Source organism: Bombus flavifrons, chromosome 14 (assembly GCF_040668555.2).
Source record: "Bombus flavifrons isolate JBK064 chromosome 14, iyBomFlav1_principal, whole genome shotgun sequence".
Lineage (NCBI taxonomy): Eukaryota > Metazoa > Arthropoda > Insecta > Hymenoptera > Apidae > Bombus > Bombus flavifrons.
This window is the reverse complement of record NC_138455.1, coordinates 218,512-290,600: the sequence shown is the minus strand read 5'-3', so window position 1 is coordinate 290,600 and position 72,089 is coordinate 218,512.

The following is a 72,089-nucleotide window of genomic DNA, read 5'->3' as shown; positions in this document are numbered from 1 at the left end:
TATTTGATTTCAAAGGTATTCATCGATATACATGTAGCGGCACGCGAGCAGGACAATTCAAATCCTGTTGTTGTTTTGCTTCGGAGTATCAAGACCGTTAAGTCACAAGTATTGTAAGGAGCAATGAACTCCGAGCAAAACAATGTCGCCGCTACATACAATCGTCAAACGCAGTCGATTTCAAATTTTCCGGCTATCCCCCGACCAGTATAAATAAACAGACGCAATCACGAGCGAGAGAGTTCACCGAACAGAGTCGAAGAGTATTGACGTATAAACAAGCATCGCAGTGATCTACAAAGTTTCTCCGAGTATTTACCGGGTATTTATTCCGTGACTTAAACTTGTACCAGCGGACTCACAATCTTCTGTTCGTCTGTAATTTATTTATTTATTCAAAAATATATTTAACGGATTGCGACGGCAATAATTCGCTTTCGTTATTTCGCTCCACCAAAATCAGACTAATCCTCCACACACACTTGCACGCGTCTCAGCACTTTCTTCCATACCCTACTGTTAACCGACTGAACCGTTTACATTCCTTTGTTTCCAAGATGCCGCGCACACACATAGTTCCACACACTGATATTCACATACATGTATCACTACTACGCAGCTAATCTAGTTTAGCACATAAAATTATACATATCTCAATAATATGTCAATATCTACTTTAATGATTTGTTGAAAAGAGTGCAAAGAGATTTAACAGAAGACAATACATTTATGAGATAGAGCAATAGTCTCGAAGAGAAATTGATGATGCTTAAGATAAGCCATTTTTATTAAATGTTATAATTAATACTAATTAAAAAAAACATTATAACTTACTTTTAAATTATTATTACTATGTAAAATCATTAATTTTTAAAGTAAAGTACTAAATATGAATAATTTTAAGCATTAATATCTAAAATGAACCTAACTCAAACTTTGAAATTGAAAATAAACTAGATTTCGTTGAGGATCAAATTATTATACAGAGTGTTCGGCTACAGCTGTAAAAAAAATTTAAGAAATGATTCTTGAAGTTAAAATAAAGGGAAAATCAAGAATTAAAAAATTGTGTTTTCAGTTCTAGTTTTTAGTTATTGACAATTAAAAATTAACCGAAGTATCTGCGTGCGCCGACAAACATTGTTACATGAACGAAAGTAGGCTAGCCTAAGCAGTGTATACAATTAGGTAGTCCGTTCTAAATCTATAACTGAAATTTGGATTCTTGACTTCCGACGGATTCAGTCGAACTTATAATTAAATGGCGGTGATGTCTTATTTAGGATGTACAGGTTCTGATCTCTATCATTTTCCCATTCGTAAAATACATTTCTTGATTATGTAGAAGAGTGAGGTAGAGAAGTATGCATATTCAAAAGTTCATTTTTTTTATTTTTTGAATTAATTTTATAATCCCGGGCTGAAATTCTAACATTTCATCATCATTAAATATTTGTAAGGATGACGAAAGACTTTGAAAAGTAACATGTGACATCTCTTCTGCAATTTTTGAAAAATTCGTTTGTTAATTTATTAATTGCATTATTTTGGAATTTAGTTTATTTCTAATTTGAAAGTTTGCTCTTCTTTTTTTTTTTTAATATGTCAAAAGTAATCGCAGTCGTATTACTTTCAACAGTTTTATGATCAACATTTCTTTCTTACTTTATTCTTCCTCTATTTTTTATACTTACTGTATTTTCAATACTTTCGTGAGCAATTGTTGCTCACGAGTCTCGTATTTGTGTCCATTTCTTCATGATAGATCTAGCTAAAAAATATAAATCGTTATTATACATTTTCTTAGATATTCGGAATCTGGCTGTTCCTTACAAGATCTTTATTACTCTTAACGAATAAGCGTCTCAATGATCAGCAGTACTGAGAAAGTAGTCACACAAATTATGTAGAACAATCTTCGCGATGAAATCCTACATTTACCAAATACAACTTATAACTGGGAAGAGATATCGTGTGGACCTCAACCAAGAGTAAATTTTCCTCACTGCATTGGTGCAATAGATGTCAAATACATAAGAATTAAGAAACCATCAAACAGTGGCTCGATTATTTTTTAATTATATTATTAGCAGTTGTAGATTTAGAATTTCGTTTCTTATATGTACAGTAGCGGATAAAAATTTAAGATGATGATTTGTAAACCGGATTACAAACATCTTATACGTATATTGTTCTTCTATTCGGTTTGTCTCTTTGGAATAACATAGCTGTATGTTTGACCTTCGTAACCTCTGACCGTCAGCTGTCAAATACAAACAATGTAGGAGTTACAACAGTTAATCACCGCTCAGCACTTGTAAACGGAGGATATTAGTTTAAGACGATCTGTGTAAAACGTGCGTATAAGTACAGTTTTTGAACATTTTGATTCTGGAATGTCAAAATCATTGTTTAGTGTACCTTTTATCGCTTAAAATTCATTTAGATAGGAACAGACTATGATTTCAAAGAATTTACTTGAAAACGAAAGGGAACAAATCGTAAGGCTGCGTAAAGAAGCAAAGTAAAACCTTCACCGAAATAGCAAATATAGTGAACAGGTCAGAAACGGCTTTCAAGCAAGCTTGGTATAAATTTTTAAAAGCAGGCATGTATTGCGATCAGCTGAAAAACAGAAGACCACAGAAAACAACGCTGAAAATGAATCGCCGGATTCATCGATTGAGCGAAAAGGATCGTTTTCGTAGCGCAAATAATACTGCTGCGGAGATAAACTATAATAACTATACACAAATTAATGCTAGAACTGTTAAGAGAAGATTAGAAGACTTTAACTTAAGGGACTAAAACCCCAAAAGAAATCACTGCTGAGTTCTAGGAATCGAAAAAGACGAGTTGCATTTGCTATATCTCATAGGCATTGCACAAGTGAAGATTGGCAAAAGGTATTGTTTTCAGATGAATCGCAATCCAATCGCGTCTCTTCTGATGGGATACGGTATGTTAGACGTCGAATTGGCGAAAGTTTGAAAACACAGTGTGTTTTAAAAACTCTTAAACATGGTGGTGGGAACGTTATGACGTGGGCATGTTTTTTTGAGCTGGCTCTGGTCCGATATGTCGTATCAATGGAACTATGGACCGTTTTCACTACATGACATACTCAAGAACACAATGTTGCCTTTTGCACGCAACAATATAAGTGATGATTTTATTTTTCAAAATGATAATGATCCGAAGCACACGACTCGGGTTGTGAAACAGTTTTTTGAAGAAGAAAATATTACCGTGCTGCTGTAACGTCAATTCATATCAGAGGCCGGATGTGTGCAGGTCTTCACCGCGTACCCTCAATTACCCCAGGGACCCACCATAAACTTAAACTTTTAGTTTATTATTTTTGTGCAATCTGTTTATGGATGGTCCTTGAAGCAGTCCTTAGGTTATTATACGTCCTTACTAATTACGGGGAAAGCAGGTAGTTACCTAATGGGAAAAACCAATACGTGACTAACGAAAAAGCTGGTTTTTCCCATAAACAATATCACCTACTAGCCACGTTGGTATGAGGCTTCCTCCTCCTATCTTCATTTATTAACGTGGCCTATAACCAATTGGCATCGCGGATCGTTACCCTCACTTTTCCTGACGAAAGGTACGAACAGCGAATCCGCGTTGCTAATTATAAGGGTACACCCACACCGAGCTTTGCTCCGTAATGAGACGAGAACACCTAGGGAGAAATATACACAACCTAAGAATAGTGAACATCTTTCCGATCAGTCTCAATTATTGTAAACCTGTGCTGTGCTAGTAAATAAAGTTGGTTAGAAAATAAAGACAGTAGTTGTGTTACGACTCAACCTTCTTGTTTTATCAACTAACACTCAAGATTACGTAACACTGCCGTGGCTGTCGCAATCTCCAGACATTAATCCAATCGAGAATTTGTGGAGCATCATAAAAAAGACAGTACACGGTTATAAACAGAAAAATTTTAATGAACTTTGCTTTACAATTGAAACAGGTTGGAGTAATATTACGGTAGATCAATGTAAAAAATTAATAGATTCTATGCCAAGAAGATATACCGAAGTGATAAGAAATAACGGTTATTGGACAAAATATTGAATTTAAACAAAAATTATTTTCTTACCAAAACTTAATATTTTTTGTGTAATCTTAAACTTTTGACCGACGAAATATTATACAGATTTCGTTCCTGTTTTTATAACTTAGCTACTGAGCGAAATATCAAAATGAAATTTTTTTGTAAGTGTACAAACAAATGTCTAATTAGTTATTACCAAAAGTATAACACTGTATTTATATTTTTATGGGAAGTAAATCAATTATTTGTTTCTTCCATTTCGTCTTAAACTTTTGTCCGCTACTGCAAGTATCGGATGATACCGGTAAGATTGTGATTCTTCAATTTCTAAAATAACACCATTATGTACAAAATTGACGAAACACACTTTAGATATACCAAAATTCAAACCTTTCAATGAATATTCAGAAAGAAATGTACCTTTTGTTTTTCTCGAAGGTGACAGTTTTGTATTACACATAAATTTATTAAAATCTTATGGAAAAACACATATGAACGAGATAAGACGAATTATTGTCTAATTCGAGCTAAGAGATATGTGCTTTCGGCATCTTAGCCAATAAATGAAGAATTTGCCACTGCCCTGTAGATATTAATGGACAAACAATAGTAAAGCATGCACTATATTGCATAATTTTGTGAGACAAAAGATGGTCTGAATTTTGAAAATAGCAGCTCAGAAATGGAAAACAGACTAAAAAATTGTTTTGGCGACATACCAAATGAACAATATTTGTTGATTATTTTCTTTCAAAACATTTGTCAATTCCTTAACAAGATGAAGCCATAGGTCATTAATTTAAAACATAATTGAAATTAAAAAAATATGATTTGTCTCTGTTGGATTATTACAAGAAATGAGTGCGTGTATACTGTCTGTGAGTGCAAAAATTAATCAATGTGTTATAAACGTTTCCTTTTGATTGGAATGGATTGTAATATGAAGAAGAGAGGAACATGGCAACCATTTATTTAGTATGAGTGAATTTTCGACCTTTCGCGGAGAGACGCGATCTCAACGTAGTGCCCCAACAGGAGTCGCAAATTCCCGTTACGATTCGAATAATCGACGCCATGAATCGATCGATCTCTTATTTCGATTAAGACAATAGGGGTGGTTGAATTAGTATAACGCTGATATTAACAGGTCATATTTTCAGCAATCCAATAAGTTCAATATTTGATAGAATTGTGCGTATGTTGACTGCCAAATTACAAATTACGAAACCTCGAAGTGCTCCAAGGCCGCCACTGTCCTATCCCATGGCATGGAGTTGAACGCGTTGACGATGTCCAAAGAGACCGCCAGCGTCACGCCGTTCCGGGAAACGATGTCCTCTGTGAGTACCCGCACGCGTCTGACCTTGTCAATCGTCGAGCTTTCCTTCCGGAAGCCGTACTTGCTTTTGTGACAACCTGGCACCTGTCCCGCCATGTGTCGCTCCAAGCGGGTGGCGACCACTCACTCGAGGAGTTTGCCCGCCTCGTCTAGCAGGCATATCGGCCGGTAAGCCGACGGCGAAGTCGTCGGTCGGCCTTTTTTACGGAACAAGACCAGCCTCGCCGTCCGCCATGCCCCAGGGTAAACTCCCTCTCTCAGGCATCTTGTGTAGAGGCGTCTGGGGTCCATGATCCCCAACACTTCCCCCATTTCCGGCCCGAGATTTCGTCTGGGCCCGCCGCCACGTCGCGGGAGGCCATTCTTCTGGTCGCCTCCGACGTCTCTTTCTCCGTGACTTCCTAGTCATCTCTCCATTCTGTCAGCCGTGTCGTTTCCCGCGACTGTTCTGCCGCACTGACACCTTGTGGGGGCGGGGGGGGGGGAACGTCCCGATGATCTGCAGCAGGAGCGCAGGTTCCATCTCCATCGTTGCCAGGGGGCTCTTCGGGCGAAGTTTTCGCGTCACCGTCCTGTATGGGCTTCCCCATGGGTCAGACTCGACTGCTTCAACTAGATCGGACCAGGCACGGTCCTTCGCGATCTTCATCTCCTTTTGTGGCGAGCACTGTAGCACGCGGTACGCCCAGTAGCGCAAGGAGACTTCTTCCTCGTCGCCTCGTCGCCAGCGGCGGGCCCTTAGGTACCGTTTTCGGGCCCGGACGCATCTCGCCCTCAGCTCCGCGATGTCGGGGTTCCACCAGTAGACCGCTCTGCTTCGCACCGTGCCCGATGTGACTCGTAGCATGGATGCGTCGCAAATTGCTGTCATGACTCGGCGAAGGTTCTCGGCCTCCTCTTCCACGCCTGTTTTGGTCGTCGTCGTCGAGGCCTCCAATCTCCAAGCTGCTGCTATAGCGGCCGTCCGGAGTAGATCTTCGTTCCTCTCCTTTACCTTCGCCCGCAGCCGCCGTTCCAGGTCCAGGTGTGTCCACCTCCATGAATATCTAGAGGTGGTCCGAAAGTGTCTCGACTCCCTCGACCACTATCCAGTCTGAAATCCGCCTGAATGCATCGGGGGAGGCCCTTGTAATGTCGACGATGGAGCTCCCTCTCCACGCCGCCGCAGGTACTGGTTGAGCCCGTGTTCACCAACAGGAGTCCAAGTCCCGCGGCCCAGTCTGACAGCACGCTGCCACGCGCATTGGAACTGGGGTTTCCCCATTCCGTGGAGTGCGCGTTGAAGTCTCCCAGGACGAGCACTTGCCGGGTAAGTCGTCGCCTGACGCAGTCGACAACCCCATCCGCTGTTAGGTGATACATACACACCCACCACCACCATCCCTGCCCACTCGACCGCGACGTATCCGTTGTCGCGCTCCAGCAGTGCTCCGTGGGCGAACGCCCCGGCGTTGATGTCCAGGTGTCAGCAACCATTTCATCCGTATCTCCGGCTCATTCCGGAGCATCCAGAACTCTGTATGGTTCAGTCACCACCGCTGGGGCGACCGTGTTCTCCCAAATGGTTTGGTAGAGCAGGTTTTGCGATCGTCTTGACCTTCCCAGGTTAGTTTGGAGGATGCGCATTTTCAATCACCTAGTGTCGTCACTTCCATGGCTTCCTCCGTGCCAACTTCCTTGTTCACAGGCTTAGAGTCGCCTTGCAACGGCGAGCCATTTTCGTTGCCACTTGTTGCTGTGGATCCGCCGGTGGTTCCTCTTGTTCCTTTCTTCGGAGTGGCGCAAGCGGGTCCCCCCATCCTGTGTACAGATGGTGCTCCGAACGCCTTGTAGAGCAGGCATTTCGCGCTCGCGGCGTGCTTTAGCTTGGTGTCCTGGTTTGCCGCACCTATAGCACAGGTGACCCTTGTCCTCCTTGGAGGTGCAGGTCTTGCTTACGTGCCCAATCTCCAGGCACCTGTAACACTGTAAAGGTCTTCGCTCGAAGGCATCGACCTTTGCTGTCGACCAACCTATCTACACAGATATCTATTGTATCTACACAGATCCAAGGCCGTTTCGGGCGAAGCGGATTTCTTCCAGTCGGACGTCCTCTGCATTGCAACCGCTCTCCTTCGCCAGGGTGTTCTTGATTTCCTCCTTAGTGGCCGATATGTCTATCTTAGTCACCCTTGCTTCCGCAGCTCGGATGGGTGATGCCACGCGGACCATGTCCGGATCCAAGGCCCGGGTCAGCCGTGCTGCGAGCGCAACAGCCTTCTCCTTCTTCTGGTCCTCAGGGACCTCCAGAACGACGCCTCCAGTCATAGTTTCACGCATCCTTACCGCGTTGATGCCGACCTCGGCCAGGGAGACGCTGTCCCTGGCTCGGTCAACACCTCCGCGTAGGATTGGCCCGATTTATGCCTCAGTGATGTTCGTGGTGTATTTTGGGGGCAGCTTGTCCCCCCCCCCTTTTCGCGAGTTCTCCGATCCTCCCTCTGGGGCTTTACTCGGGCGCTTCGCCCCTGTCCCAGGAGTTAGCTTCGCCGGTTGTTTCTTCTCTGCCTCCTTTTTCTTTTTATTTTTTCTTTCGACGGTCTGCCATTCCATGGTAGCCGCTTGACCTCCCTTGATCGCTGGAGTGTTTTTAACTCCAGGCACTATCCTTCTCGCGTTCTCGTCGGGAACGACCTCCTTTTCTTTCCTTCTTTCTATGTTTTGAAGGCGTTCTTCCATCAACCGGAGCAGCGAGGGTCCTAGCTCCTCCATCTTGCTAACAATTGCGGCGAGACGCGCTGACCCACTGCTCTTCTTTGCGGTGGGACGCGAGGGCAGTACTTTTCGGAGCGCCTTGTTCTCCGCCTCTAGTGTCGCCGTGCATCCTTCCATTATATCGAGGGCGCCGAGGCGGGGTCCATTCTTCTCACCATCTCTGTTGCGCCAGCAGCAATCGTCCTCGCCGCTTTTTTCAGCGTTTTCCCCTGTGTGCCCGTGAGGTTGTGAGATGTTTCGGCAATCTTGGTCACCTCAGAGGCTCGACGGATCAGTTCCGCTCCTACGTCCGCCGTAGTAGATGTTGGCATCTCATCGGCTAGGTCCGTGGGGAGCTCGGGGGATCTGCAGGTCCTTCTTTTCTTCGCGCGGGGCGCTTTGCCTGCGGGGGTTTCCTCTTCCTCCGTCGTTTCTTCCGTCCGTAGATTCCCCGCGTTCAGTGTGGAGTAGGAGAACCCCTCTTTAGGAGGGACCGCCTCCTTCATGCTTCTGGTGCTGACGTGTGTCGGCTCAGCAGCCCACTCTGCTTCACCCCCTCCTCTCATGGTTTCATCTACCTCCTTATCTTTCCCCGCGGTTGCGTCCTGTTCCCCCATTGGATGGCCACTTTTTCCGCACTTGTCACTCCACCAGTCACTGCCACTTACGAATGGCTCGCCCGGCGCGCTTTCGACGCGTGTGCCATTATGGCCAATATGGACTGCGTCCGTGTAGTTCCTCGGGTAGCTCGTGTAGCGGCGCTGTTGTCACGCGTCCTAATATGGCTGCCTCACCGTCATAACCTCACACTCGGTTTAATTTCGCCTTTAACGTCTTTCCAAACCAGATTTCCTTAGTTCCTACACCTGCTTTTCTTTCACAGGCACTAATCCTTCACTCTGGTCACCTTCCTTGTCCGAATTCTCCAGTTTTCCGGAGATTTCGATCACGCTCACGGCTCCGTCTTTTTTACGTCTGCTCCAGGTGGATGCCCCAATGGAACTAAGTAAAAGTACAAACTAACACCCCTGAAACTTTTAAAAAAGTGACAAAAGCACTAAAAGTGAAAAACGCCGGGTATCACACTTACCAGCTCAAAACTGATAAAAGTTACAAAGCAGTAATCAGAGGATTACACCCAAAAACAAATACAAACTACATATGCGGGGAACTAGCTAAAATCGGACACCAGGTAAGAGCAATAAACAACATAACCAGATATGATACTAAACAACTATTACCGCTATTCCTAATAGAACTCGAATCTAAAAATAATAACAAAGAAATTTTTGAAATTAAAAAGGTTCTAAACACAATAGTAACAGTGGAGCCACCTAGGCATAAAAAAGACATACCGAAATGCACACGGTGTCAGCAATATGGACACACAAAAAATTACTGCAACAGAATCTCGGCGTGTGTTATATACGCAGAAAAGCACCTAACAACAAACTGTCCATACATTGGAAAAATAAATGAAGTAAAATGCTACAACTGCAATGGAAACCACCCAGCTAGCTACAAAGGCTGTGTAGTCAGAAAACAACTGCAACGTAAACTGTTTCCGCCGCTTCGAAACAGGACACACAACAACTTTCACGCGCAACAAGATAGCACAGAAACTGTGACAGCACCAAATCTACAGCACGTAATAAACAATAAGCACAGTAACACCAACACCGTTGGTAACCGAAGCTACGCACAAGTAGTCAACCAATCGTCATCCTTAGACAACCAAAATCATAACAATAATAGCAACGTCACTACAGAAATCAAGGAACTGCTCAAACAATCCATTAAAAACACCGAAATGCTAACAATAATGATAAACGAGCAAAATGCAGTTCTCAGACAGCAAACGCAACAAATCGCAGTCACGTTACAACTTCTTACAATCATGCTAAGCAAAAAATAAAAACGGACATGCTGAAAATAGCAGCCTGGAACTCAAACGGCCTACAACAACGGGCCCTAGAAACTAAAACATTCCTGTATAAAAACAATATAGACATATTACTTGTTTCAGAAACATACTTCGTTCCAAAAAGCTACATGAAAATATCATACTACACCGTACATGATACCAAACACCCCTCAGGAAAAGCACACGGAGGGACCGCAGTGATAATAAGAAACGATATCAAATATCACTTGCACAGCCAAGTAAGAAAGGAATATACCCAAGCAACTGTGACATCAATCACATCTCAAACTACATCAGTGATAAGACATCGACCCCCGACCTTCGGACACTTTTCCACATCATAACCTACACCTAGCCCCCCCAACATCTGAAAACCAAAACGTATATAATCTGAGAGTTCACCCAGCTCGGGCAGTTCTTGTTCTAGTCGCTGTTCTCGTACAACCCCTTTTCTCCGGTTCAGTGCTATCCTTGTAAGTGCTAAAATTTATAATAAAGTTTGATAAAAGAAAATTAATAGTTGGGCTTTTTTCCCTCTTACAAAACAAGTATCAATTTTACGTGACACAACTACCGTTACAGTACAAACCAGCAGCAACCACTTCCAGTTGTCAGCAGTAGATGTAACACCGCGACACAAAATGACAACACAAATGTGGAAAGAGTACTTTCAACATTTAGGTGACAAGTATATCGCAGCGGGAGACTACAATGCAAAGCACACGCTATGGGGATCAAGAATTATCACACCTCGAGGTAGAACCCTGGAAAAATGCACTAGAAACAACAACCTGAATATATTATCCACAGGAAGACCGACATATTGACCGACAGACCTGAGCAAAATTCCTGACCTACTCGATTTTGCAGTTACAAAGGGACTTACAAACTAAAAATAACTCCCAGCCTCGAGCTCAGCTCCGATCATACGCTCATAATAATTACATACAGAAACAAACCAATACTTTATAGCAATCCAGAGGCACTATGCAACAAAACCACCAAATGGCAAACTTTTAAAGAAATAATTGAGAGCAAAACCAACTGCAACATCCCATTGAAAACACCCGAACACATCGAACAGGCAGTAAGAGCATTGACAGAAACTATCCAAGAAGCAGCATGGACAATCACTATACCTGAACCAACCAACAGACAAACAAAAATAATTTCACCAGACATACTTGAAAAAATTAGAGAAAAAAGAAAAGCGAAAGCAAAATGGCAAAAACATAGAACACAAGAAAACAAAAAATACCTCAACAAACTTGCAAAGGAAATAAAAAATAAAATAAAAGAGCACAACAATAACGAATTCACAAAATTCATAGAGTCACTCTCTGCACACAAGAACTCCAACTACTCCCCATGGAAAGCCGCGAAAAAAATAAAGAAACCAATAAAACTAGTCCCAGCAATCAGAAAAGCAGACAACACATGGGCAAGAAGCAACGAAGAGCAAGCTGAAGAATTGTCCAACCACCTTTACAATAAATTTACACCACTAATATCAACAACAGCAACCCCAAATGCCATACGGACGAGGATGCGCAAGCCACTAGTACCTCACCTGACAAACACTACACCATACCTGAAACAACAACACAAGAAATTAGAAACATAATCGAGAAGACAAAAAATAATAAACCACCAGGATTCGACCTAATCAATGGTAAAATCTTGAAAAATCTTCCGCCAAAAGCGATAAGACTAATGACAATAATATTCAATGCAATACTAAGAATCCAATACTTTCCTAAACTATCGAAACTGGCACAAATCGTAATGTTACCTAAACCAGGCAAAGACCAAACTGCATCTTACAGACCAATATCACTACTTCCTGTGTTTTCCAAAATACTAGAGAAAATAATATACGACCGCATAAAACCAATAATAGAGAAGGAAAAGTTAATACCAGATCACCAATTTGGATTCAGAAAGAAACACTCCACTACAGAGCAAATGCACAGGCTCATTAACGAAATAATACTAGCATTAGAAAACAAACAATACTGTGCAGCTCTCTTTATGGACATAGAGAAAGTATTTGACAAAATAAATCACGAAAGCCTACTACAAGCAATCAGGAAACAATTCCCGGAGCAAATATACCAATTAATAAAATCTTACTTAAGCAGCAGAACCTTCGTAATAAAAATCAAAGACACATACTCTGAAGTTAAAGACATCAAGGCAGGGGTTCCGCAAGGAAACGTCTTAGGACCAATACTATACACACTATACACGGCCAATATACCAACAACTACCAATAGCTAAATACTGACATTCGCGGACGACACAGCTGTACTAGTCAGGCACATTAACCCTGTAACAGCAGTCAAATTACTACAAGAACATATCACAAAAATAGAAAAGTCGCTGCAAGATAAACAAATAAAAGCAAATCTCGATAAATGCAACCATATTACATTCACACTGTGAACACAGATACCATCAAACATCCTACTGAACGGCACGCACATATCACAAATAAGGCAAGTCAAATACCTAGGATTCCACTTAGAAACACAGCTCAAATGGAAACAGCATACTAAATCAACAATAGACAAAATATTGACAACAAGGAGACAAATGCATTGGCTAACAAGTCGAAAATCCAAATTAAGCATAGAAAATAAATTAAAAATATACAAAACGGTCATAAAACCAATCTGGACGTACGGAATACCACTATGGGGGACAGCATCCATGAGCCATATAAACAAAATAGAGAAAGTACAAGCTAAAATTCTTAGAACAATAGTAAACGCCCCATGGTACGTTAGAAACGAGGATATACGGAAGGACTTGGGAATATCAACGGTCAAAGAGGAAATTAGTAGACACGCAGGAAAATATAAAGAAAGAATAGGAACACACCCAAACCGGCTAGCTGTGGAAACGATCAGTACCTCAAACATGGATAAAAAACTGAAAAGGAAACACCCAGCAGACCTCATAAAGGACACAACCTAACAAACACGAAGATAGTATCCCGCTGGGGGTAGCCACCCACATGATAATCAAACAGCTAAAAAATTTTACCAAATGTACAAACTGGACAAATTGTGAATGTAAAGAATTAAATAAAAAAAAAAAATAAAGTATGTATGGTCTCATGTGTACAGGCTGTTCATAATAAGATGTATGGGATGATTTTTTGAGGTCGAAATAAAATCAGGTATATAAAAAACAATTTAGTTATTATTATTCAGTTATTAGTTATTAATAATTAAAAATCAGCCGAAATATCCCTGTGCCCCTGCAAACCTTCTTACACGAATGAAAGTAGCTCGAGCTGCGGAGGTGCGCGTGATCCTCAAACCGGCCAATACATGGGCAGCAGCTTACTTCGTACAGGTTGTAAATGAAAAGATTACGATATTCAGAGAGGTTAACGGCCCCACGCTATGGTTTGTAAAAGAATCGTATATTAAGCACTAAACCTGCTTAAAATACATAAAATTTAATGTCGAAATCTATGAAAATATATCGAAAACCGCCCTATAGAATTTCCGAGTAGAGAGGTTTAATCTTTCCTCTAATCTTTTGCCGCCATAAATAATTAATAAATAAAAGTACATACATATAAACAAAATTTATACAGAGATCACATGCCATAATTATTCCGCCCATAATTGTTCTAAGAAAAATCACATACGCACAGCTATTGTCTTATTCGCGTGTATCCACAGAATAACCGTATCAAAAATAGTAATTTTATATTACAGTTCAATATGGTCACTATTTTCATGCAAATAAAATTCAATTCTTATTTTAAACTTAAAATGTTGCCGTAAACACCGTTGTTGCATAGCGGCTTTTCATATATCCTGAAAAGTAAAAGTTGAGGAAATTTAAATATGAGAACCTAGCAGATCAAGGGACAGGTCAAGCTTTCGCTTTCGTTGCCGACTATCTTTGTAAGGCAGTTTTAACCGTTTACAAAAGTTTTACAGGATTTTAACTAGTCGAAACAGTACAAGATTGACAGTCGAAGGCTTTGTTCAGGAAGAAAAATGTATAATTTCCTTCGTCTATGCTTTTATTTTGTATTTCTGCTTAAAACTAAAACAGGCACGATAATTGGATACTGCCATTGGAAAAGTGGACTTTCTGTTTATTAGATGGGTTGTGGAAACAAGTCTATTTCTTCTGTACATTCTTCAAGTCTTAAATAATAGCCTTTGTTTATTCACGTTCTCATTTATTAATAGCAGCATCTCCTCCATACATCTTTGATATGCACATGATTGTGAATTACTCTGCATTGCCAGGTACTGTTTATTCAAACTACCCGCTATTTTACAGTTTACTATATTACATAATTATTTCGACGTTGAAAACTGAAAAAATGATTAGATCTCGACAGTTGCAAATAACGTAAACATAACATCATTGTAATCGCCCCTCTCCCGCTCACTGTTGCGTCAATCAAAGCGGAGTCTTCAGTTTTTACAGTAGCGGAGAGAGCAGGGGGGGGGGGGGGGGGTATGAGCAGTTTTTAAACATATCTGGCGAACAGTCCGTTCGCTTTCTCAATATCATATCCTCACTTTCAAAAGGAACTTTTCATATGTTTCGACTGTTCCTGGTTAATTTTAGAACTATACAAAGACGATGAGAGTGTCACGTAATAAATGACGAGGTAATATATATGTCGGGGTTTACATTGGAAATTAGGGTTAGGGACGTGAAACGAATCTTCGTTTGGATTACACAATGTCGTTATGCAATAGAGAAGACATTGACTAGTGCAAATACGATTATTATACGATTGGACAAGTAACCGTGGTAATTAGATACTCGAGAAACTAATGACAGTGATCCCAGGTTCAATAACGAATCCGTGGTCAACGGGATGATGGATGGACATGCTCACAAAATCTAAGTCGGACTCTTTGTTAAAACGTGGAATATCCACCGAGCGTATAGACGCTAAGTAACTCGTTAATACGACCTCACGAGAGAATGACTTTCCGTCGCGATGATGCTGCAGAGGAAAACTATGATGGGGTGTGTCTAAGGACACGAAATCCTTGGATTCGTCGAGGATAGCCTTCGTTCAGAAGGTGAGGGAAATTGGCGTTGCTGCTAATTGGTCAATCTCCATATCGGTGGTTAGAAAAAGATGCTAGCCGTCCTCGAGGGAAAGTTGCTAGTGGGAGACGCCGTTCGTTGAAAAATAGGTCTCCCCTATCTTCCCGTAGCTGGGACAAAGATTGTTTGTCTATCTGAAGGACTTTAGCCAACTAAATCTTAATATTTATAACGGGCCCTCAGGCTAGCCGAACATGTACTGCGGAGACGCATCGACATCTGGCAATCATCTTACTCGAAGAATAGGGTCTGCGTGTAGCGAGCCACGGGACAGAAACCGTTCGAATGTTTACTGCCGCGTGCCGTCACAAATATTTATTTTAAGGAGAGCTATAGAATTACTCCATACCTTTGTTAGACAAAGCGCCCATCCCGTGACCGCGGCTACGTTCGGCGACTGCTTGTCGCCTCGAGCCCAAGCGTATTATCACAGATCTAGGACAATTACAATCGGATTGAATAACTACAATTGTTTAATTACAGCTATAGTGGACTCTAGGTTACAATGTTGCGGGATTATCCAAGATTCCAAGTCTCCGGTGTTCTTTCATCTCTGACATATATATTGCAAAAATATCGTATGCGGAAAATGCACAAACATTCAGTATATTTGCAAAAAATATGCTCAATAGTTATGAATGCCCTGTACCGTTAATGTTATTCTTATTTTTTTTAGTGATAATTGAAAAAAAGACTTTTTATTTATTAATACAATATTTAGATGTGAAGGCTAATATAGTTCCCATCAGACTTAATTTGAATAAATCGATTTTTTCGAGTAAAATGCGTATTTTCGTTTACCCGTCAATTTGACGGGTGCCGAAGAGATAGGTATACTACATACAGATTTCAAAAATTAGAAAGCCTAAGAAAAAATTATTTTGTGTATAAATTCTTTAGATGAAATGAATAGTTTACGATGCAAAATGGTTAAAATTGGTGCTATGGTTTTTGAGATAATTCATTTCGAATTACGAAATCCGACAAATTGACGGCTCCCGTGAACCTAGTGTCAAGCGATCTCATCACTCCATTTTACGCGACAAATGTAATGCACGCCCGTGTCAGCGTCGAAAAAAGCCCAACAACTCTCAAATCGCGATGATTTCGTCGATTTTAACGAAAACCAACCATCATTGCTTCCTCGACTAAGACATTTCGAAGTTTAAGCGCTCAATTCACTCCATTTTATGAACCAAATGTAATGCACGCCCGTTTCAGCATCGAAACAAGCCCAACAGCTCGCAAATCGCTATGATTTCGTCGATTTTGATGAAAACTAACCGCCATTTCCTTACCGTACCAGATATTTCGGCGCTAAATCTCTAGTTTCACTCCATTTTACGTCGATTGATCTGAAACGGGAACTAAACGACGGTTAGTTTTCGTCAGAATCTACGACATTATCGCGATTTGCGAGCTGTTGGTCTTGTTTCGACGCTGAAACGGGCTTGGATTGCATTTGGCACGTAAAATGGAGTGAAAAGAGAACATAAACGTCGAAATATCTGGAACGGGAAGGAAATGGCTGTTAGTTTTCGTCACAATCGACGAAATCATAGCGATTTGCGAGCTGTTCGGTTTGATACGACGCTGAATCTGTCGTGCATTACATCCTGCACGTAAAATGGGGTAAAAAGACCGCTTAAACGACGGAATATCTCAAACGGGAAGGAAATGACGATTAGATGTCGTCAAAATCGACGAAATCAGCGCGGTTTGCGATCTTGTTCGGTTTGCTTCGAGGCTGACACTGGCGGGCAGTACATTCTGCACATGAAATGGAGTTATACGAGCGCTTAAACGTCGATATATCTCAAACGGGAAGGAAGTGACGGATAGTTTTTTTCAAATGGACGATACCAACACAATTTGCCATCTGTTCGGTTTGTTTCGACGCTGAAGCTGGCGTGCATTACATTCTGCACGTAAAATGGAGTTATAAGAGCGCTTAAACGTCGACATATCTCAAACGGGAAGGAAGTGACGGATAGTTTTCTTCAAATGGACGATACCAACGCAATTTGCCATCTGTTCGGTGTGTTTCGACGCTGAAACGGGCATGCATTACATTCTGTACGCAAAATGGATCAAAAAGAGCGCTTAAACGTCGAAATATCTCTAACGGGAAGGAAATGACGGTTAGTCATCGACAAATCGGTGATAGCATCGAGATTTGCGAGCTGCTGGGATTGTTTCGACGCTGAAACGTGCGTGCATTACATTCTGCACGTGAAATGGAGTTATAAGAGCTCTTAAACGTCGAAATATCTCAAACGGGTAGGAAATGACGCTTAGTTTGCGTGAAAATCAAAGATATCAACCCGATTTGCCAGCTGTTCGGTTTGTTTTGACGCTGAGACGGGCGTGCATTACATTCTGCACGCAAAATGGATCAAAAAGTGCGCTTAAACGTCGAAATATCTCTAACGGGAAGGAAATGACGGTTCGTTTTCGTTAAATGGAAAAAACAATCGCGATTTGCTATCTGTTCGGGTTGTTTCCGCGCTGAAACTTTCGTGCATTACATTCTGCACGTAAAATGGAGAGAAAAAAGCGCTTAAACGTCGAAATATCTCAAACGGGAAGGAAATTACGGTTAGTTCTCGTCAAAATCAACGAAATCAGCGCGGTTTGCGATCTTGTTCGGTTTGTTTCGAGGCTGACACTGGCGGGCAGTACATTCTGTACGTGAAGCGGAGTTATACGAGCGCTTAAACGTCGATATATCTCAAACGGGAGCAAGTGACGGATAGTTTTCGTGAAAATCGACGAAATCAACGCGGTTTGCCATCTGTTCGGTTTGTTTCGATGCCGAAGCTGGCGTGCATTTCATTCTACACGTGAAATGCAGCAATAAGAGCGTTTAAACGTCGAAATATCTCAAACGGGAAGGAAATGACGGTTAGTTTTCGTCAATTCGACGAAATCAACTCGATTTGCGAGCTGTTCGGTTTCTTTCGACGCAGAAACTGGCGCGCATTACATTCTGCTCCTAAAATGGAGCAAAAATGGCGCCTAAACGTAGAAATAACTCAAGCGGGATGGCAATGACGGATGGTTTTTGTGAAAATCGACGAAATCAACGCGGTTTGCGAGCTGTTCGGTTTGTTTCGAGGCTGAAACTGGCGTGCAGTACATGCTGCACGTAATATGGAGTTATAGGAGCGCTTAAACGTCGAAACATCTCAAACGGGAGCAAGTGACGGATAGTTTTCGTGAAAATCGACGAAATCAACGCGGTTTGCCATCTGTTCGGTTTCTTTCGACGCTGAAGCTGGCGTGCATTACATTCTGCACCTAAAATGGAGGGGAAAAACGCGTAAACATCGAAATATCTCAAACCTGAAGTAAATGACTGTTATTTTTCGACAAATGGACGAATCCAACGCGATATGCGAGCTGTTCGGTTTTTTCGACAATGAAGCTGGAGTGCATTGCATTCTGCGCGTAAGACGGAGCAATAAGAGTGTTTAAACGTCGAAATATCTCAAACGGGAAGGAAATGACGGTTAGTTTTCGTCAATTCGACGAAATCAACTCGATTTGCGAGCTGTTCGGTTTCTTTCGACGCAGAAACTGGCGCGCATTACATTCTGCTCCTAAAATGGAGCAAAAATGGCGCCTAAACGTCGAAATAACTCAAGCGGGATGGCAATGACGGTTCGTTTTCGTGAAAATCGACGAAATCAACGCGGTTTGCAAGCTGTTCGGTTTGTTTCGACGCTGAGACGGGCGTGCATTACATTCTGCACGGAAAATGGATCAAAAAGAGCGCTTAAACGTCGAAATATCTCAAACGGGAAGGAAATGGCGGTTAGTCATCGACAAATCGGTGAAAGCATCGAGATTTGCGAGCTGTTGGGATTGTTTCGACGCTGAAACGTGCGTGCATTACATTCTGCACGTGAAATGGAGTTATAAGAGCTCTTAAACGTCGAAATATCTCAAACGGGTAGGAAATGACTCTTAGTTTTCGTGAAAATCAAAGAAATCAACACGATTTGTCAGCTGTTCGGTTTGTTTCGACACTGAGACGGGCGTGCATTACATTCTGCACGCAAAATGGATCAAAAAGAGCGCTTAAACGTCGAAATATCTCTAATGGGAAGGAAATGACGGTTAGTTTTCGTTAAATGGAAAAAAAAAAATTATGAATTGCTATCTGTTCGGGTTGTTTCCGCGCTGAAACTTTCGTGCATTACATTCTGCACTTAAAATGGAGAGAAAAAAGCGCCTAACCGACGAAATATCTCAAACGAGAAGGAAATGACGGATAGTTTTCGTCAAAATCGACGAAATCAAAGTGAGTTGCCTACTGCTCTTTTTGTTTCGACGCTTAAACGGCAGTGCATTACATGTCGCACGTAAAATGGAGAGAAAAGAGCGCTTAAACCTCGAAATATCTCAAACGGGAAGGAAATGACTGTTAGTTTTCGACAAATCGACGAAAGCATCGAGATTTGCGAGCTGTTGGGATTGTATCGACGCTGAATCTGGCGTGCATTACATTTTGCACGTAAAATGGAGTGAAAAGAGCGCTTAAACCACGAAATATCTCAAACGGGAAGGAAATGACGGCTCGTTCTCGTGATAATCGGCGAAATCAACGCGATTTGCCGATCTTGTTCGGTTTGTTTCGACAACGAAACGGGCGTGCATTACATTCTGCACGTAAAATGGAGAGATAAAAGCGCTTAATCGACGAAATATCTCTAACGGGAAGGAAATGACGGTTAGTTTTCGACAAATCGACGAAAGCATCGGGATTTGCGAGCTGTTGGGATTGTTTCGACGCTGAAACTTGCGTGCATTACATTCTGCACGTAAAATGGTGTGAAAATAGCGCTTAACCATCGAAATATCTCAAATGGGAAGGACACGACGCTTAGTTTTCGTCAAAAACGACGACATCAGCGCGGTTTGCGAGCTGTCCGCTTGATTTCGACGCTGAAACTGGCGTGCGTTACATTCTTCACGTGAAATGGAGTTAAAAGAACACATAAACGTCTATATATCTCAAACGGGAAGGAAATAACAGATAGTTTTCGTCAGATGGACGCTACCAACGCAATTTGCCATCTGTTCGGTTTGTTTCGACGCTGAAACTTTCTTGCATTACATTATGCACGTAAAATGGAGAGAAAAAAGCGCTTAACCGACAAAATATCTCTAACGGGAAGGAAATGACGGTTAGTTTTCGACAAATCGACGAAAGCATCGGGATTTGCGAGCTGTTGGGATTGTTTCGACGCTGAAACTTGCGTGCATTACATTCTGCACGTAAAATGGTGTGAAAATAGCGCTTAAACATCGAAATATCTCAAACGAGAAGGAAATGACGGATAGTTTTCGTGAAAATCGACAAAATCAACTCGATTTGCGAGCTGTTCGGTTTGTTTCGACGCTGAGACGGGCGTGCATTATATTCTGCACGTAAAATGGAGAGAAAAAAGCGCTTAACCGACGAAATATCTCTAAAGGGAAGGAAATGACGGATAGTTTTCGTCAAATGGAAAAAACCATCGCGATTTGCGATCTGTTCGGTTTGTTTCGACGCTGAAACGGGCGTGCATTACATTTTGCACGTAAAATGGAGTGAAAAGAGCGCTTAAACCACGAAATATCTCAAACGGGAAGGAAATGACGGCTCGTTCTCGTGATGATCGGCGAAATCAACGCGATTTGCCGATCTTGTTCGGTTTGATTCGACAACGAAACGGGCGTGCATTACATTCTGCACGTAAAATGGAGAGAAAAAAGCGCTTAATCGACGAAATATCTCTAACGGGAAGGAAATGACGGTTAGTTTTCGACAAATCGACGAAAGCATCGAGATTTGCGACCTGTTGGGATTGTTTCGACGCTGAATCTGTCGTGCATGATATTCTGCACGTAAAATGGAATGAAAAGAGCGCTTGAACGTCGAAATATCTCAAACGGGAAGGAAATGACGGTTAGTTTTAGTCAAAATATACGAAATCGTCGCGATTTGCGAGCTGTTCGGTTTGTTTCGATGTTTAAGCGGCATTGCATTACATTCTGCACGTAAAATGGAGTGAAAAGAGCGCTTAAACGTTTTAAATGTCTCAAACGGGAAGGAAATGACGTTTAGTATTAGTAAAAATCGACGAAATCGTCGCGATTTGCGAGCTGTTTGATTTGAGTCGACGCTGAAGCTGGCATGCATTACGTTCTACACGTGAAATGGAGTTAAAAGAGCGCTTAAACGGCTATATATCTCAAACGGGAAGGAAATGACGTTTACTATTCCTCAAATGGACGAAATCATCGAGATTTGCGAGATATCGCGATTGTTTCGACAATGCAACGGGCGTGCATTACATTCAGCACGTAAAATGGAGCAAAAAGCGCACTCAAACGTCGAAATATCTCAAACGAAAAGGAAATGACGGTTACTTTTCGTCTAAATCGACAAATAATCGAGATTTGCGAGCTGTTCGGTTTGTTTCGACGCTGATACTGGCATGCATTACATTCTGCACGTAAAATGGAGCAAAAAGAGCGTTTAAACGTCGAAATATCTCAAACGGGAAGGATTTGACGGTTAGATTTCGTCAAAATCGACGAAATCGTCGCGATTTGCGAGCTGTTCGGTTTGTTTCGACGTTGAAACTGTTGTGCATTACATTGTGCTCGTTAAATGGAGTTAAAAGAGCGCTTAAACGTCGAAATATCTCAAACGGGAAGGAAATGACGGTTAGTTGTGGTCAAAATCGACGACATCATCGAGACTTGCGGCTGTTCCGCTTGTTTCGAAGCTGAAACTGGCGTGTATTACATTCTGCACGTTAAATGGAGTAAAAAGAGCGCTTAAACGTCGAAATATCTCAAATGGGATGGAAATGACGGTTAGTTTTCGTCATATCGACGAAATCATCGAGATTTGCCAGCTGTTCCGCCTGTTTAGACGTTGAAACTGGCATACATTACATTCTGCACGTTAAATGGAGTAAAAAGAGCGCTTAAACGTCGAAATATCTCAAACGGGAAGGAAATGACGGTTAGTTTTGGTCAAAATCGACGAAATCATCGAGATTTGCGAGCTGTTCCGCTTGTTTCGACGTTGAGACTGGCATGCATTGCATTCTGCACGTTAAATGGTGTGAAAAGAGCGCTTAAACGTCGAAATATCTCAAACGGGAAGGAAATGACGGTGTCACTTCCCGCGCTCCGCACGTGCTGTAACGAAGATACAAAACTACTATACGCAAATCAGCTCGAGTAAAATTTGAATACACCAAGGAACACACGCTACTACAAAACAAAATAAAAGATTAACGAATAAGGGCGACTAGTAGACTAACAAATAGGGATGAATATATACGAAACACAAAATATGTAGAATAGAATCAACCAATAAATAAAATATATGCACATAACATTAAATAAGTCTACCAATAACCGACTTGCTATTTGAAAACCTATGGTTCAATAAATCAACCAATAAATAAAATATATGTATATAACATTAAATGAACCTACCAATAACCTATGAATTTGACAACTTGGCGAAGGATAAACCACGATTCGAAAACCTAACCAATAACTATCAGTATAAAATAAACTAAATAAAATCAATTAATAAACTGGACTAGATACGAACCGATCAAATAAATCAAGAATAAGAAGGATTATATATGACGAATTTGCAAAATAAAGGAAAAGGAACAACAGGAAGATATACTACAATCAATCAACGAAGACGGAATATGTAAAATACAAAAGGAAGAATTTAAATCAGTAAATAAAAAATTAATTAATGAATTAAACGAGTCGCGAACCAAACGAGTAAATCAAGAAATAAGAATGACTACAGAAGGGAAATAATTGGAACAGCAGGAATACATATTTTTAATTAACAAAACAAGTGATCAAAACAACTAACATCGCAGCAACTTGGAGTATTATACACAAATATAAACATATATGTTAAACACATAACAATTTAGTAAATATTAGAAATAAAACTTTCAATACTATGTAACAAATCCAAAATTATCAAATTACAAATATATATGTATATATGAAATCAAATGGTTAACAGTCTAATGAATACATAACCTAAAATACACAATACTACACTATTAAAGAACTTATATAAAAATCACATTGACGGAAATATGTATATGTGTGCGCATTCTATACTATTAAATCAAATTAACAATCTGGTAAACATAAAATACATAATCAAAACTCGTGACCATTCTAGTAAAGAATTACATATGAAAACTATACTACGAAACATGCATGTCTATATATATATATATATATATATATATATATATATAATCTAGATTTTAAACCAAGCTATTAATAATCTAAATGAATATAAAAGATATAGAACATACACATAGCACTATTGAAACTAATTAACTAACTACTTGTTAGCAAATCAAGCGATTAAAAATAGTTAACACCGCCACGACTGGGAGAATTGCGTACAGCAAAAATATGTAAACCATATCAAACACATAATAATCTGGTAAACGATAGAAATAAAACTCTCAATACTACGTTGTCACATTACAAAACATATATGTATATATGAAATCAAATAATTGACCTATAACCTCAAATACACAATTAAAGAATTTATATGAAAGTCACACTATCAGAAATATATACATATATACTTATATGTGTGTGTGTGTATGCGTGTTCTATTCTACTAAATCAAAATTAACAATCTAGTAAACATATAATAAATAATTAAAACCAGCCAACATTTCAGTAAAGAATTTTATGAAACATGCACGCATACATATGAAATCTATATTTTAAACCAAATTATTAATAATCTAAATGAACATAAAAAAAGTAGAACACACAACATAACATTATTTAAACTAACTAACATTCGGATAACCTTAGAGAATTTTATATGAAAACTACACCGTCAAAAAAGGAAAAAATATATATGTATATATATATATATATATATATATATATATATATATATATATATATATATATATATATATATATATATATATATATATGTGTACTCTATATTATCGAACATTCTACTCAAAACAATAAAACAATGCTATTAATGAATTATAAAATTTAACAACAATACAATTCACATGTTATTATATTAACACACAATATATAAATATATATATATATATATATATATATATATATATATATATATATACATATATATTATAAATACACAAACAATACTATTCTAACTGCGCTAGAATAGAGAAAATTGAGGCGGAGGAATAATTATTTCGATATTAAATAAATCAAAGACCCGTCACTATACTGAAGATATTCACGAACAGCCATCTTAGATTGTCATAGCTCTTACACGTGTGCATCGGAACACATACAATAATTATACGCATTAAATAAGTGCGAAATAATATTATTCTCGCTTCAACTATACGTCTAACATTAAAAAAAAAAGGTTACAAATAATTAACAAATAAATAATAGATTCGACACTAACAGAAGTCACTGTATGCTAGGGACATTCACAGGCGGCCATTTTGGATAATCCACATGCGTATTAACTTTCATGCTTTACAAATAAATTATATTTTCAATAAAAAGTAAATATTTAATACAAATGGGAGATCATAACAAGGAAAGAATAAATAATAATTAATACAATATAACACGCTATTATATGGTAACAGGAACATTAGAAATTAATAGAAACCAGCCGTAAGAAACAAATCGTGAAAACACATTGTTAAGATTAATTAACATTTTTTCAAATTTGAATAAATCCTATGTGTAACTACATTATCAAATACAAATGTAAATATATATATATATATTATAAAAGAAATACAAAAATAAAATATATAAAAGTATACACACATACTTAACAAATATAAAAAGAAATAAATTACTTAAAAGCATATTATGAAACATGTATATAAACATATATATAAATATATATATAAATATATATATATATATATATATATATATATATATATATATATATATATATGTCGGGGTGAGATTGGAATTTTGGGCGCGTGACAATTCTTCACGTGAGTTATCCATTGTTTAACACAACTAAGATTATATTTTCACGTATACACAAGTCTATTACAAAGATTAACAAATAATAAGTCTAGAGAATAATAAACTTAACAAATAATGAAGTTAGCGAAAAATATATTGAACGAATAATAAATTAAACAAATAATAAAGTTAGTGGGTAATAAGTTGAACGGTTAGTAAGTCTAACAGATAATAAAGCTAATGAATAATACGTTTAACGGATAGTAAGTTCAATGAATAATATGGTTTACAAACAATAAATTAATAATCGTTATAAACAATAATTTGAGTTCAAACGAATCCACGATCAACGGGATGACTCCTTACTAAGCGTAGACTGATCTTAAGCACAGAAACACGACGTGTCACTCTCCAAAGCAGTCACAAGACGAATGCCAGTCTCGTGGAGATTTTTCTCCCTGTACGATTGCATTTTGTTTTCTATACCCGTTTGGAAGCATCGAGAAGGTTCCAAACGCCGTTGCTAGGCACACTCGTTGGAAGCATCGAGAAAGTTCCAAACGCCGTTGCTAGGCAGTTTCTGCCTGGAGTTTTGATTACTAATACAATGTATGTCCCATTGCATCGGCACCTCCGAGGCAACATCACACGTGGCTAGGCCCGCTCTCGAGGTCGCATGCCGCCACAACCACATTTCTCGGAGAACACATACAACCACTCCAGACCTCCGTTAGATAAAACATCCATCCCGTGACCGTGGCTACGTTCGGCGACCAATTGTCGCCTCGAACCCAATCTTGATTTCACAAATCTCGAACAATTACAGCTATGATAAAATCCAGGCTAGACTACTAGAAGATGTTCCCAAAATTTCCAAGGAACGGCTTCGGCTTTCCTTTCATCTCCGACACGGCCATTCTGACTGTCACACGTCCTCGTGTGTAGCTAAAATACAGAGTTTTTTTTTTTTTTTAACATTAGACTCGTTGTAACTAATATTATCTACCATTCAGTTAAATGTTCCAAATAAGTCAAGGGTCCAGTTTGACAGCAAGATTCCGTTCGAAGGTTTAACAAACAAAGAAATGAAAGAGAACTCAAATTGGTAGTGTCACAGTTTGTATTTCGAAGTGCTAGTTGCATTCTGTGAGCCACCAGTCAGACCGCAACGACACGACAGATCATTTTCGATTCCGCACACGGGTGAATCTCAGATTGTTGGATCGTGTTACCACATTGGGCGTATTACGAAAGCGCAGAACATCTCACTGGACATATTACGAAAGCGCAGAACATCTCACTGGACATATTACGAACGCGCACAGCACCACACTGGGTGTATTACTAAGGCGCAGAGGGTCACAGTGGACGTATTACGAACGCGCAGAGCATCTCACTGGACGTATTACGAACGCGCACAGCACCACACTGGGTGTATTACTAAGGCGCAGAGGGTCACAGTGGACGTATTACGAACGCGCAGAGCATCTCACTGGACGTATTACGAACGCGCACAGCACCACACTGGGTGTATTACTAAGGCGCAGAGGGTCACAGTGGACGTATTACGAACGCGCAGAGCACCACACTGGGTGTACGACCACGACGTGGTATTAATGATCCTCTGAGGTCCGTGTACTCGCATCGTTATTATCACCGTCGCTGTCATCGTCGCCGACGTCCAACTCAGCAGGAACGCAACTATTTGGCATTTTTCTTAGTTTGTCATGACTGTCCTTGTATGTCCGTTTACCGTCTAAGGTCTTTAAAGTATATCGGTCCCCTTCCAGAATTTCTGCTATCACGAATGGACCCCTGAATTTCGGGTCCAACTTCGTTTGGTTCCTTTCCTCATTCTTTCGTAACACAAAGTCACCAAGGTTAAACCTAACTACCTTGGCTTTCGTTTTGTCGAACCTGTCTTTATCATAGCTAGCGCAAGTCTCCATGTTCTATATCGCCTGTTGTCTTACACTGGAGATGTCTACTTCCTTTTCCTCGACACTATCAGACAACGTTAAACCGTAGGGCCTTGCTGCCTTGCCAATTAATAACTCCAGAGGACTTGACTTAGTTACACGATTGGTGGTGCAATTCAAGGCTAACTGTATCTCGCCAATCGCGTCTTGCCACGTTCGTCCGGTCGTTTCTACCGTCGAAAACATATTTTTTAAGGTGCTCATAGTACGCTCTACTTGTCCATTGGCCCTACTAGCACCGGTTGCTATTAAGTGGAGTTTAATGTGCCTATCTTGACAGAAACTTTGGAAATCTTTACCCGTAAAGCATCTCCCCTGGTCCGCTATTACCCGGCAGGGGTTACCGAATAAAAATATAGCGGACTTAAGCGCTTTAATGGTATTTAGGGAGTCTATCTTACGGGTATGGTGCAAATATACGAACTTGGTGAAGGCGTCGACCAGCACAACGACATATTCCTTCGAGTCGCTTTTACCACTTAGTTTTCCCGTGATATCCATGTGAACCGTGTGCCAAGGTATGCTGGTCTTAGGTATGGGATGTAGTTCGGCTTGTGTTTTGCCTGAACTAGCCTTTGAAACTCGACAAGCATGACAGTTCTCGACGAATTTGCGAACGTATTTCGCCATTCCCTCGAACCAATAATACTCGTACAGTTTCTCGAGCGTTTTATCCCATCCTAGGTGCATAATTGACTGGTGCACATGGTTGATCACGGACCACCTAAAGCCTCTTGGGACAATGGGCAAGCAGAGAGTTCTGCCTCTCCTTTGTATCTTACGATACAGGGTGCCGGATCGTAATTCGTACGTGTTCGCAACGTCGTCCGCAAGCTCGTCGTTCCGCAACTTATCGACGATTTCCATAATTTGAGGATCGCGACGTTGTTCCGCCAAGAGCCAATCTTCGGAAATTTCGGCCAGATTGATTTCTTTTTCGGCAATTTTGACGATCGTACGGTGATCCGAGTCTACGGGGTTCCGCGAAAAAAAATCGACGTGAGCCATTCGTCTGCCTTCCCGATACATAATGTCAAAGGTAAAAGTTTGTAGGTAAGCCCACCACCTGTAAACCCTGTCATTTAAATGCACCTTATTGCTGGATGCCTTCAAGGAATTGCAATCAGTAACGACAAGGAATTCTCGCCCGTGTAGATAGTGGCGAAAATGCTTGACGGCGTTTACGACTGCTAACGTTTCTAATTCGTAGGAATGATATCTAGATTCCGTTGGGTTAGTCTTTTTGCTGTAATACTCTACTACTCTATTTTTACCTTCGACCTTTTGCATTAGGATAGCCCCGTAGCCTTCTGAACTAGCGTCGGTGTGTAGCTCTATTGGGTAATTGGGATCAAATATCATTAGCACCGGTTCATCGGTCAGAATAGAAATTATTTTTTGCCTTATTTTTTCATGTTTATCCGTCCAATTTATGTTCTTGTTACCGGAAGTGAGTGCATACAAAGGTTTCATTACTTGTGAGAATTTTGGAACGAATTTTCGAAAATAAGAAGCTAGACCGATGAACTGCCGAAGCTGTGTAACGGTCGTCGGTGCGGGTAAAGGGCTTAAGGCGTGTATTTTTCCCGGGTTGGGGCGAACTTCTCCGTTACAAATTACATAACCCAAATAGAGTACCGAGGTCGTTAGAAAAGAACATTTTGAAAAGTTAAAAGAGAATCCGGCTTTTACAAGGGTATCTAATACGATGTTCAATCGTTCTAGGGCTTGATCTACCGAGTCAGCGATAATTAAGACGTCATCCAGGTAAACTACGACGTATGAATAAGCAAGGTCGCCTAAGGCTTTGAAAATGGCTCTTTGGAAAACGGCTGGTGCATTTTTCAACCCAAACGGCATCGTTACATATTCGTACTGACCGTCGGGGGTGACGAACGCTGTATATTCAGTGGAGTTAGGGTGAATAGGGATCTGATGAAATCCACTGGCCATGTCCAAGCTAACGAAGTATCTCGCACTCTGCAATCTCACGATTTGATCAGCAATAATGGGTAAGGGATACCGATCCGCGACCGTGTTTTTATTTAGCGCCCGGAAATCTACACACAATCTGTCCGATCCGTCCTTCTTCTTCACGAGTAACATGGGGCTCGCGAACGGCGAATTACTAGGTTTTACAATTTTTGCCCTAATCAGTTCACTTATCCGCTCGCGCACTATTCTCCGCTCTTCCCCGCTAAGTCTGTAAGGACTTCTCTGTACGGTGACATTAGGGTCAATCAACCGAATTTCTAACTGGCCCGTACTCACACGCGTCCGCGGGAAACCCGTAATAAATGACTCTTTGAATTTTTCAAGAACAGAGATCAATCGATCTTTGTCGTTACCAACTACATCAGTGTTGATCTCGTTGATGTTGACCGCATCTTCCACGACTTTGCTACAGGCGTTAACCATTTTTGTCTTGCAAATATCGACGCTATTTCGTGTAATATTCACGTCAAAACCTTGACTCAAAATTTCACGACCAATCATGATACCATATTTTAAGTAGCTATCAGCAAGGACATGAAAAGTTATCTCCAGTGTAAAACCGTTAATACATACAGTGGACAAGATCTGAAGTGTACTGTTAACACAAGTATTTCCTATACCTCGCATTACTACTACATCAGTCGTTCGTTTGCCAGAAAATTTTGAAGATATAGATTCTTTAATTAACGAGCATTCAGCTCCGGAATCGAAACAAAATGGGTACGACTCACCCAGATGACTTAAACTACCAGCTGGAGACTCCACCATGCAGGAGTCGACTCGTCGTTCGTTCTTGGAGCCGGTTTTCTTGTGCTGCAGTAGCGGACAATCAGGTGCGATATGGCCCTCCGCCTTACACTTGAAGCATACCACCTGGGGCGATGTTGCCGGTCGTCTTCCTTCCGGGCGTTGTGTATTTCCTCGCTGCTCTTTCTGCATCCTACTGCGGCACTCCGCTATTCTGTGTCCGTGTTTACCACAGTAGAGGCACTTCACGTGGTGGGCCGACGGCTTGTGTCTTTTGGCTTCAGGGCCCGTGGAGGTGTCGCTCGTCGAAAATACGGGCCTCTTCGCGAAAGCAGTAGCTCTCATTTCGTCTAAAAATTGGTCCTTGGTCTTGATATCCTTCATAGCTGCTATCTCTTCGATGCGCTGATCCCGTGAGCTCAGGTGACAAAGAACGGTAGCGTTGATTACTTCAGCCATAGTGGCATTTTGCCACTTCGTCTCCAGGAGGGAACGGAGACGGATGGCGTACGCAGCCATGTTTTCGTCCTCTTGTGGTGGTTCCCTGAGTGTCTTCATTAGCGTCGAGGTTGCCGTATCTTTGCTACCAAAACGTGTAATGAAAAGTTCCCTAAACGTTGGCCAGGTAAGCCCTTCGCCGGTCACTATCTGCGTGAGCCAATGCGCTGCACGACCCTCTAGAGCACTATTTAAAACAGAAACTAGTGCACTGTCTTGCAGAGGATTACCCTTCATAAGCAGGTCCACAGTCGTGCACCATGCGGCTGGATCGGCGCCCGCGATCGCGGGGTTAAAACGTGGTAGCACGATGTTTTTAGGTTCCGCACTTGACTTCGGCGCCAGCGTCTGAATTAACTCGCGCATGATGGCCATATGTTCTTGTATTGTCATAGTCGGCACTGATCCCACTTCTGATGTCGGGGTGAGATTGGAATTTTGGGCGCGTGACAATTCTTCACGTGAGTTATCCATTGTTTAACACAACTAAGATTATATTTTCACGTATACACAAGTCTATTACAAAGATTAACTAATAATAAGTCTAGAGAATAATAAACTTAACAAATAATGAAGTTAGCGAAAAATATATTGAACGAATAATAAATTAAACAAATAATAAAGTTAGTGGGTAATAAGTTGAACGGTTAGTAAGTCTAACAGATAATAAAGCTAATGAATAATACGTTTAACGGATAGTAAGTTCAATGAATAATATGGTTTACAAACAATAAATTAATAATCGTTATAAACAATAATTTGAGTTCAAACGAATCCACGATCAACGGGATGACTCCTTACTAAGCGTAGACTGATCTTAAGCACAGAAACACGACGTGTCACTCTCCAAAGCAGTCACAAGACGAATGCCAGTCTCGTGGAGATTTTTCTCCCTGTACGATTGCATTTTGTTTTCTATACCCGTTTGGAAGCATCGAGAAGGTTCCAAACGCCGTTGCTAGGCACACTCGTTGGAAGCATCGAGAAAGTTCCAAACGCCGTTGCTAGGCAGTTTCTGCCTGGAGTTTTGATTACTAATACAATCATGTCCCATTGCATCGGCACCTCCGAGGCAACATCACACGTGGCTAGGCCCGCTCTCGAGGTCGCATGCCGCCACAACCACATTTCTCGGAGAACACATACAACCACTCCAGACCTCCGTTAGATAAAACATCCATCCCATGACCGTGGCTACGTTCGGCGACCAATTGTCGCCTCGAACCCAATCTTGATATCACAAATCTCGAACAATTACAGCTATGATAAAATCCAGGCTAGACTACTAGAAGATGTTCCCAAAATTTCCAAGGAACGGCTTCGGCTTTCCTTTCATCTCCGACATATATATATATACATATTTTTAAGTAATTCTATACTGAAGTTTAAACAAATTCCGTGCGACCAAATCGAATATTTATTTTTATTCAACTTTAATCCTCTCCCGTGCCAGTATCCCTGCGCATAGCAGGTTAGCAGAAAACGTGGAAATTACCTATCAGTAGCCTGAATATTAAATAACGCTACCCGCGAATAATTAATTAATAGACAATCTAAAGAAATTTCTCTAATCGAAATAGTCCTTAGACTATTTCTGGTGGCAGCAACTACCGTGTAAATCGAACGTTCCGATAAGAAAAAAATATATAGTATAAACTTTCAACTTAGAAATAGATTTTAGTCGGAAATCTTAATTCAATACCTTAAATATAATTATATCGTTTAAATTTTCCCTTCTTGATGAAATTCAAACTAAATCGAGCTAAATTGAATTAAATTAAATTAAAACAAAACAAAATAAATTAAAACAAATAAAAAAAAAATCTTTCGAATTCAACGGTTTAAAATCGATTCAAACAAACAAGAACGTAATAACGGTTAGTTTTGGTCAAAATCGACGAAATCATCGAGATTTGCGAGCTGTTCCGCTTGTTTTGAAGCCGAAACTGGCGTGTATAACATTCTGCACGTTAAATGGAGTAAAAAGTGCGCTTAAACGTCGAAATATCTCAAACGGGAAGGAAATGACGGTTAGTTTTGGTCAAAATCGACGAAATAATCGAGATTGGCGAGCTGTTCCGCTTGTTTCGATGTTGGAACTGGCGTGTATTACATTCTGCACGTTAAATGGAGTAAAAAGAGCGCTTAAACGTCGAAACATCTCAAACGGGAAGGAAATGACGGTTAGTTTTGGTCAAAATCGACGAAATCATCGAGATTTGCGAGCTGTTCCGCTTGTTTCAAAGCTGAAACTGGCGTGTATTACATTCTGCACGTTAAATGGAGTAAAAAGAGCGCTTAAACGTCGAAACATCTCAAACGGGAAGGTAATGACGGTTAGTTTTGGTCAAAATCGACGAAATCATCGAGATTTGCGAGCTGTTCCGCTTGTTTCGAAGCTGAAACTGGCGTGTATTACATTATGCACGTTAAATGGAGTAAAAAGAGCGCTTAAACGTCGAAATATCTCAAACGGGAAGGAAATGACGGTTAGTTTTGGTCAAAATCGACGAAATCATCTAGATTTGCGAGCTGTTCCGCTTGTTTCGAAGCTGAAACTCGCGTGTATTACATTCTGAACGTTAAATGGAGTAAAAAGAGCGCTTAAACGTCGAAACATCTCAAACGGGAAGGAAATGACGGTTAGTTTTGGTCAAAATCGACGAAATCATCGAGATTTGCGAGCTGTTCCGCTTGTTTCAAAGCTGAAACTGGCGTGTATTACATTCTGCACGTTAAATGGAGTAAAAAGAGCGCTTAAACGTCGAAATATCTCAAACGGGTAGGAAATGACGGATAGTTTTCGTCAAAATCGTCGAAATCATCGAGATTTGCTAGCTGTTCCGCTTGTTTTGAAGCCGAAACTGGCGTGTATTACATTCTGCACGTTAAATGGAGTAAAAAGTGCGCTTAAACGTCGAAATATCTCAAACGGGAAGGAAATGACGGTTAGTTTTGGTCAAAATCAACGAAATAATCGAGATTGGCGAGCTGTTCCGCTTGTTTCGATGTTGGAACTGGCGTGTATTACATTCTGCACGTTAAATGGAGTGAAAAGAGCGCTTAAACGTCGAAACATCTCAAACGGGAAGGAAATGACGGTTAGTTTTGGTCAAAATCGACGAAATCATCGAGATTTGCGAGCTGTTCCGCTTGTTTCAAAGCTGAAACTGGCGTGTATTACATTCTGCACGTTAAATGGAGTAAAAAGAGCGCTTAAACGTCGAAATATCTCAAACGGGTAGGAAATGACGGATAGTTTTCGTCAAAATCGTCGAAATCATCGAGATTTGCTAGCTGTTCCGCTTGTTTTGAAGCCGAAACTGGCGTGTATTACATTCTGCACGTTAAATGGAGTAAAAAGTGCGCTTAAACGTCGAAATATCTCAAACGGGAAGGAAATGACGGTTAGTTTTGGTCAAAATCAACGAAATAATCGAGATTGGCGAGCTGTTCCGCTTGTTTCGATGTTGGAACTGGCGTGTATTACATTCTGCACGTTAAGTGGAGTAAAAAGAGCGCTTAAACGTCGAAACATCTCAAACGGGAAGGAAATGACGGTTAGTTTTGATCAAAATCGACGAAATCATCGAGATTTGCGAGCTGTACCGCTTGTTTCGAAGCTGAAACTGGCGTGTATTACATTCTGCACTTTAAATGGAGTAAAAAGAGCGCTTAAACGTAGAAATATCTCAAACGGGTAGGAAATGACGGATAGTTTTCGTCAAAATCGTCGAAATCATCGAGATTTGCTAGCTGTTCCGCTTGTTTGGACGTTGAAACTGACGTGTATTACATTCTGCACGGTAAATGGAGTAAAAAGAGCGCTTAAACGTCGAAATATCTCAAACGGGAAGGAAATGACGGTTAGTTTTGGTCAAAATCGACGAAACCATCGAGATTTGCGAGCTGTTCCGCTTGTTTCGAAGCTGAAACTGGCGTGTATTACATTCTGCACGTTAAATGGAGTAAAAAGAGCGCTTAAACGTCGAAACATCTCAAACGGGAAGGAAATGACGGATAGTTTTGGTCAAAATCGACGAAATCATCGAGATTTGCGAGCTGTTCCGCTTGTTTCGAAGCTGAAATTGGCGTGTGTTACATTCTGCACGTTAAATGGAGTAAAAAGAGCGCTTAAACGTCGAAACATCTCAAACGGGAAGGAAATGACGGTTAGTTATGGGCAAAATCGACGAAATCATCGAGATTTGCGAGCTGTTCCGCTTGTTTCGAAGCTGAAACTGGCGTGTATTACATTCTGCACGTTAAATGGAGTAAAAAGAGCGCTTAAACGTCGAAACATCTCAAACGGGAAGGAAATGACGGTTAGTTTTGGTCAAAATCGACGAAATCATCGAGATTTGCGAGCTGTTCCGCTTGTTTCGAAGCTGAAACTGGCGTGTATTACATTATGCACGTTAAATGGAGTAAAAAGAGCGCTTAAACGTCGAAATATCTCAAACGGGAAGGAAATGACGGTTAGTTTTGGTCAAAATCGACGAAATCATCTAGATTTGCGAGCTGTTCCGCTTGTTTCGAAGCTGAAACTGGCGTGTATTACATTCTGCACGTTAAATGGAGTAAAAAGAGCGCTTAAACGTCGAAACATCTCAAACGGGAAGGTAATGACGGTTAGTTTTGGTCAAAATCGACGAAATCATCGAGATTTGCGAGCTGTTCCGCTTGTTTCGAAGCTGAAACTGGCGTGTATTACATTATGCACGTTAAACGGAGTAAAAAGAGCGCTTAAACGTCGAAATATCTCAAACGGGAAGGAAATGACGGTTAGTTTTGGTCAAAATCGACGAAATCATCTAGATTTGCGAGCTGTTCCGCTTGTTTCGAAGCTGAAACTGGCGTGTATTACATTCTGCACGTTAAATGGAGTAAAAAGAGCGCTTAAACGTCGAAACATCTCAAACGGGAAGGTAATGACGGTTAGTTTTGGTCAAAATCGACGAAATCATCGAGATTTGCGAGCTGTTCCGCTTATTTAGACGTTAAAACTGGCATGCATTACATTCCGCACGTTAAATGGTGTAAAAAGAGCGCTTAAACGTCGAAATATCTCAAACGGGAAGGAAATGACGGTTAGTTTAGGTCAAAATCGACGAAATCATCCTGATTTGCGAGCTGCTCCGCTTGTGTCGAAGCTGGAACTGGCGTTTATTACATTCTGCACGTTAAATGGAGTAAAAAGAGCGCTTAAACGTCGAAATATCTCAAACGGGAAGGAAATGACGGTTAGTTTTCGTCAAAATCGACAAAATCATCGAGATTTGCGAGCTGTTCCGCTTGTTTAGACTTTGAAGCTGGCGTGTATTACATTCTGCACGTTAAATGGAGTAAAAAGGGCGCTTAAACGTCGAAATATCTCAAACGGGAAGGAAATGACGGTTAGTTTAGATCAGAATCGACGAAATCATCCTGATTTGAGAGCTGTTCCGCTTGTTTCGAAGCTGGAACTGGCGTTCATTACATTCTGCACGTTAAATGGAGTAAAAAGAGCGCTTAAACGTCGAAATATCTCAAACGGGTAGGAAATGACGGTTAGTTTTCGTCAAAATCGACAAAATCATCGAGATTTGCGAGCTGTTCCGCTTGTTTAGACTTTGAAGCTGGCGTGTATTACATTCTGCACGTTAAATGGAGTAAAAAGGGCGCTTAAACGTCGAAATATCTCAAACGGGAAGGAAATGACGGTTAGTTTAGATCAAAATCGACGAAATCATCCTGATTTGAGAGCTGTTCCGCTTGTTTCGAAGCTGGAACTGGCGTTCATTACATTCTGCACGTTAAATGGAGTAAAAAGAGCGCTTAAACGTCGAAATATCTCAAACGGGAAGGAAATGACGGTTAGTTTTCGTCAAAATCGACGAAATCATCGAGATTTGCGAGCTGTTCCGCTTGTTTAGACTTTGAAGCTGGCGTGTATTACATTCTGCACGTTAAATGGAGTAAAAAGAGCGCTAAAACGTCGAAACATCTCAAACGGGAAGGAAATGACGGTTAGTTTAGATCAAAATCGACGAAATCATCCTGATTTGAGAGCTGTTCCGCTTGTTTCGAAGCTGAAACTGGCGTGTATTATATTCTGCACGTTAAATGGAGTAAAAAGAGCGCTAAAACGTCGAAACATCTTAAACGGGAAGGAAATGACGGTTAGTTTTGGTCAAAATCGACAAAATCATCGAGATTGGCGAGCTTTTCCGCCTGTTTCGAAGCTGAAACTGGCGTGTATTACATTCTGCACGTTAAATGGAGTAAAAAGAGCGCTTAAACGTCGAAATATCTCAAACGGGAAGGAAATGACTGTTAGTTTTGGTCAAAATCGACGAAATCATCGAGATTTGCGAGCTGTTCCGCTTGTTTCGAAGCTGAAACTGGCGTGTATTACATTCTGCACGTCTAATGGAGTAAAAAGAGCGCTTAAACGTCGAAATATCTCAAACGGGAAGGAAATGACTTTTAGTTTTCGTCAAAATCGACGAAATCATCGAGATTTGCGAGCTGTTCCGCTTATTTAGACGTTAAAACTGGCATGCATTACATTCCGCACGTTAAATGGAGTAAAAAGAGCGTTTAAACGTCGAAATATCTCAAACGGGAAGGAAATGACGGTTAGTTTAGGTCAAAATCGACGAAATCATCCTGATTTGCGAGCTGTTCCGCTTGTTTCGAAGCTGAAACTGGCGTGTATTAGATTCTGCACGTTAAATGGAGTAAAAGGAGCGATAAACGTCGAAATATCTCAAACGGGAAGGAAATGACGGTTAGTTTTGATCAAAATCGACGAAATCATCGAGATTTGCGAGCTGTTCCGCTTGTTTCGAAGCTGAAACTGGCGTGTATTACATTCTGCACGTTAAATGGAGTAAAAAGAGCGCTTAAACGTCGAAATATCTCAAACGGGAAGGAAATGACGGTTAGTTTTCGTCAAAATTGACGAAATCGTCGAGATTTGCGAGCTGTTCCGCTTGTTTAGACTTTGAAACTGGCGTGTATTACATTCTGCACGTTAAATGGAGTAAAAGGAGCGATAAACGTCGAAATATCTCAAACGGGAAGGAAATGACGGTTAGTTTTGATCAAAATCGACGAAATCATCGAGATTTGCGAGCTGTTCCGCTTGTTTCGAAGCTGAAACTGGCGTGTATTACATTCTGCACGTTAAATGGAGTAAAAAGAGCGCTTAAACGTCGAAATATCTCAAACGGGAAGGAAATGACGGTTAGTTTTCGTCAAAATTGACGAAATCGTCGAGATTTGCGAGCTGTTCCGCTTGTTTCGAAGCTGAAACTGGCGTTCATTACATTCTGCACGTTAAATGGAGTAAAAAGAGCGCTTAAACGTCGAAATATCTCAAACGGGTAGGAAATGACGGTTAGTTTTCGTCAAAATCGACAAAATCATCGAGATTTGCGAGCTGTTCCGCTTGTTTAGACTTTGAAGCTGGCCTGTATTACATTCTGCACGTTAAATGGAGTGAAAAGGGCGCTTAAACGTCGAAATATCTCAAACGGGAAGGAAATGACTGTTAGTTTTGGTCAAAATCGACGAAATCATCGAGATTTGCGAGCTGTTCCGCTTGTTTCGAAGCTGAAACTGGCGTGTATTACATTCTGCACGTTAAATGGAGTAAAAAGAGCGCTTAAACGTCGAAATATCTCAAACGGGAAGGAAATGACGGTTAGTTTTCGTCAAAATTGACGAAATCGTCGAGATTTGCGAGCTTTTCCGCCTGTTTCGAAGCTGAAACTGGCGTGTATTACATTCTGCACGTTAAATGGAGTAAAAAGAGCGCTTAAACGTCGAAATATCTCAAACGGGAAGGAAATGACTGTTAGTTTTGGTCAAAATCGACGAAATCATCGAGATTTGCGAGCTGTTCCGCTTGTTTCGAAGCTGAAACTGGCGTGTATTACATTCTGCACGTCTAATGGAGTAAAAAGAGCGCTTAAACGTCGAAATATCTCAAACGGGAAGCAAATGACGGTTAGTTTTCGTCAAAATTGACGAAATCGTCGAGATTTGCGAGCTGTTCCGCTTGTTTAGACTTTGAAACTGGCGTGTATTGCATTCTGCACGTTAAATGGAGTAAAAGGAGCGATAAACGTCGAAATATCTCAAACGGGAAGGAAATGACGGTTAGTTTTGATCAAAATCGACGAAATCATCGAGATTTGCGAGCTGTTCCGCTTGTTTCGAAGCTGAAACTGGCGTGTATTACATTCTGCACGTTAAATGGAGTAAAAAGAGCGCTTAAACGTCGAAATATCTCAAACGGGAAGGAAATGACGGTTAGTTTTCGTCAAAATTGACGAAATCGTCGAGATTTGCGAGCTGTTCCGCTTGTTTCGAAGCTGAAACTGGCGTTCATTACATTCTGCACGTTAAATGGAGTAAAAAGAGCGCTTAAACGTCGAAATATCTCAAACGGGAAGGAAATGACGGTTAGTTTTCGTCAAAATCGACGAAATCATCGAGATTTGCGAGCTGTTCCGCTTGTTTAGACTTTGAAGCTGGCGTGTATTACATTCTGCACGTTAAATGGAGTAAAAAGAGCGCTTAAACGTCGAAATATCTCAAACGGGAAAGAAATGACGGTTAGTTTAGGTCAAAATCGACGAAATCATCCTGATTTGCGAGCTGTTCCGCTTGTTTCGAAGCTGAAACTGGCGTGTATTAGATTCTGCACGTTAAATGGAGTAAAAGGAGCGATAAAAGTCGAAATATCTCAAACGGGAAGGAAATGACGGTTAGTTTTGATCAAAATCGACGAAATCATCGAGATTTGCGAGCTGTTCCGCTTGTTTCGAAGCTGAAACTGGCGTGTATTAGATTCTGCACGTTAAATGGAGTAAAAGGAGCGATAAAAGTCGAAATATCTCAAACGGGAAGGAAATGACGGTTAGTTTTGATCAAAATCGACGAAACCATCGAGATTTGCGAGCTGTTCCGCTTGTTTCGAAGCTGAAACTGGCGTGTATTACATTCTGCACGTTAAATGGAGTAAAAAGAGCGCTTAAACGTCGAAATATCTCAAACGGGAAGGAAATGACGGTTAGTTTTCGTCAAAATTGACGAAATCGTCGAGATTTGCGAGCTGTTCCGCTTGTTTAGACTTTGAAACTGGCGTGTATTACATTCTGCACGTTAAATGGAGTAAAAGGAGCGATAAACGTCGAAATATCTCAAACGGGAAGGAAATGACGGTTAGTTTAGGTCAAAATCGACGAAATCATCCTGATTTGCGAGCTGTTCCGCTTGTTTCGAAGCTGAAACTGGCGTGTATTAGATTCTGCACGTTAAATGGAGTAAAAGGAGCGATAAAAGTCGAAATATCTCAAACGGGAAGGAAATGACGGTTAGTTTTGATCAAAATCGACGAAATCATCGAGATTTGCGAGCTGTTCCGCTTGTTTCGAAGCTGAAACTGGCGTGTATTACATTCTGCACGTTAAATGGAGTAGAAAGAGCGCTTAAACGTCGAAATATCTCAAACGGGAAGGTAATGACGGTTAGTTTTCGTCAAAATCGACGAAATCATCGAGATTTGCGAGCTGTTCCGCTTATTTAGACGTTAAAACTGGCATGCATTACATTCCGCACGTTAAATGGAGTAAAAGGAGCGATAAAAGTCGAAATATCTCAAACGGGAAGGAAATGACGGTTAGTTTTGATCAAAATCGACGAAATCATCGAGATTTGCGAGCTGTTCCGCTTGTTTCGAAGCTGAAACTGGCGTGTATTACATTCTGCACGTTAAATGGAGTAAAAAGAGCGCTTAAACGTCGAAATATCTCAAACGGGAAGGAAATGACGGTTAGTTTTCGTCAAAATTGACGAAATCGTCGAGATTTGCGAGCTGTTCCGCTTGTTTAGACTTTGAAACTGGCGTGTATTACATTCTGCACGTTAAATGGAGTAAAAGGAGCGATAAACGTTGAAATATCTCAAACGGGAAGGAAATGACGGTTAGTTTTGATCAAAATCGACGAAATCATCGAGATTTGCGAGCTGTTCCGCTTGTTTCGAAGCTGAAACTGGCGTGTATTACATTCTGCACGTTAAATGGAGTAAAAAGAGCGCTTAAACGTCGAAATATCTCAAACGGGAAGGAAATGACGGTTAGTTTTCGTCAAAATTGACGAAATCGTCGAGATTTGCGAGCTGTTCCGCTTGTTTCGAAGCTGAAACTGGCGTTCATTACATTCTGCACGTTAAATGGAGTAAAAAGAGCGCTTAAACGTCGAAATATCTCAAACGGGAAGGAAATGACGGTTAGTTTTCGTCAAAATCGACGAAATCATCGAGATTTGCGAGCTGTTCCGCTTGTTTAGACTTTGAAGCTGGCGTGTATTACATTCTGCACGTTAAATGGAGTAAAAAGAGCGCTTAAACGTCGAAATATCTCAAACGGGAAGGAAATGACGGTTAGTTTAGGTCAAAATCGACGAAATCATCCTGATTTGCGAGCTGTTCCGCTTGTTTCGAAGCTGAAACTGGCGTGCATTACATCCTGCACGTAAAATGGGGTAAAAAGACCGCTTAAACGACGGAATATCTCAAACGGGAAGGAAATGACGGTTAGTTTTCGTCAAAATTGACGAAATCGTCGAGATTTGCGAGCTGTTCCGCTTGTTTAGACTTTGAAGCTGGCGTGTATTACATTCTGCACGTTAAATGGAGTAAAAAGAGCGCTTAAACGTCGAAATATCTCAAACGGGAAGGAAATGACGGTTAGTTTAGGTCAAAATCGACGAAATCATCCTCATTTGCGAGCTGTTCCGCTTGTTTCGAAGCTGAAACTGGCGTGTATTAGATTCTGCACGTTAAATGGAGTAAAAGGAGCGATAAAAGTCGAAATATCTCAAACGGGAAGGAAATGACGGTTAGTTTTGATCAAAATCGACGAAATCATCGAGATTTGCGAGCTGTTCCGCTTGTTTCGAAGCTGAAACTGGCGTGTATTACATTCTGCACTTTAAATGGAGTAAAAAGAGCGCTTAAACGTCGAAATATCTCAAACGGGAAGGAAATGTCGGTTAATTTTGGTCAAAATCGACGAAATCATCGAGATTTGCGAGCTGTTCCGCTTGTTTCGAAGCTGAAACTGGCGTGTATTACATTCTGCACGTTAAATAGAGTAAAAAGAGCGTTTAAACGTCGAAATATCTCAAACGGGAAGGAAATGACGGTTAGTTTTCGTCAAAATTGACGAAATCGTCGAGATTTGCGAGCTGTTCCGCTTGTTTAGACTTTGAAACTGGCGTGTATTACATTCTGCACGTTAAATGGAGTAAAAGGAGCGATAAACGTCGAAATATCTCAAACGGGTAGGAAATGACGGTTAGTTTTCGTCAAAATCGACAAAATCATCGAGATTTGCGTGCTGTTCCGCTTGCTTAGACTTTGAAGCTGGCGTGTATTACATTCTGCACGTTAAATGGAGTAAAAAGGGCGCTTAAACGTCGAAATATCTCAAACGGGAAGGAAATGACGGTTAGTTTAGATCAAAATCGACGAAATCATCCTGATTTGAGAGCTGTTCCGCTTATTTAGACGTTAAAACTGGCATGCATTACATTCCGCACGTTAAATGGAGTAAAAAGAGCGCTTAAACGTCGAAATATCTCAAACGGGAAGGAAATGACGGTTAGTTTAGGTCAAAATCGACGAAATCATCGAGATTTGCGAGCTGTTCCGCTTGTTTCGAAGCTGAAACTGGCGTGTATTACATTCTGCACTTTAAGTAGAGTAAAAAGAGCGCTTAAACGTCAAAATATCTCAAACGGGAAGGAAATGACGGGTAGTTTTGGTCAAAATCGACGAAATCATCGAGATTTGCGAGCTGTTCCGCTTGTTTCGAGGCTGAAACTGGCGTGTATTACATTCTGCACTTTAAGTAGAGTAAAAAGAGCGCTTAAACGTCAAAATATCTCAAACGGGAAGGAAATGACGGGTAGTTTTGGTCAAAATCGACGAAATCATCGAGATTTGCGAGCTGTTCCGCTTGTTTCGAGGCTGAAACTGGCGTGTATTACATTCTGCACTTTAAATGGAGTAAAAAGAGCGCTTAAACGTCGATATATCTCAAACGGGAAGGAAATGACGGTTAGTTTTCGTCATAATCGACGATATCATCGAGATTTGCGAGCTTTTCCGCTTGTTTCGAAGCTGAAACTGGCGTGTATTACATTCTGCACGTTAAATGGAGTAAAAACAGCGCTTAAACGTCGAAATATCTCAAACGGGAAGGAAATGACGGTTAGTTTTGGTCAAAATCGACGAAATCATCGAGATTTGCGAGCTGTTCCGCTTGTTTCGAAGCTGAAACTGGCGTGCATTACATTCTGCACTTTAAATGGAGTAAAAAGAGCGCTTAAACGTCGATATATCTCAAACGGGAAGGAAATGACGGTTAGTTTTCGTCATAATCGACGAAATCATCGAGATTTGCGAGCTTTTCCGCTTGTTTCGAAGCTGAAACTGGCGTGTGTTACATTCTGCACGTTAAATGGAGTAAAAAGAGCGCTTAAACGTCGAAATATCTCAAACGGGAAGGAAATGACGGTTAGTTTTGGTCAAAATCGACGAAATCGTCGAGATTTGCGAGCTGTTCCGCTTGTTTCGAAGCTGAAACTTTCGTGTATTACATTCTGCACGTTAAATGGAGTAAAAAGAGCGCTTAAACGTCGAAATATCTCAAACGGGAAGGAAATGACGGTTAGTTTTGGTCAAAATAGACGAAATCATCGAGATTTGCGAGCTGTTCCGCTTGTTTCGAAGCTGAAACTGGCGTGTATTACATTCTGCACGTTAAATGGAGTAAAAAGAGCGCTTAAACGTCGAAATATCTCAAACGGGTAGGAAATGACGGTTAGTTTTGGTCAAAATCGACGAAATCAGCGAGATTTGCGAGCTGTTCCGCTTGTTTCGAAGCTGAAACTGGCGTGTATTACATTCTGCACTTTAAATGGAGTAAAAAGAGCGCTTAAACGTCGATATATCTCAAACGGGAAGGAAATGACGGTTAGTTTTGGTCAAAATCGACGAAATCGTCGAGATTTGCGAGCTGTTCCGCTTGTTTCGAAGCTGAAACTTTCGTGTATTACATTCTGCACGTTAAATGGAGTAAAAAGAGCGCTTAAACGTCGAAATATCTCAAACGGGAAGGAAATGACGGTTAGTTTTGGTCAAAATAGACGAAATCATCGAGATTTGCGAGCTGTTCCGCTTGTTTCGAAGCTGAAACTGGCGTGTATTACATTCTGCACGTTAAATGGAGTAAAAAGAGCGCTTAAACGTCGAAATATCTCAAACGGGTAGGAAATGACGGTTAGTTTTGGTCAAAATCGACGAAATCAGCGAGATTTGCGAGCTGTTCCGCTTGTTTCGAAGCTGAAACTGGCGTGTATTACATTCTGCACTTTAAATGGAGTAAAAAGAGCGCTTAAACGTCGATATATCTCAAACGGGAAGGAAATGACGGTTAGTTTTGATCAAAATCGACAAAATCATCGAGATTTGCGAGCTGTTCTGCTTGTTTAGACGTTGAAACTGGCGTGTATTACATTCTGCACGGTAAATGGAGTAAAAAGAGCGCTTAAACGTCGAAATATCTCAAACGGGAAGGAAATGACTGTTAGTTTTCGTCAAAATTGACGAAATCGTCGAGATTTGCGCGCTGTTCCGCTTGTTTAGACTTTGAAACTGGCGTGTATTACATTCTGCACGTTAAATGGAGTAAAAAGAGCGCTTAAACGTCGAAATATCTCAAACGGGAAGGAAATGACGGTTAGTTTTGATCAAAATCGACGAAATCATCGAGATTTGCGAGCTGTTCCGCTTGTTACGAAGCTGAAACTGGCGTGTATTACATTCTGCACGTTAAATAGAGTAAAAAGAGCGTTTAAACGTCGAAATATCTCAAACCGGAAGGAAATGACGGTTAGTTTTGGTCAAAATCGACGAAATCATCGAGATTTGCGAGCTGTTCCGCTTGTTTCGAAGCTGAAACTGGCGTGTATTACATTCTGCACGTTAAATGGAGTAAAAAGAGCGCTTAAACGTCGAAATATCTCAAACGGGACGGAAATGACTGTTAGTTTTGGTCAAAATAGACGAAATCATCGAGATTTGCGAGCTGTTCCGCTTGTTTCGAAGCTGAAACTGGCGTGTATTACATTCTGCACGTTAAATGGAGTAAAAAGAGCGCTTAAACGTCGAAATATCTCAAACGGGTAGGAAATGACGGTTAGTTTTGGTCAAAATCGACGAAATCATCGAGATTTGCGAGCTGTTCCGCTTGTTTCGAAGCTGAAACTGGCATGTATTACATTCTGCACTTTAAATGGAGTAAAAAGAGCGCTTAAACGTCGATATATCTCAAACGGGAAGGAAATGACGGTTAGTTTTGGTCAAAATCGACAAAATCATCGAGATTTGCGAGCTGTTCCGCGTGTTTAGACGTTGAAACTGGCGTGTATTACATTCTGCACGGTAAATGGAGTAAAAAGAGCGCTTAAACGTCGAAATATCTCAAACGGGAAGGAAATGACTGTTAGTTTTCGTCAAAATTGACGAAATCGTCGAGATTTGCGCGCTGTTCCGCTTGTTTAGACTTTGAAACTGGCGTGTATTACATTCTGCACGTTAAATGGAGTAAAAAGAGCGCTTAAACGTCGAAATATCTCAAACGGGAAGGAAATGACGGTTAGTTTTGATCAAAATCGACGAAATCATCGAGATTTGAGAGCTGTTGCGCTTGTTACGAAGCTGAAACTGGCGTGTATTACATTCTGCACGTTAAATAGAGTAAAAAGAGCGTTTAAACGTCGAAATATCTCAAACCGGAAGGAAATGACGGTTAGTTTTGGTCAAAATCGACGAAATCATCGAGATTTGCGAGCTGTTCCGCTTGTTTCGAAGCTGAAACTGGCGTGTATTACATTCTGCACGTTAAATGGAGTAAAAAGAGCGCTTAAACGTCGAAATATCTCAAACGGGACGGAAATGACTGTTAGTTTTGGTCAAAATAGACGAAATCATCGAGATTTGCGAGCTGTTCCGCTTGTTTCGAAGCTGAAACTGGCGTGTATTACATTCTGCACGTTAAATGGAGTAAAAAGAGCGCTTAAACGTCGAAATATCTCAAACGGGTAGGAAATGACGGTTAGTTTTGGTCAAAATCGACGAAATCATCGAGATTTGCGAGCTGTTCCGCTTGTTTCGAAGCTGAAACTGGCATGTATTACATTCTGCACTTTAAATGGAGTAAAAAGAGCGCTTAAACGTCGATATATCTCAAACGGGAAGGAAATGACGGTTAGTTTTGGTCAAAATCGACAAAATCATCGAGATTTGCGAGCTGTTCCGCGTGTTTAGACGTTGAAACTGGCGTGTATTACATTCTGCACGGTAAATGGAGTAAAAAGAGCGCTTAAACGTCGAAATATCTCAAACGGGAAGGAAATGACTGTTAGTTTTCGTCAAAATTGACGAAATCGTCGAGATTTGCGCGCTGTTCCGCTTGTTTAGACTTTGAAACTGGCGTGTATTACATTCTGCACGTTAAATGGAGTAAAAAGAGCGCTTAAACGTCGAAATATCTCAAACGGGAAGGAAATGACGGTTAGTTTTGATCAAAATCGACGAAATCATCGAGATTTGAGAGCTGTTGCGCTTGTTACGAAGCTGAAACTGGCGTGTATTACATTCTGCACGTTAAATAGAGTAAAAAGAGCGTTTAAACGTCGAAATATCTCAAACCGGAAGGAAATGACGGTTAGTTTTGGTCAAAATCGACGAAATCATCGAGATTTGCGAGCTGTTCCGCTTGTTTCGAAGCTGAAACTGGCGTGTATTACATTCTGCACGTTAAATGGAGTAAAAAGAGCGCTTAAACGTCGAAATATCTCAAACGGGACGGAAATGACTGTTAGTTTTGGTCAAAATAGACGAAATCATCGAGATTTGCGAGCTGTTCCGCTTGTTTCGAAGCTGAAACTGGCGTGTATTACATTCTGCACGTTAAATGGAGTAAAAAGAGCGCTTAAACGTCGAAATATCTCAAACGGGTAGGAAATGACGGTTAGTTTTGGTCAAAATCGACGAAATCATCGAGATTTGCGAGCTGTTCCGCTTGTTTCGAAGCTGAAACTGGCATGTATTACATTCTGCACTTTAAATGGAGTAAAAAGAGCGCTTAAACGTCGATATATCTCAAACGGGAAGGAAATGACGGTTAGTTTTGGTCAAAATCGACAAAATCATCGAGATTTGCGAGCTGTTCCGCGTGTTTAGACGTTGAAACTGGCGTGTATTACATTCTGCACGGTAAATGGAGTAAAAAGAGCGCTTAAACGTCGAAATATCTCAAACGGGAAGGAAATGACTGTTAGTTTTCGTCAAAATTGACGAAATCGTCGAGATTTGCGCGCTGTTCCGCTTGTTTAGACTTTGAAACTGGCGTGTATTACATTCTGCACGTTAAATGGAGTAAAAAGAGCGCTTAAACGTCGAAATATCTCAAACGGGAAGGAAATGACGGTTAGTTTTGATCAAAATCGACGAAATCATCGAGATTTGAGAGCTGTTGCGCTTGTTTCGAAGCTGGAACTGGCGTTCATTACATTCTGCACGTTAAATGGAGTAAAAAGAGCGCTTAAACGTCGAAATATCTCAAACGGGAAGGAAATGACGGTTAGTTTTGGTCAAAATCGACGAAATCATCGAGATTTGCGAGCTGTTCGGCTTGTATCGAAGCTGAAACTGGCGTGTATTACATTCTGCACGTTAAATGGAGTAAAAAGATCGCTTAAACGTCGAAATATCTCAAACGGGAAGGAAATGACTGTTAGTTTTGCTCAAAATCGACGAAATCATCGAGATTTGCGAGCTGTTCCGCTTGTTTCGAAGCTGAAACTGGCGTGTATTACATTCTGCACGTTAAATGGAGTAAAAAGAGCGCTTAAACGTCGAAATATCTCAAACGGGAAGGAAATGACGGTTAGTTTTGGTCAAAATCGACGAAATCATCGAGATTTGCGAGCTGTTCCACTTGTTTCGAAGCTGAAACTGGCGTGTATTACATTCTGCACGTTAAATGGAGTAAAAAGAGCGCTTAAACGTCGAAATATCTCAAACGGGAAGGAAATGACGGTTAGTTTTGGTCAAAATCGACGAAATCATCGAGATTTGCGAGCTGTTCGGCTTGTATCGAAGCTGAAACTGGCGTGTATTACATTCTGCACGTTAAATGGAGTAAAAAGATCGCTTAAACGTCGAAATATCTCAAACGGGAAGGAAATGACTGTTAGTTTTGCTCAAAATCGACGAAATCATCGAGATTTGCGAGCTGTTCCGCTTGTTTCGAAGCTGAAACTGGCGTGTATTACATTCTGCACGTTAAATGGAGTAAAAAGAGCGCTTAAACGTCGAAATATCTCAAACGGGAAGGAAATGACGGTTAGTTTTGGTCAAAATCGACGAAATCATCGAGATTTGCGAGCTGTTCCACTTGTTTCGAAGCTGAAACTGGCGTGTATTACATTCTGCACGTTAAATGGAGTAAAAAGAGCGCTTAAACTTCGAAATATCTCAAACGGGAAGGAAATGACTGTTAGTTTTGGTCAAAATCGACGAAATCATCGAGATTTGCGAGCTGTTCCGCTTGTTTCGAAGCTGAAACTGGCGTGTATTACATTCTGCACTTTAAATGGAGTAAAAAGAGCGCTTAAACGTCGAAATATCTCAAACGGGTAGGAAATGACGGATAGTTTTCGTCAAAATCGTCGAAATCATCGAGATTTGCGAGCTGTTCCGCTTGTTTCGAAGCTGAAACTGGCGTGTATTACATTCTGCACGTTAAATGGAGTAAAAAGAGCGCTTAAACGTCGAAATATCTCAAACGGGAAGGAAATGACGGTTAGTTTTGGTCAAAATCGACGAAATCATCGAGATTTGCGAGCTGTTCCGCTTGTTTCGAAGCTGAAACTGGCGTGTATTACATTCTGCACGTTAAATGGAGTAAAAAGAGCGCTTAAACGTCGAAATATCTCAAACGGGAAGGAAATGACTGTTAGTTTTGGTCAAAATCGACGAAATCATCGAGATTTGCGAGCTGTTCCGCTTGTTTCGAAGCTGAAACTGGCGTGTATTACATTCTGCACGTTAAATGGAGTAAAAAGAGCGCTTAAACGTCGAAATATCTCAAACGGGACGGAAATGACTGTTAGTTTTGGTCAAAATCGACGAAATCATCGAGATTTGCGAGCTGTTCCGCTTGTTTCAAAGCTGAAACTGGCGTGTATTACATTATGCACGTTAAATGGAGTAAAAAGAGCGCTTAAACGTCGAAATATCTCAAACGGGAAGGAAATGACTGTTAGTTTTGGTCAAAATAGACGAAATCATCGAGATTTGCGAGCTGTTCCGCTTGTTTCGAAGCTGAAACTGGCGTGTATTACATTCTGCACGTTAAATGGAGTAAAAAGAGCGCTTAAACGTCGAAATATCTCAAACGGGTAGGAAATGACGGTTAGTTTTGGTCAAAATCGACGAAATCATCGAGATTTGCGAGCTGTTCCGCTTGTTTCGAAGCTGAAACTGGCGTGTATTACATTCTGCACGTTAAATGGAGTAAAAAGAGCGCTTAAACGTCGAAATATCTCAAACGGGACGGAAATGACTGTTAGTTTTGGTCAAAATCGACGAAATCATCGAGATTTGCGAGCTGTTCCGCTTGTTTCGAAGCTGAAACTGGCGTGTATTACATTCTGCACGTTAAATGGAGTAAAAAGAGCGCTTAAACGTCGAAATATCTCAAACGGGAAGGAAATGACTGTTAGTTTTGGTCAAAATAGACGAAATCATCGAGATTTGCGAGCTGTTCCGCTTGTTTCGAAGCTGAAACTGGCGTGTATTACATTCTGCACGTTAAATGGAGTAAAAAGAGCGCTTAAACGTCGAAATATCTCAAACGGGAAGGAAATGACTGTTAGTTTTGGTCAAAATAGACGAAATCATCGAGATTTGCGAGCTGTTCCGCTTGTTTCGAAGCTGAAACTGGCGTGTATTACATTTTGCACGTTAAATGGAGTAAAAAGAGCGCTTAAACGTCGAAATATCTCAAACGGGAAGGAAATGACTGTTAGTTTTCGTCAAAATTGACGAAATCGTCGAGATTTGCGCGCTGTTCCGCTTGTTTAGACTTTGAAACTGGCGTGTATTACATTCTGCACGTTAAATGGAGTAAAAAGAGCGCTTAAACGTCGAAATATCTCAAACGGGAAGGAAATGACGGTTAGTTTTGATCAAAATCGACAAAATCATCGAGATTTGCGAGCTGTTCCTCCTGTTTAGACGTTGAAACTGGCGTGTATTACATTCTGCACGTTAAATGGAGTAAAAAGAGCGCTTAAACGTCGAAATATCTCAAACGGGAAGGAAATGACGGTTAGTTTTCGTCAAAATTGACGAAATCGTCGAGTTTTGCGAGCTGTTCCGCTTGTTTAGACTTTGAAACTGGCGTGTATTACATTCTGCACGTTAAATGGAGTAAAAAGAGCGCTTAAACGTCGAAATATCTCAAACGGGAAGGAAATGAAGGTTAGTTTTGGTCAAAATCGACGAAATCATCGAGATTTGCGAGCTGTTCCGCTTGTTTCGAAGCTGAAACTGGCGTGTATTACATTCTGCACTTTAAATGGAGTAAAAAGAGCGCTTAAACGTCGAAATATCTCAAACGGGAAGGAAATGACGGTTAGTTTTCGTCAAAATCGACGAAATCATCGAGATTTGCGAGTTGTTCCGCTTGTTTCGAAGCTGAAACTGGCGTGTATTACATTCTGCACGTTAAATAGAGTAAAAAGAGCGCTTAAACGTCGAAATATCTCAAACGGGAAGGAAATGACGGTTAGTTTTGGTCAAAATCGACGAAATCATCGAGATTTGCGAGCTGTTCCGCTTGTTTCGAAGCTGAAACTGGCGTGTATTACATTCTGCACGTTAAATGGAGTAAAAAGAGCGCTTAAACGTCGAAATATCTCAAACGGGAAGGAAATGACGGTTAGTTTTGGTCAAAATCGACGAAATCATCGAGATTTGCGAGCTGTTCCGCTTGTTTCGAAGCTGAAACTGGCGTGTATTAGATTCTGCACGTTAAATGGAGTAAAAAGAGCGCTTAAACGTCGAAATATCTCAAACGGGAAGGAAATGACTGTTAGTTTTGTTCAAAATCGACGAAATCATCGCGATTTGCGAGCTGTTCCGCTTGTTTCGAAGCTGAAACTGGCGTGTATTACATTCTGCACGTTAAATGGAGTAAAAAGAGCGCTTAAACGTCGAAATATCTCAAACGGGTAGGAAGTGACGGTTAGTTTTGGTCAAAATCGACGAAATCATCGAGATTTGCGAGCTGTTCCGCTTGTTTCGAAGCTGAAACTGGCGTGTATTACATTCTGCACTTTAAATGGAATAAAAAGAGCGCTTAAACGTCGATATATCTCAAACGGGAAGGAAATGACGGTTAGTTTTGGTCAAAATCGACAAAATCATCGAGATTTGCGAGCTGTTCCGCTTGTTTAGACGTTGAAACTGGCGTGTATTACATTCTGCACGGTAAATGGAGTAAAAAGAGCGCTTAAACGTCGAAATATCTCAAACGGGAAGGAAATGACTGTTAGTTTTCGTCAAAATTGACGAAATCGTCGAGATTTGCGCGCTGTTCCGCTTGTTTAGACTTTGAAACTGGCGTGTATTACATTCTGCACGTTAAATGGAGTAAAAAGAGCGCTTAAACGTCGAAATATCTCAAACGGGAAGGAAATGACGGTTAGTTTTGATCAAAATCGACGAAATCATCGAGATTTGCGAGCTGTTCCTCCTGTTTAGACGTTGAAACTGGCGTGTATTACATTCTGCACGTTAAATGGAGTAAAAAGAGCGCTTAAACGTCGAAATATCTCAAACGGGAAGGAAATGACTGTTAGTTTTGGTCAAAATCGACGAAATCATCGAGATTTGCGAGCTGTTCCGCTTGTTTCGAAGCTGAAACTGGCGTGTATTACATTTTGCACGTTAAATGGAGTAAAAAGAGCGCTTAAACGTCGAAATATCTCAAACGGGAAGGAAATGACGGTTAGTTTTCGTCAAAATTGACGAAATCGTCGAGTTTTGCGAGCTGTTCCGCTTGTTTAGACTTTGAAACTGGCGTGTATTACATTCTGCACGTTAAATGGAGTAAAAAGAGCGCTTAAACGTCGAAATATCTCAAACGGGAAGGAAATGAAGGTTAATTTTGGTCAAAATCGACGAAATCATCGAGATTTGCGAGCTGTTCCGCTTGTTTCGAAGCTGAAACTGGCGTGTATTACATTCTGCACTTTAAATGGAGTAAAAAGAGCGCTTAAACGTCGAAATATCTCAAACGGGAAGGAAATGACGGTTAGTTTTTGTCAAAATCGACGAAATCATCGAGATTTGCGAGTTGTTCCGCTTGTTTCGAAGCTGAAACTGGCGTGTATTACATTCTGCACGTTAAATAGAGTAAAAAGAGCGCTTAAACGTCGAAATATCTCAAACGGGAAGGAAATGACGGTTAGTTTTGGTCAAAATCGACGAAATCATCGAGATTTGCGAGCTGTTCCGCTTGTTTCGAAGCTGAAACTGGCGTGTATTACATTCTGCACGTTAAATGGAGTAAAAAGAGCGCTTAAACGTCGAAATATCTCAAACGGGAAGGAAATGACTGTTAGTTTTGGTCAAAATAGACGAAATCATCGAGATTTGCGAGCTGTTCCGCTTGTTTCGAAGCTGAAACTGGCGTGTATTACATTTTGCACGTTAAATGGAGTAAAAAGAGCGCTTAAACGTCGAAATATCTCAAACGGGAAGGAAATGACTGTTAGTTTTCGTCAAAATTGACGAAATCGTCGAGATTTGCGCGCTGTTCCGCTTGTTTCGAAGCTGAAACTGGCGTGTATTACATTTTGCACGTTAAATGGAGTAAAAAGAGCGCTTAAACGTCGAAATATCTCAAACGGGAAGGAAATGACTGTTAGTTTTCGTCAAAATTGACGAAATCGTCGAGATTTGCGCGCTGTTCCGCTTGTTTAGACTTTGAAACTGGCGTGTATTACATTCTGCACGTTAAATGGAGTAAAAAGAGCGCTTAAACGTCGAAATATCTCAAACGGGAAGGAAATGACGGTTAGTTTTGATCAAAATCGACGAAATCATCGAGATTTGCGAGCTGTTCCTCCTGTTTAGACGTTGAAACTGGCGTGTGTTACATTCTGCACGTTAAATGGAGTAAAAAGAGCGCTTAAACGTCGAAATATCTCAAACGGGAAGGAAATGACGGTTAGTTTTCGTCAAAATTGACGAAATCGTCGAGTTTTGCGAGCTGTTCCGCTTGTTTAGACTTTGAAACTGGCGTGTATTACATTCTGCACGTTAAATGGAGTAAAAAGAGCGCTTAAACGTCGAAATATCTCAAACGGGAAGGAAATGAAGGTTAGTTTTGGTCAAAATCGACGAAATCATCGAGATTTGCGAGCTGTTCCGCTTGTTTCGAAGCTGAAACTGGCGTGTATTACATTCTGCACTTTAAATGGAGTAAAAAGAGCGCTTAAACGTCGAAATATCTCAAACGGGAAGGAAATGACGGTTAGTTTTCGTCAAAATCGACGAAATCATCGAGATTTGCGAGTTGTTCCGCTTGTTTCGAAGCTGAAACTGGCGTGTATTACATTCTGCACGTTAAATAGAGTAAAAAGAGCGCTTAAACGTCGAAATATCTCAAACGGGAAGGAAATGACGGTTAGTTTTGGTCAAAATCGACGAAATCATCGAGATTTGCGAGCTGTTCCGCTTGTTTCGAAGCTGAAACTGGCGTGTATTACATTCTGCACGTTAAATGGAGTAAAAAGAGCGCTTAAACGTCGAAATATCTCAAACGGGAAGGAAATGACGGTTAGTTTTGGTCAAAATCGACGAAATCATCGAGATTTGCGAGCTGTTCCGCTTGTTTCGAAGCTGAAACTGGCGTGTATTACATTCTGCACGTTAAATGGAGTAAAAAGAGCGCTTAAACGTCGAAATATCTCAAACGGGAAGGAAATGACTGTTAGTTTTGTTCAAAATCGACGAAATCATCGAGATTTGCGAGCTGTTCCGCTTGTTTCGAAGCTGAAACTGGCGTGTATTACATTCTGCACGTTAAATGGAGTAAAAAGAGCGCTTAAACGTCGAAATATCTCAAACGGGACGGAAATGACTGTTAGTTTTGGTCAAAATCGACGAAATCATCGAGATTTGCGAGCTGTTCCGCTTGTTTCGAAGCTGAAACTGGCGTGTATTACATTCTGCACGTTAAATGGAGTAAAAAGAGCGCTTAAACGTCGAAATATCTCAAACGGGAAGGAAATGACTGTTAGTTTTCGTCAAAATTGACGAAATCGTTGAGTTTTGCGAGCTGTTCCGCTTGTTTAGACTTTGAAACTGGCGTGTATTACATTCTGCACGTTAAATGGAGTAAAAAGAGCGCTTAAACGTCGAAATATCTCAAACGGGAAGGAAATGACGGTTAGTTTTCGTCAAAATCGACGAAATCATCGAGATTTGCGAGCTGTTCCGCTTGTTTCGAAGCTGAAACTGGCGTGTATTACATTCTGCACGTTAAATGGAGTAAAAAGAGCGCTTAAACGTCGAAATATCTCAAACGGGAAGGAAATGACGGTTATTTTTGGTCAAAATCGACGAAATCATCGAGATTTGCGAGCTGTTCCGCTTGTTTCGAAGCTGAAACTGGCGTGTATTACATTCTGCACTTTAAATGGAGTAAAAAGAGCGCTTAAACGTCGAAATATCTCAAACGGGAAGGAAATGACGGTTAGTTTTGGTCAAAATCGACGAAATCATCGAGATTTGCGAGCTGTTCCGCTTGTTTCGAAGCTGAAACTGGCGTGTGTTACATTCTGCACGTTAAATGGAGTAAAAAGAGCGCTTAAACGTCGAAATATCTCAAACGGGTAGGAAATGACGGATAGTTTTCGTCAAAATCGTCGAAATCATCGAGATTTGCGAGCTGTTCCGCTTGTTTCGAAGCTGAAACTGGCGTGTATTACATTCTGCACGTTAAATGGAGTAAAAAGAGCGCTTAAACGTCGAAATATCTCAAACGGGAAGGAAATGACGGTTACTTTTCGTCAAAATCGACGAAATCATCGAGATTTGCGAGCTGTTCCGCTTGTTTAGACGTTAAAACTGGCATGCATTACATTCTGCACGTTAAATGGAGTAAAATGAGCGCTTAAACGTCGAAATATATCAAACGGGAAGGAAATGACGGTTAGTTTTCGTCAAAATCGACGAAATCATCCTGATTTGAGAGCTGTTGCGCTTGTTTCGAAGCTGGAACTGGCGTTCATTACATTCTGCACGTTAAATGGAGTAAAAAGAGCGCTTAAACGTCGAAATATCTCAAACGGGAAGGAAATGACGGTTAGTTTTGGTCAAAATCGACGAAATCATCGAGATTTGCGAGCTGTTCGGCTTGTATCGAAGCTGAAACTGGCGTGTATTACATTCTGCAAGTTAAATGGAGTAAAAAGATCGCTTAAACGTCGAAATATCTCAAACGGGAAGGAAATGACTGTTAGTTTTGCTCAAAATCGACGAAATCATCGAGATTTGCGAGCTGTTCCGCTTGTTTAGACGTTAAAACTGGCATGCATTACATTCTGCACGTTAAATGGAGTAAAATGAGCGCTTAAACGTCGAAATATATCAAACGGGAAGGAAATGACGGTTAGTTTTCGTCAAAATCGACGAAATCATCGAGATTTGCGAGCTGTTCCTCCTGTTTAGACGTTGAAACTGGCGTGTATTACATTCTGCACGTTAAATGGAGTAAAAAGAGCGCTTAAACGTCGAAATATCTCAAACGGGTAGGAAATGACTGTTAGTTTTCGTCAAAATTGACGAAATCGTTGAGTTTTGCGAGCTGTTCCGCTTGTTTAGACTTTGAAACTGGCGTGTATTACATTCTGCACGTTAAATGGAGTAAAAAGAGCGCTTAAACGTCGAAATATCTCAAACGGGAAGGAACTGAAGGTTAGTTTTGGTCAAAATCGACGAAATCATCGAGATTTGCGAGCTGTTCCGCTTGTTTCGAAGCTGAAACTGGCGTGTATTACATTCTGCACGTTAAATGGAGTAAAAAGAGCGCTTAAACGTCGAAATATCTCAAACGGGAAGGAAATGACGGTTAGTTTTCGTCAAAATCGACGAAATCATCGAGATTTGCGAGCTGTTCCGCTTGTTTCGAAGCTGAAACTGGCGTGTATTACATTCTGCACGTTAAATGGAGTAAAAAGAGCGCTTAAACGTCGAAATATCTCAAACGGGAAGGAAATGACGGTTATTTTTGGTCAAAATCGACGAAATCATCGAGATTTGCGAGCTGTTCCGCATGTTTCGAAGCTGAAACTGGCGTGTATTACATTCTGCACGTTAAATGGAGTAAAAAGAGCGCTTAAACGTCGAAACATCTCAAACGGGAAGGTAATGACGGTTAGTTTTGGTCAAAATCGACGAAATCATCGAGATTTGCGAGCTGTTCCGCTTGTTTCGAAGCTGAAACTGGCGTGTATTACATTATGCACGTTAAACGGAGTAAAAAGAGCGCTTAAACGTCGAAATATCTCAAACGGGAAGGAAATGACGGTTAGTTTTGGTCAAAATCGACGAAATCATCTAGATTTGCGAGCTGTTCCGCTTGTTTCGAAGCTGAAACTGGCGTGTATTACATTCTGCACGTTAAATGGAGTAAAAAGAGCGCTTAAACGTCGAAACATCTCAAACGGGAAGGTAATGACGGTTAGTTTTGGTCAAAATCGACGAAATCATCGAGATTTGCGAGCTGTTCCGCTTATTTAGACGTTAAAACTGGCATGCATTACATTCCGCACGTTAAATGGTGTAAAAAGAGCGCTTAAACGTCGAAATATCTCAAACGGGAAGGAAATGACGGTTAGTTTAGGTCAAAATCGACGAAATCATCCTGATTTGCGAGCTGCTCCGCTTGTGTCGAAGCTGGAACTGGCGTTTATTACATTCTACACGTTAAATGGAGTAAAAAGAGCGCTTAAACGTCGAAATATCTCAAACGGGAAGGACATGACGGTTAGTTTTGGACAAAATCGACGAAATCATCGAGATTTGCGAGCTGTTCCGCTTGTTTCGAATCTGAAACTGGCGTGTATTACATTCTGCACGTTAAATGGAGTAAAAATAGCGCTTAAACGTCGAAATATCTCAAACGGGAAGGAAATGACGGTTAGTTTTCGTCAAAATCGACAAAATCATCGAGATTTGCGAGCTGTTCCGCTTGTTTAGACTTTGAAGCTGGCGTGTATTACATTCTGCACGTTAAATGGAGTAAAAAGGGCGCTTAAACGTCGAAATATCTCAAACGGGAAGGAAATGACGGTTAGTTTAGATCAGAATCGACGAAATCATCCTGATTTGAGAGCTGTTCCGCTTGTTTCGAAGCTGGAACTGGCGTTCATTACATTCTGCACGTTAAATGGAGTAAAAAGAGCGCTTAAACGTCGAAATATCTCAAACGGGTAGGAAATGACGGTTAGTTTTCGTCAAAATCGACAAAATCATCGAGATTTGCGAGCTGTTCCGCTTGTTTAGACTTTGAAGCTGGCGTGTATTACATTCTGCACGTTAAATGGAGTAAAAAGGGCGCTTAAACGTCGAAATATCTCAAACGGGAAGGAAATGACGGTTAGTTTAGATCAAAATCGACGAAATCATCCTGATTTGAGAGCTGTTCCGCTTGTTTCGAAGCTGGAACTGGCGTTCATTACATTCTGCACGTTAAATGGAGTAAAAAGAGCGCTTAAACGTCGAAATATCTCAAACGGGAAGGAAATGACGGTTAGTTTTCGTCAAAATCGACGAAATCATCGAGATTTGCGAGCTGTTCCGCTTGTTTAGACTTTGAAGCTGGCGTGTATTACATTCTGCACGTTAAATGGAGTAAAAAGAGCGCTAAAACGTCGAAACATCTCAAACGGGAAGGAAATGACGGTTAGTTTAGATCAAAATCGACGAAATCATCCTGATTTGAGAGCTGTTCCGCTTGTTTCGAAGCTGAAACTGGCGTGTATTATATTCTGCACGTTAAATGGAGTACAAAGAGCGCTAAAACGTCGAAACATCTTAAACGGGAAGGAAATGACGGTTAGTTTTGGTCAAAATCGACAAAATCATCGAGATTGGCGAGCTTTTCCGCCTGTTTCGAAGCTGAAACTGGCGTGTATTACATTCTGCACGTTAAATGGAGTAAAAAGAGCGCTTAAACGTCGAAATATCTCAAACGGGAAGGAAATGACTGTTAGTTTTGGTCAAAATCGACGAAATCATCGAGATTTGCGAGCTGTTCCGCTTGTTTCGAAGCTGAAACTGGCGTGTATTACATTCTGCACGTCTAATGGAGTAAAAAGAGCGCTTAAACGTCGAAATATCTCAAACGGGAAGGAAATGACGGTTATTTTTGGTCAAAATCGACGAAATCATCGAGATTTGCGAGCTGTTCCGCTTGTTTCGAAGCTGAAACTGGCGTGTATTACATTCTGCACTTTAAATGGAGTAAAAAGAGCGCTTAAACGTCGAAATATCTCAAACGGGAAGGAAATGACGGTTAGTTTTGGTCAAAATCGACAAAATCATCGAGATTGGCGAGCTTTTCCGCCTGTTTCGAAGCTGAAACTGGCGTGTATTACATTCTGCACGTTAAATGGAGTAAAAAGAGCGCTTAAACGTCGAAATATCTCAAACGGGAAGGAAATGACTGTTAGTTTTGGTCAAAATCGACGAAATCATCGAGATTTGCGAGCTGTTCCGCTTGTTTCGAAGCTGAAACTGGCGTGTATTACATTCTGCACGTCTAATGGAGTAAAAAGAGCGCTTAAACGTCGAAATATCTCAAACGGGAAGGAAATGACGGTTATTTTTGGTCAAAATCGACGAAATCATCGAGATTTGCGAGCTGTTCCGCTTGTTTCGAAGCTGAAACTGGCGTGTATTACATTCTGCACTTTAAATGGAGTAAAAAGAGCGCTTAAACGTCGAAATATCTCAAACGGGAAGGAAATGACGGTTAGTTTTGGTCAAAATCGACGAAATCATCGAGATTTGCGAGTTGTTCCGCTTGTTTCGAAGCTGAAACTGGCGTGTATTACATTCTGCACGTTAAATAGAGTAAAAAGAGCGCTTAAACGTCGAAATATCTCAAACGGGAAGGAAATGACGGTTAGTTTTGGTCAAAATCGACGAAATCATCGAGATTTGCGAGCTGTTCCGCTTGTTTCGAAGCTGAAACTGGCGTGTATTACATTCTGCACGTTAAATGGAGTAAAAAGAGCGCTTAAACTTCGAAATATCTCAAACGGGAAGGAAATGACTGTTAGTTTTGGTCAAAATCGACGAAATCATCGAGATTTGCGAGCTGTTCCGCTTGTTTCGAAGCTGAAACTGGCGTGTGTTACATTCTGCACGTTAAATGGAGTAAAAAGAGCGCTTAAACGTCGAAATATCTCAAACGGGTAGGAAATGACGGATAGTTTTCGTCAAAATCGTCGAAATCATCGAGATTTGCGAGCTGTTCCGCTTGTTTCGAAGCTGAAACTGGCGTGTATTACATTCTGCACGTTAAATGGAGTAAAAAGAGCGCTTAGACGTCGAAATATCTCAAACGGGAAGGAAATGACGGTTACTTTTCGTCAAAATCGACGAAATCATCGAGATTTGCGAGCTGTTCCGCTTGTTTAGACGTTAAAACTGGCATGCATTCCATTCTGCACGTTAAATGGAGTAAAATGAGCGCTTAAACGTCGAAATATATCAAACGGGAAGGAAATGACGGTTAGTTTTCGTCAAAATCGACGAAATCATCGAGATTTGCGAGCTGTTCCGCTTGTTTAGACGTTATAACTGGCATGCATTACATTCTGCACGTTAAATGGAGTAAAATGAGCGCTTAAACGTCGAAATATCTCAAACGGGAAGGAAATGACGGTTAGTTTAGGTCAAAATCGACGAAATCATCCTGATTTGAGAGCTGTTGCGCTTGTTTCGAAGCTGGAACTGGCGTTCATTACATTCTGCACGTTAAATGGAGTAAAAAGGGCGCTTAAACGTCGAAATATCTCAAACGGGAAGGAAATGACGGTTAGTTTTCGTCAAAATCGACGAAATCATAGAGATTTGCGAGCTGTTCCGCTTGTTTCGAAGCTGAAACTGGCGTGTATTACATTCTGCACGTTAAATGGAGTAAAAGGAGCGATAAACGTCGAAATATCTCAAACGGGAAGGAAATGACGGTTAGTTTTGATCAAAATCGACGAAATCATCGAGATTTGCGAGCTGTTCCGCTTGTTTCGAAGCTGAAACTGGCGTGTATTACATTCTGCACGTTAAATGGAGTAAAAAGAGCGCTTAAACGTCGAAATATCTCAAACGGGAAGGAAATGACGGTTAGTTTTGGTCAAAATCGACGAAATCATCGAGATTTGCGAGCTGTTCCGCTTGTTTCGAAGCTGAAATTGGCGTGTATTACATTCTGCACGGTAAATGGAGTAAAAAGAGCGCCAAACGTCGAAATATCTCAAACGGGAAGGAAATGACGGTTATTTTTGGTCAAAATCGACGAAATCATCGAGATTTGCGAGCTGTTCCGCTTGTTTCGAAGCTGAAACTGGCGTGTATTACATTCTGCACGTTAAATGGAGTAAAAAGAGCGCTTAAACGTCGAAATATCTCAAACGGGAAGGAAATGACGGTTAGTTTTCGTCAAAATTGACGAAATCGTCGAGATTTGCGAGCTGTTCCGCTTGTTTAGACTTTGAAACTGGCGTGTATTACATTCTGCACGTTAAATGGAGTAAAAAGAGCGCTTAAACGTCGAAATATCTCAGACGGGAAGGAAATGACGGTTAGTTTTGGTCAAAATCGACGAAATCATCGAGATTTGCGAGCTGTTCCGCTTGTTTCGAAGCTGAAACTGGCGTGTATTACATTCTGCACGTTAAATGGAGTAAAAAGAGCGCTTAAACGTCGAAATATCTCAAACGGGAAGGAAATGACGGTTAGTTTTCGTCAAAATCGACGAAATCATCGAGATTTGCGAGCTGTTCCGCTTGTTTCGAAGCTGAAACTGGCGTGTATTACATTCTGCACGTTAAATGGAGTAAAAAGAGCGCTTAAACGTCGAAATATCTCAAACGGGAATGAAATGACGGTTAGTTTTCGTCAAAATCGACGAAATCATCGAGATTTGCGAGCTGTTCCGCTTGTTTCGAAGCTGAAACTGGCGTGTATTACATTCTGCACGTTAAATGGAGTAAAAAGAGCGCTTAAACGTCGAAATATCTCAAACGGGAAGGAAATGACGGTTAGTTTTCGTCAAAATCGACGAAATCATCGAGATTTGCGAGCTGTTCCGCTTGTTTCGAAGCTGAAACTGGCGTGTATTACATTCTGCACGTTAAATGGAGTAAAAGGAGCGATAAACGTCGAAATATCTCAAACGGGAAGGAAATGACGGTTAGTTTTGATCAAAATCGACGAAATCATCGAGATTTGCGAGCTGTTCCGCTTGTTTCGAAGCTGAAACTGGCGTGTATTACATTCTGCACGTTAAATGGAGTAAAAAGAGCGCTTAAACGTCGAAATATCTCAAACGGGAAGGAAATGACGGTTAGTTTTGGTCAAAATCGACGAAATCATCGAGATTTGCGAGCTGTTCCGCTTGTTTCGAAGCTGAAATTGGCGTGTATTACATTCTGCACGGTAAATGGAGTAAAAAGAGCGCTTAAACGTCGAAATATCTCAAACGGGAAGGAAATGACGTTTATTTTTGGTCAAAATCGACGAAATCATCGAGATTTGCGAGCTGTTCCGCTTGTTTCGAAGCTGAAACTGGCGTGTATTACATTCTGCACGTTAAATGGAGTAAAAAGAGCGCTTAAACGTCGAAATATCTCAAACGGGAAGGAAATGACTGTTAGTTTTGGTCAAAATCGACGAAATCATCGAGATTTGCGAGCTGTTGCGCTTGTTTCGAAGCTGGAACTGGCGTTCATTACATTCTGCACGTTAAATGGAGTAAAAAGGGCGCTTAAACGTCGAAATATCTCAAACGGGAAGGAAATGACGGTTAGTTTTCGTCAAAATCGACGAAATCATCGAGATTTGCGAGCTGTTCCGCTTGTTTAGACGTTAAAACTGGCATGCATTACATTCTGCACGTTAAATGGAGTAAAATGAGCGCTTAAACGTCGAAATATATCAAACGGGAAGGAAATGACGGTTAGTTTTCGTCAAAATCGACGAAATCATCGAGATTTGCGAGCTGTTCCTCCTGTTTAGACGTTGAAACTGGCGTGTATTACATTCTGCACGTTAAATGGAGTAAAAAGAGCGCGTAAACGTCGAAATATCTCAAACGGGAAGGAAATGACTGTTAGTTTTCGTCAAAATTGACGAAATCGTTGAGTTTTGCGAGCTGTTCCGCTTGTTTAGACTTTGAAACTGGCGTGTATTACATTCTGCACGTTAAATGGAGTAAAAAGAGCGCTTAAACGTCGAAATATCTCAAACGGGAAGGAACTGAAGGTTAGTTTTGGTCAAAATCGACGAAATCATCGAGATTTGCGAGCTGTTCCGCTTGTTTCGAAGCTGAAACTGGCGTGTATTACATTCTGCACGTTAAATGGAGTAAAAAGAGCGCTTAAACGTCGAAATATCTCAAACGGGAAGGAAATGACGGTTAGTTTTCGTCAAAATCGACGAAATCATCGAGATTTGCGAGCTGTTCCGCTTGTTTCGAAGCTGAAACTGGCGTGTATTACATTCTGCACGTTAAATGGAGTAAAAAGAGCGCTTAAACGTCGAAATATCTCAAACGGGAAGGAAATGACGGTTATTTTTGGTCAAAATCGACGAAATCATCGAGATTTGCGAGCTGTTCCGCTTGTTTCGAAGCTGAAACTGGCGTGTATTACATTCTGCACTTTAAATGGAGTAAAAAGAGCGCTTAAACGTCGAAATATCTCAAACGGGAAGGAAATGACGGTTAGTTTTGGTCAAAATCGACGAAATCATCGAGATTTGCGAGTTGTTCCGCTTGTTTCGAAGCTGAAACTGGCGTGTATTACATTCTGCACGTTAAATAGAGTAAAAAGAGCGCTTAAACGTCGAAATATCTCAAACGGGAAGGAAATGACGGTTAGTTTTGGTCAAAATCGACGAAATCATCGAGATTTGCGAGCTGTTCCGCTTGTTTCGAAGCTGAAACTGGCGTGTATTACATTCTGCACGTTAAATGGAGTAAAAAGAGCGCTTAAACTTCGAAATATCTCAAACGGGAAGGAAATGACTGTTAGTTTTGGTCAAAATCGACGAAATCATCGAGATTTGCGAGCTGTTCCGCTTGTTTCGAAGCTGAAACTGGCGTGTGTTACATTCTGCACGTTAAATGGAGTAAAAAGAGCGCTTAAACGTCGAAATATCTCAAACGGGTAGGAAATGACGGATAGTTTTCGTCAAAATCGTCGAAATCATCGAGATTTGCGAGCTGTTCCGCTTGTTTCGAAGCTGAAACTGGCGTGTATTACATTCTGCACGTTAAATGGAGTAAAAAGAGCGCTTAAACGTCGAAATATCTCAAACGGGAAGGAAATGACGGTTACTTTTCGTCAAAATCGACGAAATCATCGAGATTTGCGAGCTGTTCCGCTTGTTTAGACGTTAAAACTGGCATGCATTCCATTCTGCACGTTAAATGGAGTAAAATGAGCGCTTAAACGTCGAAATATATCAAACGGGAAGGAAATGACGGTTAGTTTTCGTCAAAATCGACGAAATCATCGAGATTTGCGAGCTGTTCCGCTTGTTTAGACGTTATAACTGGCATGCATTACATTCTGCACGTTAAATGGAGTAAAATGAGCGCTTAAACGTCGAAATATCTCAAACGGGAAGGAAATGACGGTTAGTTTAGGTCAAAATCGACGAAATCATCCTGATTTGAGAGCTGTTGCGCTTGTTTCGAAGCTGGAACTGGCGTTCATTACATTCTGCACGTTAAATGGAGTAAAAAGGGCGCTTAAACGTCGAAATATCTCAAACGGGAAGGAAATGACGGTTAGTTTTCGTCAAAATCGACGAAATCATAGAGATTTGCGAGCTGTTCCGCTTGTTTCGAAGCTGAAACTGGCGTGTATTACATTCTGCACGTTAAATGGAGTAAAAGGAGCGATAAACGTCGAAATATCTCAAACGGGAAGGAAATGACGGTTAGTTTTGATCAAAATCGACGAAATCATCGAGATTTGCGAGCTGTTCCGCTTGTTTCGAAGCTGAAACTGGCGTGTATTACATTCTGCACGTTAAATGGAGTAAAAAGAGCGCTTAAACGTCGAAATATCTCAAACGGGAAGGAAATGACGGTTAGTTTTGGTCAAAATCGACGAAATCATCGAGATTTGCGAGCTGTTCCGCTTGTTTCGAAGCTGAAATTGGCGTGTATTACATTCTGCACGGTAAATGGAGTAAAAAGAGCGCCAAACGTCGAAATATCTCAAACGGGAAGGAAATGACGGTTATTTTTGGTCAAAATCGACGAAATCATCGAGATTTGCGAGCTGTTCCGCTTGTTTCGAAGCTGAAACTGGCGTGTATTACATTCTGCACGTTAAATGGAGTAAAAAGAGCGCTTAAACGTCGAAATATCTCAAACGGGAAGGAAATGACGGTTAGTTTTCGTCAAAATTGACGAAATCGTCGAGATTTGCGAGCTGTTCCGCTTGTTTAGACTTTGAAACTGGCGTGTATTACATTCTGCACGTTAAATGGAGTAAAAAGAGCGCTTAAACGTCGAAATATCTCAGACGGGAAGGAAATGACGGTTAGTTTTGGTCAAAATCGACGAAATCATCGAGATTTGCGAGCTGTTCCGCTTGTTTCGAAGCTGAAACTGGCGTGTATTACATTCTGCACGTTAAATGGAGTAAAAAGAGCGCTTAAACGTCGAAATATCTCAAACGGGAAGGAAATGACGGTTAGTTTTCGTCAAAATCGACGAAATCATCGAGATTTGCGAGCTGTTCCGCTTGTTTCGAAGCTGAAACTGGCGTGTATTACATTCTGCACGTTAAATGGAGTAAAAAGAGCGCTTAAACGTCGAAATATCTCAAACGGGAATGAAATGACGGTTAGTTTTCGTCAAAATCGACGAAATCATCGAGATTTGCGAGCTGTTCCGCTTGTTTCGAAGCTGAAACTGGCGTGTATTACATTCTGCACGTTAAATGGAGTAAAAAGAGCGCTTAAACGTCGAAATATCTCAAACGGGAAGGAAATGACGGTTAGTTTTCGTCAAAATCGACGAAATCATCGAGATTTGCGAGCTGTTCCGCTTGTTTCGAAGCTGAAACTGGCGTGTATTACATTCTGCACGTTAAATGGAGTAAAAGGAGCGATAAACGTCGAAATATCTCAAACGGGAAGGAAATGACGGTTAGTTTTGATCAAAATCGACGAAATCATCGAGATTTGCGAGCTGTTCCGCTTGTTTCGAAGCTGAAACTGGCGTGTATTACATTCTGCACGTTAAATGGAGTAAAAAGAGCGCTTAAACGTCGAAATATCTCAAACGGGAAGGAAATGACGGTTAGTTTTGGTCAAAATCGACGAAATCATCGAGATTTGCGAGCTGTTCCGCTTGTTTCGAAGCTGAAATTGGCGTGTATTACATTCTGCACGGTAAATGGAGTAAAAAGAGCGCTTAAACGTCGAAATATCTCAAACGGGAAGGAAATGACGTTTATTTTTGGTCAAAATCGACGAAATCATCTAGATTTGCGAGCTGTTCCGCTTGTTTCGAAGCTGAAACTGGCGTGTATTACATTCTGCACGTTAAATGGAGTAAAAAGAGCGCTTAAACGTCGAAATATCTCAAACGGGAAGGAAATGACGGTTAGTTTTCGTCAAAATTGACGAAATCGTCGAGATTTGCGAGCTGTTCCGCTTGTTTAGACTTTGAAACTGGCGTGTATTACATTCTGCACGTTAAATGGAGTAAAAAGAGCGCTTAAACGTCGAAATATCTCAAACGGGAAGGAAATGACGGTTAGTTTTGGTCAAAATCGACGAAATCATCGAGATTTTCGAGCTGTTCCGCTTGTTTCGAAGCTGAAACTTTCGTGTATTACATTCTGCACGTTAAATGGAGCAAAAAGAGCGCTTAAACGTCGAAATATCTCAAACGGGAAGGAAATGACGGTTAGTTTCGGTCAAAATCGACGAAATCATCGAGATTTGCGAGCTGTTCCGCTTGTTTCGAAGCTGAAACTGGCGTGTATTACATTCTGCACGTTAAATGGAGTAAAAAGAGCGCTTAAACGTCGAAATATCTCAAACGGGAAGGAAATGACGGTTAGTTTTCGTCAAAATCGACGAAATCATCGAGATTTGCGAGCTGTTCCGCTTGTTTTGAAGCTGAAACTGGCGTGTATTACATTCTGCACGTTAAATGGAGTAAAAAGAGCGCTTAAACGTCGAAATATCTCAAACGGGAAGGAAATGACGGTTATTTTTGGTCAAAATCGACGAAATCATCGAGATTTGCGAGCTGTTCCGCTTGTTTCGAAGCTGAAACTGGCGTGTATTACATTCTGCACTTTAAATGGAGTAAAAAGAGCGCTTAAACGTCGAAATATCTCAAACGGGAAGGAAATGACGGTTAGTTTTGGTCAAAATCGACGAAATCATCGAGATTTGCGAGTTGTTCCGCTTGTTTCGAAGCTGAAACTGGCGTGTATTACATTCTGCACGTTAAATAGAGTAAAAAGAGCGCTTAAACGTCGAAATATCTCAAACGGGAAGGAAATGACGGTTAGTTTTGATCAAAATCGACGAAATCATCGAGATTTGCGAGCTGTTCCGCTTGTTTCGAAGCTGAAACTGGCGTGTATTACATTCTGCACGTTAAATGGAGTAAAAAGAGCGCTTAAACGTCGAAATATCTCAAACGGGAAGGAAATGACTGTTAGTTTTGGTCAAAATCGACGAAATCATCGAGATTTGCGAGCTGTTCCGCGTGTTTCGAAGCTGAAACTGGCGTGTATTACATTCTGCACGTTAAATGGAGTAAAAAGAGCGCTTAAACGTCGAAATATCTCAAACGGGTAGGAAATGACGGATAGTTTTCGTCAAAATCGACGAAATCATCCTGATTTGAGAGCTGTTGCGCTTGTTTCGAAGCTGGAACTGGCGTTCATTACATTCTGCACGTTAAATGGAGTAAAAAGAGCGCTTAAACGTCGAAATATCTCAAATGGGAAGGAAATGACGGTTAGTTTTGGTCAAAATCGACGAAATCATCGAGATTTGCGAGCTGTTCCGCTTGTTTAGACGTTAAAACTGGCATGCATTACATTCTGCACGTTAAATGGAGTAAAAAGAGCGCTTAAACGTCGAAATATCTCAAACGGGAAGGAAATGACTGTTAGTTTTGGTCAAAATCGACGAAATCATCGAGATTTGCGAGCTGTTCCGCGTGTTTCGAAGCTGAAACTGGCGTGTATTACATTCTGCACGTTAAATGGAGTAAAAAGAGCGCTTAAACGTCGAAATATCTCAAACGGGTAGGAAATGACGGATAGTTTTCGTCAAAATCGACGAAATCATCCTGATTTGAGAGCTGTTGCGCTTGTTTCGAAGCTGGAACTGGCGTTCATTACATTCTGCACGTTAAATGGAGTAAAAAGAGCGCTTAAACGTCGAAATATCTCAAATGGGAAGGAAATGACGGTTAGTTTTGGTCAAAATCGACGAAATCATCGAGATTTGCGAGCTGTTCCGCTTGTTTAGACGTTAAAACTGGCATGCATTACATTCTGCACGTTAAATGGAGTAAAAAGAGCGCTTAAACGTCGAAATATCTCAAACGGGAAGGAAATGACTGTTAGTTTTGGTCAAAATCGACGAAATCATAGAGATTTGCGAGCTGTTCCGCTTGTTTCGAAGCTGAAACTGGCGTGTATTACATTCTGCACGTTAAATGGAGTAAAAAGAGCGCTTAAACGTCGAAATATCTCAAACGGGTAGGAAATGTCGGATAGTTTTCGTCAAAATCGTCGAAATCATCGAGATTTGCGAGCTGTTCCGCTTGTTTCGAAGCTGAAACTTGCGTGTATTACATTCTGCACGTTAAATGGAGTAAAAAGAGCGCTTAAACGTCGAAATATCTCAAACGGGAAGGAAATGACGGTTAGTTTTCGTCAAAATCGACGAAATCATCGATATTTGCGAGCTGTTCCGCTCGTTTAGACGTTAAAACTGGCATGCATTACATTCTGCACGTTAAATGGAGTAAACTGAGCGCTTAAACGTCGAAATATCTCAAACGGGAAGGAAATGACGGTTAGTTTAGGTCAAAATCGACGAAATCATCCTGATTTGAGAGCTGTTGCGCTTGTTTCGAAGCTGGAACTGGCGTTCATTACATTCTGCACGTTAAATGGAGTAAAAAGAGCGCTTAAACGTCGAAATATCTCAAACGGGAAGGAAATGACGGTTAGTTTTGGTCAAAATCGACGAAATCATCGAGATTTGCGAGCTGTTCGGCTTGTATCGAAGCTGAAACTGGCGTGTATTACATTCTGCAAGTTAAATGGAGTAAAAAGATCGCTTAAACGTCGAAATATCTCAAACGGGAAGGAAATGACTGTTAGTTTTGCTCAAAATCGACGAAATCATCGAGATTTGCGAGCTGTTCCGCTTGTTTCGAAGCTGAAACTGGCGTGTATTACATTCTGCACGTTAAATGGAGTAAAAAGAGCGCTTAAACTTCGAAATATCTCAAACGGGAAGGAAATGACTGTTAGTTTTGGTCAAAATCGACGAAATCATCGAGATTTGCGAGCTGTTCCGCTTGTTTCGAAGCTGAAACTGGCGTGTATTACATTCTGCACTTTAAATGGAGTAAAAAGAGCGCTTAAACGTCGAAATATCTCAAACGGGTAGGAAATGACGGATAGTTTTCGTCAAAATCGTCGAAATCATCGAGATTTGCGAGCTGTTCCGCTTGTTTCGAAGCTGAAACTGGCGTGTATTACATTCTGCACGTTAAATGGAGTAAAAAGAGCGCTTAAACGTCGAAATATCTCAAACGGGAAGGAAATGACGGTTATTTTTGGTCAAAATCGACGAAATCATCGAGATTTGCGAGCTGTTCCGCTTGTTTCGAAGCTGAAACTGGCGTGTATTACATTCTGCACGTTAAATGGAGTAAAAAGAGCGCTTAAACGTCGAAATATCTCAAACGGGTAGGAAATGTCGGATAGTTTTCGTCAAAATCGTCGAAATCATCGAGATTTGCGAGCTGTTCCGCTTGTTTCGAAGCTGAAACTTGCGTGTATTACATTCTGCACGTTAAATGGAGTAAAAAGAGCGCTTAAACGTCGAAATATCTCAAACGGGAAGGAAATGACGGTTAGTTTTCGTCAAAATCGACGCAATCATCGATATTTGCGAGCTGTTCCGCTCGTTTAGACGTTAAAACTGGCATGCATTACATTCTGCACGTTAAATGGAGTAAACTGAGCGCTTAAACGTCGAAATATCTCAAACGGGAAGGAAATGACGGTTAGTTTAGGTCAAAATCGACGAAATCATCCTGATTTGAGAGCTGTTGCGCTTGTTTCGAAGCTGGAACTGGCGTTCATTACATTCTGCACGTTAAATGGAGTAAAAAGAGCGCTTAAACGTCGAAATATCTCAAACGGGAAGGAAATGACGGTTAGTTTTGGTCAAAATCGACGAAATCATCGAGATTTGCGAGCTGTTCGGCTTGTATCGAAGCTGAAACTGGCGTGTATTACATTCTGCAAGTTAAATGGAGTAAAAAGATCGCTTAAACGTCGAAATATCTCAAACGGGAAGGAAATGACTGTTAGTTTTGCTCAAAATCGACGAAATCATCGAGATTTGCGAGCTGTTCCGCTTGTTTCGAAGCTGAAACTGGCGTGTATTACATTCTGCACGTTAAATGGAGTAAAAAGAGCGCTTAAACGTCGAAATATCTCAAACGGGAAGGAAATGACGGTTAGTTTTGGTCAAAATCGACGAAATCATCGAGATTTGCGAGCTGTTCCGCTTGTTTCGAAGCTGAAACTGGCGTGTATTACATTCTGCACGTTAAATGGAGTAAAAAGAGCGCTTAAACTTCGAAATATCTCAAACGGGAAGGGAATGACTGTTAGTTTTGGTCAAAATCGACGAAATCATCGAGATTTGCGAGCTGTTCCGCTTGTTTCGAAGCTGAAACTGGCGTGTATTACATTCTGCACTTTAAATGGAGTAAAAAGAGCGCTTAAACGTCGAAATATCTCAAACGGGTAGGAAATGACGGATAGTTTTCGTCAAAATCGTCCAAATCATCGAGATTTGCGAGCTGTTCCGCTTGTTTCGAAGCTGAAACTGGCGTGTATTACATTCTGCACGTTAAATGGAGTAAAAAGAGCGCTTAAACGTCGAAATATCTCAAACGGGTAGGAAATGTCGGATAGTTTTCGTCAAAATCGTCGAAATCATCGAGATTTGCGAGCTGTTCCGCTTGTTTCGAAGCTGAAACTTGCGTGTATTACATTCTGCACGTTAAATGGAGTAAAAAGAGCGCTTAAACGTCGAAATATCTCAAACGGGAAGGAAATGACGGTTAGTTTTCGTCAAAATCGACGAAATCATCGATATTTGCGAGCTGTTCCGCTCGTTTAGACGTTAAAACTGGCATGCATTACATTCTGCACGTTAAATGGAGTAAACTGAGCGCTTAAACGTCGAAATATCTCAAACGGGAAGGAAATGACGGTTAGTTTAGGTCAAAATCGACGAAATCATCCTGATTTGAGAGCTGTTGCGCTTGTTTCGAAGCTGGAACTGGCGTTCATTACATTCTGCACGTTAAATGGAGTAAAAAGAGCGCTTAAACGTCGAAATATCTCAAACGGGAAGGAAATGACGGTTAGTTTTGGTCAAAATCGACGAAATCATCGAGATTTGCGAGCTGTTCGGCTTGTATCGAAGCTGAAACTGGCGTGTATTACATTCTGCAAGTTAAATGGAGTAAAAAGATCGCTTAAACGTCGAAATATCTCAAACGGGAAGGAAATGACTGTTAGTTTTGCTCAAAATCGACGAAATCATCGAGATTTGCGAGCTGTTCCGCTTGTTTCGAAGCTGAAACTGGCGTGTATTACATTCTGCACGTTAAATGGAGTAAAAAGAGCGCTTAAACGTCGAAATATCTCAAACGGGAAGGAAATGACGGTTAGTTTTGGTCAAAATCGACGAAATCATCGAGATTTGCGAGCTGTTCCGCTTGTTTCGAAGCTGAAACTGGCGTGTATTACATTCTGCACGTTAAATGGAGTAAAAAGAGCGCTTAAACTTCGAAATATCTCAAACGGGAAGGAAATGACTGTTAGTTTTGGTCAAAATCGACGAAATCATCGAGATTTGCGAGCTGTTCCGCTTGTTTCGAAGCTGAAACTGGCGTGTATTACATTCTGCACTTTAAATGGAGTAAAAAGAGCGCTTAAACGTCGAAATATCTCAAACGGGTAGGAAATGACGGATAGTTTTCGTCAAAATCGTCGAAATCATCGAGATTTGCGAGCTGTTCCGCTTGTTTCGAAGCTGAAACTGGCGTGTATTACATTCTGCACGTTAAATGGAGTAAAAAGAGCGCTTAAACGTCGAAATATCTCAAACGGGAAGGAAATGACGGTTATTTTTGGTCAAAATCGACGAAATCATCGAGATTTGCGAGCTGTTCCGCTTGTTTCGAAGCTGAAACTGGCGTGTATTACATTCTGCACGTTAAATGGAGTAAAAAGAGCGCTTAAACGTCGAAATATCTCAAACGGGTAGGAAATGTCGGATAGTTTTCGTCAAAATCGTCGAAATCATCGAGATTTGCGAGCTGTTCCGCTTGTTTCGAAGCTGAAACTTGCGTGTATTACATTCTGCACGTTAAATGGAGTAAAAAGAGCGCTTAAACGTCGAAATATCTCAAACGGGAAGGAAATGACGGTTAGTTTTCGTCAAAATCGACGCAATCATCGATATTTGCGAGCTGTTCCGCTCGTTTAGACGTTAAAACTGGCATGCATTACATTCTGCACGTTAAATGGAGTAAACTGAGCGCTTAAACGTCGAAATATCTCAAACGGGAAGGAAATGACGGTTAGTTTAGGTCAAAATCGACGAAATCATCCTGATTTGAGAGCTGTTGCGCTTGTTTCGAAGCTGGAACTGGCGTTCATTACATTCTGCACGTTAAATGGAGTAAAAAGAGCGCTTAAACGTCGAAATATCTCAAACGGGAAGGAAATGACGGTTAGTTTTGGTCAAAATCGACGAAATCATCGAGATTTGCGAGCTGTTCCGCTTGTTTCGAAGCTGAAACTGGCGTGTATTACATTCTGCACTTTAAATGGAGTAAAAAGAGCGCTTAAACGTCGAAATATCTCAAACGGGTAGGAAATGACGGATAGTTTTCGTCAAAATCGTCCAAATCATCGAGATTTGCGAGCT